Genomic DNA, 70,712 nt, shown 5'->3' with positions numbered 1-70,712 from the left:
CTCTTTTCTCAAAAGCAGAGTGTGCTTCTTGTAAGGCGAGCTAGCGTTTGTTTCCCAGTCTTATATGGAGTTGAGTCACATGCAGTTTCTGGTCCCACAAGCAAGAGTTTTTTTCTGGTAAGAAGAGTCACTATTGCGTTCCCATTGTCATACACAGAGCAAATAGCACTGGCGTCGGTTCGCAGCATGTACAGTGTATTGGATTGAAGAGGATCTACTGTTCTTGTCAGTTTCCTAAGGAGAAATGAAGTAGATATGGCCCGTGTGTGTATTAAGCACAGTTCTTTCGTTCTAAGCAAGCTCACTGTTCTGGATGCATAGGAAACACAGTAGAATAGAAGAGTGCTCTTTTCTCAAAAGCAGAGTCTATTTCTTGTAAGGTGAGCTAGCGTTTATTTCCCAGTTCTAAATGGAGTTGAGTCACATGCAGTTTCTGGTCCTATGAGCAAGAGTTGTTTTCTGGTAAGAAGAGTCACTATTGCGCTCCCATTGCCATACACAGTGCAAATAGCAATCGTGTCAGTTCCCAGCAAGTACAGTGTATTGGACTGAAGAGGATCTACTGTTCTTGTCAGATTTTTAAGCAGAGTTGAACTAGATATGGCCCGTGGGTGTAGGATGCACAGTTCTTTTGTTCTGAGCAAGCTCACTGTTCGGACCACACAGGAAACACAGTAGAGTAGAAGAGTGCTCTTTTCTCAAAAGCAGAGTGTGTTTCTTGTAAGGCGAGCTAGCGTTTGTTTCCCAGTCCTAAATGGAGTTGAATCACATGCAGTTTTTTGTCAGGAGCCAAGTAGCCTAACTGATTCTCATGGGAAAAAGCTGTGTACCCAATCTTCCGTTAACAGTTTCAATAGCAACCATTTTTCAACATGACCACAGTATGTACCTTTTGATCTACTCCCTGAAACATAATGGTTTGCTGTATGGTCCGTTGATCAGGCCCTGGAACAAAGAGACCTTTTCCTGAACCCTACCTTACCCTAACTTTCTCCTAGTAACTTTCCATACCCCTATCTACTTCTCCTAGCTCCTAGCATATATAAGGCTGACTCCCCTTGCAATAAACGAGACCTTGACGCAACTCAGACTGACTTTGTCTTTCTTTACGCGCCTGGTCTCCTTTCTCTCTCACCCTCATTGATCTTTCAGGAGGTGTCTCTTCGGGTCTCATCAAATAATGTGGCCCGCGGGACGGTCAAGTGGTGCCCGAACGTGGGGCTCGAGGCACGGTGACCTACCGATCGACGGATAACAAAAGGGGCCCCGGAGAGGATTAGGGTAGAGACGCCCAGACCGCATCACTCGTGCAACGCGGGAGAGTCTTGAGGTAAATGTGTTGTCCAATCGATCAATGGGAAAAAATTTATCTAAAGAGGCTGTTTTTTTAAAGGAGATGAAAGGTAATCTTCGGGAGAGAGGACTAAGAGTTAAAAAAAAAAGTATTTAATAAAATTCTTCCAATATGTGGAGGAGAAATGTCCCTGGTTAGTGATTAATGGACCAGGAATTCACCCTTTGACTTGGAACAAGGTTGGAAAAGATATTAACAAATTAATCAGAGATGGGGAAAATGTCCCCGATGCCTTTTTTTAGTTTTTATGGTGTGATTAGAGATTTTCTAAAGGAAGCAGAGGGAGATGGGCGTGCTTCACATTTACTAGCCCTTGCAGAGGATTTTCTCTCAAACTCCCCCTGCCTGACACCCAAGTGTCCAGAGGTTTATTGACATCTACCGGTAAGAGCGCTCTCTGTCTTGTCTGTGTCTCTCTGTCTTGTTACTTTTGTTTTGTACTTTGCAGGCTCGATTTGTACTTTGCAGGCTTTCACTGGGACAGACGTGTCCAGACAGTGAACCTGGCGGTGAAGGGAGATGTCCCAGAGCCCTAAAGCCACCTCAGAGGTGACCATTTGGTTTAGGAGCATCTTTGGGTATCTTGCCCCACGGTGGGAGGAAGTGCCACTTTGTATTTTGTCCCGGGAATTTGTCAGAGCCATTTTGTGGGTTTTTTTGTATGTTTTGTTGTGATCATTGTTACTTTACTCTCTTCTTCTCTTCCAAGAAAAAAGGTGCATGTCTGACTGACAGGGATGTTGAAGCCCCTGATGTCTGTTTAATTAAGGACAGAGATCCTCCAGTCTGGATTGTTTTTGGTGTGATTGAGCCTGGAGGGTCAAAACCTCCCCCCCCCCTCCAGAGCACATCAGGCTGTCACTGTTCTTGGAGCTTTGTTGGTTGTCTCGTTGGGACAAAGATTTTTCGTGTGCCCTTGGTCTTGTGTGTAATGTGTTAATTGTTCTCATTGTTGACTTGACTGTGACGGACGCTATGGGACAGTTCCCTTCTTCTTCACTAAACCTTTGCCTAGCCCACTGAAAGGATGTGCGAGCCACAATTGAGGGAACTGGGTCCCCCACTCCCACTCCCCGACTGAACTGAGATAAACAGGTAGCTCCTGCCAGGTGGGGCTTGGATACTGCAAGAGGGGCTTGCTGGCTGTGAATGAGGCTGTCGTCTCAGTGCTGGTGTTCCGGTTCTTGGATTGTCTGTGTAAATGTTATTTGTTTCTGTCTACTAACCTCCCTTATTTTCCTAAAGGAAGAGGAGGAAAGAGAGGCATAACAAAGGCCACCTCCGTCCCTCCCTAGCTCTCTTGCTATCAGGACTGCAGCCAGCTGGCTGCTCTCACGAGGGTGGGGGTGCGTGCTCTGGGTACAGGCAGGCAAAGACGGGAACTTTGGACAGGACAATGGGGACTGCCTGCAATTGACAAAAACTTTGTGAACACTGAACAGAGAATCTGACTTTAGTCAGAAGAGTTAACAAAAACTTTTTTCAGGAACACTGGCAGCCAAGGACACGCTCTATGCCCACTGCTCCCCCTCCCTCCCTTTACTGTGATAACTTTAAGGTCACTTCTGCCAGCCAGCAGCTTCTCTTGTTAACCCTTCTCTGTCCTGGTATTGCTTAAAAAGAAATGTTAAATTACCAGTTCAAGATACTGGGAAAATTATGCTTTTGTTTCCACAGGAAAAATAAAAATTTATATGGGTTTTGGTCATTTGAGTTCAATGGGTTACAAATACTTGCCATCATTTAAGAGACTTGGTTTCAAATTATTGCTGGTTAAGATAAAAATAATGTTTTTATAAAAAATGACTTAAGATATATATATATAAATAATGAAATATGTTTCAGGTTTCTTTGTCTTGCTATTCTGCTGTTACATTGAGACTCCAAAGGGTCATAGTTGTAAAAATGTCTGTCTACTCTACAGGTATGAATGAAAAATGTGGCCACATGTATGTTTGGTTTTGAATGTCTGAGTTTGCATGTCCTTTGTGTTAAGAAATACAAGTTAATACTAGTCATCTGGCTATTTAGATACTAGTTTAAAATATAAACTGTTCTATTTAAATAAAAAAACTGAGAGGTATATTTGACTAATGTATTTATAGGAGAACAAATTGGCCTGGTTGTTGTTACCAAATTTAGAGATATTTTTAAGATTGGGCCTATATTTGTTTGGCTCAGATACATTTAATAGATAATGGTCCTCAAACCTGTCAAATATCTGATGAATATGGCATTTACATTATTTGATGAAAAAGCTTACTATAGCAAACAGAGACTCCAAGCTCCCCAGCTCCTAGCAATGACTCCCAAAGAATGGCCAATTCCCCTATGCTATGTCAAAAGTATGTAGCTCAGTCTATCGATCCAGTGAGGGTCTAATACCCCGAAGTTTATATTATATATTATATGGATGATTTGTTAATAGCAGGGAAATCTGTAGAAAAAACACAAAATGTAGCTCAAAAGATAATTATCACACTTCAGGACCGAGGATTTCATATAGCTCCAGAGAAGATACAAACCCAATACCCCTTCCTGTTTTTAGGGTTAGAGTTACACTCGGACCTCCTCTATACACAAAAAAATCCAGATTAGAAAAGATACACTTCGTTGTCTCAATGGTTTTCAAAAGCTTTTAGGGGATATCAATTGGCGGTGACCCTATTTAAAAATAACCAAGGGAGAGTTACGCCCCCTTGAGGATATCCTCAAAGGAGACTCCGACCCTCAATCCCCTAGATACCTTACGGTGGAGGCAGAGAGGGTGTTACAAAAGGTTGAAACGGCCATCACTCAACAACACACGGGATATTTTGACCCAACTCTCCCATTGTATTTGATCATTTTTTCTACAGATTTTGCCCCTACAGGCCTGCTTTGGCAAGAGTCCGTACCTTTACTGTGGATACATCTTCCTGTTACTAAAAGAAAAATTTTTCCTACTTGTCCTTCCCTGGTTTGCCAATCGATAATGTTAGGAATAAAAGCCTCCACTCGATACTTTGGGCATGACCCTGATATTATTGTTATGCCATATGATAAAGAGCAACTTGAATGGTTATGCACCCATAGTCCTGACTGGGCCATCCTTGTCTGCACCTATGAAGGAAAACTTGACACACAGATGCCCAGTAACAAAATCCTATAATTCTTCTCCCTTATTTCTTTTGTTTTTCTTAAAAATACCCAAATGGAGCCCATCCCGGACTCCCCTGTGCTTTTCATAGATGGGTCAAGTAATGGTAAAGCTGCTTATGTCCTCAATGGCCAAAAGAATGTTATGACAACCCCTTTCAAGTCAGCTCAGCTGGTGGAGCTATATGCTGCCCTTGCTGTCTTTAAAGGTTTTGAAGATTGCTCCTTTAATTTGTATTCAGACAGTAGATATGTGGTAGGGGCTTTACAGGCTTTAGAAATGGTCCCAATAATCCAACTCATTACTCCCACCTTTCAAATGTTTTCTGAATTACAAAAATTAATACGACAAAGGTCGCTACCCTTTTATGTTGGCCATATTCGTGCCCACACAGGCCTACCTGGACCCCTAGCTCAGGGAAATGAACTTGCAGATTCTGCTACACGTTCTATCTTGATTTCTCATTTGGAACATGATCAGGTAGCAGCTGCTCGTGAGGCGCACCGCCTTCATCACCTCAATGCTCAAACTTTGAGACTAAGGTTCTCAATTACTAGAGAACAGGCTAGGGAAATTGTAAAAAGCTGCAAAATTTGCCTGATGCTCTTACCTGAACCTCATTATGGAGTAAACTCCAGAGGGCTTATACCTGGACAACTATGGCAGATGGATGTCACCCATGTTCCTTCTTTTGGTAAATTAAAGTTTATACATGTTACTGTAGATACCTTCAGTGGATTTATTTGTGCCTCTGCTCATAGTGGAGAAGCCACCAAAGATGTTATCAATCATATGTTACATGTCTTCACAGTGCTAGGTCAGCCGAAATGTATAAAAACTGATAATGGTCCAGGATATACTAGTAGCAAATTCAGACAATTTTGTTTACAATTAGGAATTAAACACATCACTGGAATATCCTATAACCCTCAAGGTCAAGGTATCGTGGAGAGAGCTCACCAAACTTTAAAAAATACTCTTAATAAACTTAGCTCACAAGAGACACTATTTCCCCTTAAGGGAAACCATAAAGCTCTGCCTTCTCACACCCTATTCGTATTAAATTTTCTGACATTGGACGCTTTTGGAAAATCTGCAGCTGAGCGACACTGGCACCCAGAAACCAAACAAGGATATGCGCAGGCCCTTTGGAAAGATCCAATAACTGGAAAATGGGGTGGTCCTGATCCAGTTATAATCTGGGGAAAGGGATCTGCATGTATTTATGACTCCAAGGAAAATGGGGCTCGTTGGCTACCAGAAAGACTGATTAAGCCTTACTCTATACAGATTGCCTCCCTGAACTAAGGAAAAAATAACTGTTATGTCCAGGACACAACCCTGAGACAAAATTCTCTCTTTTTCTTTCAGAAATGCCTCCAGCTTGGAAAATAAAGGGAGCCACGGACATCTCAAGAGCAGGACCTGTTCATCACGAGCCTTGGAAAACCAACCCCTGCTTCATCGTTTGCTTACTACTCTTCCCCCTTCCCCTCTCCTGCATCTCCAAGGAAAGCCCCCATGCTATTAAAAAGCTTACCTGGCGAATTTTCACAGTAACAGGGGAGGAGGTCTGGAAGGTTACTGCAAACCACGCTCCCTATTCCTGGTGGCCATCACTCACTCCTGACTTCTGTCAGCTGGCTGCAGGATTGAATTCTTGGGATATACCTACTATTGGCCAACACCAGTTAAATGGTACAGGGGGTCAAACGATTCCAAACTGCAATCAATTTCCTCACAGTCCTAAAACCACTTGGACAAGCCCTTGTGGGACATTCCATGATAATGACCCTGCTGTGATGACTGCCCCAGGCTGTGTTAGTCCTACAGCTCGTTGTAGGTTAGCACAATCTGACTTTTATGTCTGCCCTAAGGATGGTAGAAGCCGAGCCACAGCTGCTAGATGTGGGGGATTCGAGACCTTCTTTTGTGCTCGATGGGGTTGTGAAACTACAGGGGCAGCTTACTGGGAACCAACTTCATCTTGGGACCTTATTTCAGTTACAAGGGGATACAGTAAGCCTAGCACGAATAGACATTTTTGCTTTAGCCCCTATACTGGGACAGCCTATAATCCCGGGCTATCATTACCTTTAAACATAACCTTCACCCCTCAGGGTAGGGCGAATCGAGAATGGCCCTCAGAAAAAACATGGGGACTCCACTGGTATCTTGATGGTACAGATAAAGGAGTCATTTTCAAGATCTTGCTAACAATAGAAAACCTGTACCCAAAGTCGGTAGGACCCAATGTGGTTCTCTCTGACCAAAAAGTTCCCTCCAATCATGAAAAGGTGCCATCACCTCCTTCCCCCTCACCTCATCCTCGTCCCTTTCCCTACCATACAGGCACCGTGACTACCATCCTAGACTCCAGTAATGGCACTCTCCTTACTCCTTTTGGAGGAACAGGAGATAGATTGTTTAATTTGGTCCAGGGAGCTTATCTGGCCCTAAATGCCACAAATCCAAACAGAACCTTGGGTTGTTGGCTCTGCTTTACCTCCAGTCCCCCTTATTATGAAGGAATCGCCTTTCAGTCTACTGCCAATAACCTTACTTCCCCGAGCAATAGGTGTCAGACTAAGCCACATAAACTAACACTCCCTGAAGTCTCAGGACAAGGTTCTTGTTTGGGCAAGATTCCATAAACCCATAGTCACCTCTGTAAACAAACTCTGACACCCTATAAAGGGAGCTATTATCTTGAAGCACCCAACGGGTCCTACTGGGCCTGTAACACAGGATTGGCCCCTTGCATATCTGCTCAGATATTTGATGATTCCCATGAATGTTGTATGATGGTCCAGTTATGGCCTCATGTCACTTATCATCAAGAAAGCTCAGTGATGGAATTCTTTGAGCAGAGAGGCAGATACACTCGAGAACCTGTGTCTATGACTATTGCCCTATTGTTAGGTATTGGAGGCATTGCTGCAGGAGTTGGTACAGGAACTGCTGCGCTCATGCAGAGCAACCACCTTATGCAGTTACAAATGGCTATGACTACTGACCTAGAGGCCATAGAAAGATCCATTTCTGCCCTGGAGAAGTCTTTAACCTCGCTCTCTGAGGTTGTGTTACAAAATAGAAGCGGTCTGGATTTACTATTTTTAAAGGAGGGAGGTTTATATGCAGCCTTGAAGGAAGAATGCTGCTTTTATGCTGATTACACTGGGGTAGTTAGAAAATCAATGGAAAAAATAAGAGAAAGATTAGCACAAAGAAAACGTGATTTTGAAAGTCAAAACAATTGGTTTGAGGGTTGGCTAAAGGGGTCCCCTTGGCTTTCTACTCTGATCCCCATCCTCCTGGCCCCCTTGATCATTTTCCTTCTCCTCCTCACCTTTGGTCCTTGGGCTTTTCAACGACTAACACAATTCATCAAAAATCAGATCGATTCGGCCCTATAAAAACTGTTTCAGTACATTACCATCGGACAGAAACTCGAGAGGAAACTATTGAAACAGGTGAAAGGCTCAGGTTCAGTGGCCTACGAACCTAAAAACCCCTATAACTAAAAGCTAGAGGGTACTCAATGACGGGAATAGTATGGGGCCTGTGATGGGAGCACAACGTACAGAGGTCGCCAGAGACCGGCTCAACATGGCACGTTGCCAGACAGGACTGCACCCCATATAGCCTAAGACAGGGGCCCTCTCGATTTATGACCAAAGCCTGCTTTGGCCATTTTATATAAAGAAGGGGGAATTGTCAGGAGCCAAGTAGCCTAACTGATTCTCATGGGAAAAAGCTGTGTACCCAATCTTCCGTTAACAGTTTCAATAGCAACCATTTTTCAACATGACCACAGTATGTACCTTTTGATCTACTCCCTGAAACATAATGGTTTGCTGTATGGTCCGTTGATCAGGCACTGGAACAAAGAGACATTTTCCTGAACCCTACCTTACCCTAACTTCCTCCTAGTAACTTTCCATACCCCTATCTACTTCTCCTAGCTCCTAGCATATATAAGCCTGACTCCCCTTGCAATAAAGGAGACCTTGACGCAACTCAGACTGACTTGTCTTCTTTACGCGCCTGGTCTCCTTTCTCTCTCACCCCCATTGATCTTTCAGGAGGGGCCTCCTCGGGTCTCATCAAATAACGTGGCCCGCGGGACGGGTCAGGTTTTGGTCCCACGAGCAGGAATTGTTTTATGGTAAGGAAAATCACTATTGCGCTCCCATTGCCATACACAGTGCAAAGAGCACTCGCGTCTGTTCAAAGCAAGTACAGTGAATTGGACTGAAGAGGAGATACCGTTCTTGTCAGTTTTCTAAGCAGAGTTGAACTAGATATGGCCAGTGTGTGTAGGAAGCACAGTTCTTTTGTTCTGAGCAAGCTCACTGTTCGGACCCCATAGGAAACACAGTAGAGTAGAAGAGTGCTCTTTTCTCAACAGCAGAGTGTGTTTCTTGTAATGCGAGCTAGCGTTTGTTTCCCAGTCCTAAATGGAGTTGAGTCACATGCAGTTTTTGGTCCTACGAGCAAGAGTTGTTTTCTGGTAAGAAGAGTCACTATTGCGCTCCCATTGCCATACACAGTGCAAATAGCACTAACGTCTGTTCCCAGCAAGTAAAGTGTATTGGACTGAAGCGGAGCTACTGTTCTTGTCAGTTTCCTAAGCAGAGTTGAACTAGATATGGCCCGTGTGTGTAGGAAGCACAGTTCTTTTGTTCTGAGCAAGCTCACTGTTCGGACCCCATAGGAAACACAGTAGAGTAGAAGAGTGCTCTTTCTGAAAAGCAGAGTGTGTTTTTTGTACGGCGAGATAGCGTTTGTTTCCCAGTCCTAAATGGAGTTGAATCACATGCAGGTTCTGGTCCTACTAGGAAGAGGTGTTTTCTGGTAAGAAGAGTCACTATTGCGCTCCCATTCTCATACACAGGGCAAATAGCACTGGCGTCTGTTCCCAGCATGTACAGTGTATTGGACTGAAGAGGATCTACTGTTCTTGTCAGTTTCCTAAGCAGAATTGAACTAGATATGGTGGTATGTGTAGGAAGCACAGTTCTTTTGTTCTGAACAAGCTCACTGTTTTGGCCCTATAGGAAACACAGTAGAGTAGAAGAGTGCTCTTTTCTCAAAAGCAGAGTGTGTTTCTTGTAATGTGAGCTAGCGTTTGTTTCTCAGTCCTAAATGGTGTTGAATCACATCCAGTTTTTTGTCCTACGAGCAAGAGTTGTTTTTTGGTAAAGAAAGTCACTATTGCGCTCCCATTGCCATACACAGTGCAAATAGATCTCGCGGCTGTTCAAAGCATGTACAGTGTATAGGACTGAAGAGGAGCTACTGTTCTTGTCAGTTTCCTAAGCAGAATTGAACTAGATATGGCCGTATGTGTAGGAAGCACAATTCTATTGTTCTGAGCAAGCTCACTGTTCGGACCCCATAGGAAACACAGTAGAGTAGAAGAGTGCTCTTTTCTCAAAAGCAGAGTGTGTTTCTTGTAAGGCGAGCTAGCGTTTGTTTCCCAGTCCTAAATGGAGTTGAATCACATGCAGTTTCTGGTTCTACGAGCAAGAGTTGTTTTCTGGTAAGAATAGTCAGTAGTGTGCTCCCATTGTCATACTAAGGGCAAATAGCACTGGCGTCTGTTCCCAGCATGTACAGTGTATTTGACTGAAGAGGAGCTACTGTTCTTGTCAGTTTCCTAAGCAGAATTGAACTAGATATGGCCCCTGTGTGTAGGAAGCACAGTTCTTTTGTTCTGAGCAAACTCATTGTTCTGGCCCTTTAGGAAAAACAGTAGAATAGAAGACTGCTCTTTTCTCAGAAGCAGAGTGTGTTTCTTGTAAGGTGAGGCTAGCGTTTTTTTCCCAGTCCAAAATGGAGTTGAGTCACATGCAGTTTCTGGTCTTACAAGCAAGAGTTCTTTTCTTGTAAGAAGAGTCACTATTGTGCTCCAATTGCCATACACAGTGCAAAGAGCACTCACGTCTGTTTCCAGCAAGTACAGTGTATTAGACTGAAGAGGAGCTACTGTTCTTGTCAGTTTCCTAAGCTGAGTTGAACTACATATGGCCCGTGTGTGTAGGAAGCACAGTTCTTTTGTTCTGAGCAAGCTCACTGTTCGGACCCCATAGGAAACACTGTAGTGTAGAAGAGTGCTCTTTTCTCAAAAGCAGAGTGTGTTTCTTGTAAGGCGAGCTAGCGTTTTTTTCCCAGTCCTAAATGGAGTTGAAACACATGCAGTTTTTGGTCCTACGAGCAAGAGTTGTTTTCTGGTAAGAAGAATCACTATTGTGCTCCTATTTCCATACACAGTGCAAATAGCACTAGCGTCTGTTCCAAGCAAGTACAGTGTATTGGACTGAAGATGAGCTACTCTTCTTGTCAGTTTCCTAAGCAGAGTTGAACTAGATATGGCCCGTGTGTGTAGGAAGCACAGTTCTTTTGTTCTGAGCAAGCTCACTGTTCGGACCCCATAGGAAACACAGTAGAGTAGAAGAGTGCTCTTTTCTCAAAAGCAGAGTGTGTTTCTTGTAAGGCGAGCTAGCATTTGTTTCCCAGTCCTAAATGGAGTTGATTCACATTCATTTTCTGGTCCTAGGAGCAAGAGTTGTTTTCTGGTAAGAAGAGTCACTATTGTGCTCCCATTGCCATACACAGGGCAAGTAGCACTGGCATCTGTTCCCAGCATGTACAGTGTATTGGACTGAAGAGGATCTACTGTTCTTGTCAGTTTTGTAAGCAGAATTGAACTAGATATGGCCTTGTGTGTAGGAAGCACAGTTCTTTTGTTCTGAGCAAGCTCACTGTTCTGGCACTATAGAAACACTGTAGAGTAGAAGAGTGCTCTTTTCTCAAAAGCAGAGTGTGTTTCTTGTAAGGCGAGCTAGCGTTTGTTTCCCCTTTCTAAATGGAGTTGAATCCCAAGCAGTTTCTGGTCCTAGGAGCAAGAGTTGTTTTCTGGTAAGAATAGTCACTATTGTGCTTCCATTGTCATACACAGGGCAAATAGCACTGGCATTTGTTCCCAGCATGTACAGTGTATTTGACTGAATAGGATCTACAGTTCTTGTAATTTTCCTAAGCAGAATTGAACTAGATATGGCCCATGTGTGTAGGAAGCACAGTTCTTTTGATCTGAGCCAGCTCACTGTTCTGGCACCATAGGAAACACAGTAGAGTAGAAGAGTGCTCTTTTCTCAAAAGCAGAGTGTGTTTCTTCTAAGGCGAGCTAGCGTTTGTTTTCCAGTCCTAAATGGAGTTGAATCACATGCAGTTTCTGGTCCTACGAGCAAGAGTTGTTTTCTGGTAAGAAGAGTCACTATTGTGCTCCCATTGTCATACTCAGGGCAAAGAGCACTGGCGTCTGTTCCCAGCATGTACAGTGTATTGTACTTTAGAGGATCTACTTTTCTTGTCAGTTTCCTAAGGAGAATTGAACTAGATATAGCTCGTGTGTGTAGGAAGCACAGTTCTTTTGTTCTGAGCAAGCTCACTGTTCTGGCACTATAGGAAACACTGTAGAGTAGAAGAGTGCTCTTTTCTCAAAAGCAGAGTGTGTTTCTTGTAAGGCGAGCTAGCGTTTGTTTCCCAGTCCTAAATGGAGTTGATTCACATTCATTTTCTGGTCCTACGAGCAAGAGTTGTTTTCTGGTAAGAAGAGTCACTATTGTGCTCCCATTGCCATACACAGTGCAAATAACACTCGCGTCGGTTCCCAGCAAGTACAGTGTATTGGAATGAAGAGGAGCTACTGTTCTTGTCAGATTCCTAAACAGAATTGAACTAGATATGGCCCGTGTGTGTAGGAAGCACAGTTCTTTTGTTCTGAGCAAGCTCACTGTTCGGACCCCATAGAAAACAGAGTAGAGTAGAAGAGTGCCCTTTTCTCAAAAGCAGAGTGTGTTTCTTGTAAGGCGAGCTAGCATTTGTTTCCCAGTGCTAAATGGAGCTGAATCCCATGCAGTTTCTGGTCCTACGAGCAAGAGTTGTTTTCTGGTAAGAAGTGTCACTATTGCGCTCCCATTGTCATACACAGGGCAAATAGCACTCGCGTCTGTTCCCAGCATGTACAGTGTATTGGACTGATGAGTATCTACTACTGTTCTTGTCAGATTCCTAAGCAGAATTGAACTAGATATGGCCCCTGTGTGTAGGAAGCACAGTTCTTTTGTTCTGAGCAAGCTCATTGTTCTGGCCCTTTAGGAAAAACAGTAGAATAGAAGACTGCTCTTTTCTAAGAAGCAGAGTGTGTTTCTTGTAAGTTGAGCTAGCGTTTTTTTCCCAGTCCAAAATGGAGTTGAGTCACATGCACTTTCTGGTCTTACGAGCAAGAGTTCTTTTCTTGTAAGAAGAGTCACTATTGTGCTCCAATTGCCATACACAGTGCAAAGAGCACTCACGTCTGTTTCCAGCAAGTACAGTGTATTAGACTGAAGAGGAGCTACTGTTCTTGTCAGTTTCCTAAGCTGAGTTGAACTAGATATGGCCCGTGTGTGTAGGAAGCACAGTTCTTTTGTTCTGAGCAAGCTCACTGTTCGGACCCCATAGGAAACACAGTAGTGTAGAAGAGTGCTCTTTTCTCAAAAGCAGAGTGTGTTTCTTGTAAGGCTAGCTAGCGTTTGCTTCCCAGTTCTAAATGGCATTGAGTCACATGAAGTTTTTGGTCCTACGAGCAAGAGATGTTTTCTGGTAAGAAGAGTCACTATTGCGCTCCCATTGCCATACACAGTACAAATAGCACTCTTGTCTGTTCCCAGCAAGTACAGTGTATTGGACTGAAGAGGAGCTACTGTTCTTGTCAGTTTCCTAAGCAGAGTTGAACTAGAATGGCCCGTGTGTGTAGGAAGCACAGTTATTTTGTTCTGTGCAAGCTCACTGTTTGGACCCCATAGGAAAACCAGAAGTGTAGAAGAGTGCTCTTTTCTCAAAAGCTGAGAGTGTTTCTTGTAAGGCGAGCTAGCGTTTGTTTCCCAGTCCAAAATGGAGTTGAATCACATGCAGTTTCTGGTCCTACGAGCAAGAGTTGTTTTCTGGTAAGAAGAGTCACTATTGCCCTCCCATTTTCATATGCAGGGCAAATAGCACTGGCGTCTGTTCCCAGGATGTTCAGTGTATTGGACTGAAAAGGATCTATTGTTCTTGTCAGTTTCCTAAGCAGATTTGAACAAGATATGGGCCGTGTGTGTAGGAAGCACAGTTATTTTTTTCTTAGCAAGCTCACTGTTCAGGCAATATAGGAAAAACAGTAGAGTAGAAGAGTGCTCTTTTCTCAAAAGCAGAGTGTGTTTCTTGTAAGGCGAGCTAGCGTTTTTTTCCCAGTCCTAAATGGAGTTGAAACACATGCAGTTTTTGGTCCTACGAGCAAGAGTTGTTTTCTGGTAAGAAGAATCACTATTGTGCTCCTATTTCCATACACAGTGCAAATAGCACTAGCGTCTGTTCCAAGCAAGTACAGTGTATTGGACTGAAGATGAGCTACTCTTCTTGTCAGTTTCCTAAGCAGAGTTGAACTAGATATGGCCCGTGTGTGTAGGAAGCACAGTTCTTTTGTTCTGAGCAAGCTCACTGTTCGGACCCCATAGGAAACACAGTAGAGTAGAAGAGTGCTCTTTTCTCAAAAGCAGAGTGTGTTTCTTGTAAGGCGAGCTAGCATTTGTTTCCCAGTCCTAAATGGAGTTGATTCACATTCATTTTCTGGTCCTAGGAGCAAGAGTTGTTTTCTGGTAAGAAGAGTCACTATTGTGCTCCCATTGCCATACACAGGGCAAGTAGCACTGGCATCTGTTCCCAGCATGTACAGTGTATTGGACTGAAGAGGATCTACTGTTCTTGTCAGTTTCGTAAGCAGAATTGAACTAGATATGGCCTTGTGTGTAGGAAGCACAGTTCTTTTGTTCTGAGCAAGCTCACTGTTCTGGCACTATAGGAAACACTGTAGAGTAGAAGAGTGCTCTTTTCTCAAAAGCAGAGTGTGTTTCTTGTAAGGCGAGCTAGCGTTTGTTTCCCCTTTCTAAATGGAGTTGAATCCCATGCAGTTTCTGGTCCTAGGAGCAAGAGTTGTTTTCTGGTAAGAATAGTCACTATTGTGCTTCCATTGTCATACACAGGGCAAATAGCACTGGCATTTGTTCCCAGCATGTACAGTGTATTTGACTGAATAGGATCTACAGTTCTTGTCATTTTCCTAAGCAGAATTGAACTAGATATGGCCCATGTGTGTAGGAAGCACAGTTCTTTTGATCTGAGCCAGCTCACTGTTCTGGCACCATAGGAAACACAGTAGAGTAGAAGAGTGCTCTTTTCTCAAAAGCAGAGTGTGTTTCTTCTAAGGCGAGCTAGCGTTTGTTTTCCAGTCCTAAATGGAGTTGAATCACATGCAGTTTCTGGTCCTAGGAGCAAGAGTTGTTTTCTGGTAAGAATAGTCACTATTGTGCTTCCATTGTCATACACAGGGCAAATAGCACTGGCATTTGTTCCCAGCATGTACAGTGTATTTGACTGAATAGGATCTACAGTTCTTGTCATTTTCCTAAGCAGAATTGAACTAGAAATGACCCATGTGTGTAGGAAGCACAGTTCTTTTGATCTGAGCCAGCTCACTGTTCTGGCACCATAGGAAACACAGTAGAGTAGAAGAGTGCTCTTTTCTCAAAAGCAGAGTGTGTTTCTTCTAAGGCGAGCTAGCGTTTGTTTTCCAGTCCTAAATGGAGTTGAATCACATGCAGTTTCTGGTCCTACGAGCAAGAGTTGTTTTCTGGTAAGAAGAGTCACTATTGTGCTCCCATTGTCATACTCAGGGCAAAGAGCACTGGCGTCTGTTCCCAGCATGTACAGTGTATTGGACTTTAGAGGATTTACTTTTCTTGTCAGTTTCCTAAGGAGAATTGAACTAGATATAGCCCGTGTGTGTAGGAAGCACAGTTCTTTTGTTCTGAGCAAGCTCACTGTTCTGGCACTATAGGAAACACTGTAGAGTAGAAGAGTGCTCTTTTCTCAAAAGCAGAGTGTGTTTCTTGTAAGGCGAGCTAGCGTTTGTTTCCCAGTCCTAAATGGAGTTGATTCACATTCATTTTCTGGTCCTACGAGCAAGAGTTGTTTTCTGGTAAGAAGAGTCACTATTGTGCTCCCATTGCCATACACAGTGCAAATAACACTCGCGTCGGTTCCCAGCAAGTACAGTGTACTAGACTGAAGAGGAGCTACTGTTCTTGTCAGTTTCCTAAGCTGAGTTAAACTAGATATGGCCCGTGTGTGTAGGAAGCACAGTTCTTTTGTTCTGAGCAAGCTCACTGTTCGGACCCCATAGGAAACACAGTAGGGTAGAAGAGTGCTCTTTTCTCAAAAGCAGAGTGTGTTTCTTGTAAGGCTAGCTAGCGTTTGCTTCCCAGTTCTAAATGGAGTTGAGTCACATGCAGTATTTGGTCCTACGAGCAAGAGATGTTTTCTGGTAAGAAGAGTCACTATTGCACTCCCATTGCCATACACAGTACAAATAGCACTCTCGTCTGTTCCCAGCAAGTACAGTGTATTGGACTGAAATGGAAGCTACTGTTCTTGTCAGTTTCCTAAGCAGAGTTGAACTAGAATGGCCCGTGTGTGTAGGAAGCACAGTTCTTTTGTTCTGTGCAAGCTCACTGTTCGGACCCCATAGGAAACACAGTAGTGTAGAAGAGTGCTCTTTTTTCAAAAGCAGAGTGTGTTTCTTGTAAGGCTAGCTAGCGTTTGCTTCCCAGTTCTAAATGGCATTGAGTCACATGCAGTTTTTGGTCCTACGAGCAAGAGATGTTTTCTGGTAAGAAGAGTCACTATTGCGCTCCCATTGCCATACACAGTACAAATAGCACTCTCGTCTGTTCCCAGCAAGTACAGTGTATTGGACTGAAGAGGAGCTACTGTTCTTGTCAGTTTCCTAAGCAGAGTTGAACTAGAATGGCCCGTGTGTGTAGGAAGCACAGTTCTTTTGTTCTGTGCAAGCTCACTGTTTGGACCCCATAGGAAACCCAGAAGTGTAGAAGAGTGCTCTTTTCTCAAAAGCTGAGAGTGTTTCTTGTAAGGCGAGCTAGCGTTTGTTTCCCAGTCCAAAATGGAGTTGAATCACATGCAGTTTCTGGTCCTATGAGTAAGAGTTGTTTTCTGGTAAGAAGAGTCACTATTGCCCTCCCATTTTCATATGCAGGGCAAATAGCACTGGCGTCTGTTCCCAGGATGTTCTGTGTATTGGACTGAAGAGGATCTATTGTTCTTGTCAGTTTCCTAAGCAGATTTGAACAAGATATGGGCCGTGTGTGTAGGAAGCACAGTTATTTTTTTCTTAGCAAGCTCACTGTTCAGGCACTATAGGAAAAACAGTAGAGTAGAAGAGTGCTCTTTTCTCAAAAGCAGAGTGTGTTTCTTGTAAGGCGAGCTAGCGTTTTTTTCCCAGTCCTAAATGGAGTTGAAACACATGCAGTTTTTGGTCCTACGAGCAAGAGTTGTTTTCTGGTAAGAAGAATCACTATTGTGCTCCTATTTCCATACACAGTGCAAATAGCACTAGCGTCTGTTCCAAGCAAGTACAGTGTATTGGACTGAAGATGAGCTACTCTTCTTGTCAGTTTCCTAAGCAGAGTTGAACTAGATATGGCCCGTGTGTGTAGGAAGCACAGTTCTTTTGTTCTGAGCAAGCTCACTGTTCGGACCCCATAGGAAACACAGTAGAGTAGAAGAGTGCTCTTTTCTCAAAAGCAGAGTGTGTTTCTTGTAAGGCGAGCTAGCGTTTGTTTCCCAGTCCTAAATGGAGTTGATTCACATTCATTTTCTGGTCCTAGGAGCAAGAGTTGTTTTCTGGTAAGAAGAGTCACTATTGTGCTCCCATTGCCATACACAGGGCAAGTAGCACTGGCGTCTGTTCCCAGCAAATACAGTGTATTGGACTGAAGAGGATCTACTGTTCTTGTCAGTTTCGTAATCAGAATTGAAATAGATATGGCCTTGTGTGTAGGAAGCACAGTTCTTTTGTTCTGAGCAAGCTCACTGTTCTGGCACTATAGGAAACACTGTAGAGTAGAAGAGTGCTCTTTTCTCAAAAGCAGAGTGTGTTTCTTGTAAGGCGAGCTAGCGTTTGTTTCCCCTTTCTAAATGGAGTTGAATCCCATGCAGTTTCTGGTCCTAGGAGCAAGAGTTGTTTTCTGGTAAGAATAGTCACTATTGTGCTCCCATTGCCATACACAGTGCAAATAACACTCGCGTCGGTTCCCAGCAAGTACAGTGTATTGGAATGAAGAGGAGCTACTGTTCTTGTCAGTTTTCTAAGCAGAATTGAACTAGATATGGCCCGTGTGTGTAGGAAGCACAGTTCTTTTGTTCTGAGCAAGCTCACTGTTCGGACCCCATAGAAAACACAGTAGAGTAGAAGAGTGCCCTTTTCTCAAAAGCAGAGTGTGTTTCTTGTAAGGCAAGCTAGCATTTGTTTCCCAGTGCTAAATGGAGCTGAATCCCATGCAGTTTCTGGTCCTACGAGCAAGAGTTGTTTTCTGGTAAGAAGTGTCACTATTGGACTCCCATTGTCATACACAGGGCAAATAGCACTGGCGTCTGTTCCCAGCATGTACAGTGTATTGGACTGATGAGTATCTACTACTGTTCTTGTCAGATTCCTAAGCAGAATTGAACTAGATATGGCCCCTGTGTGTAGGAAGCACAGTTCTTTTGTTCTGAGCAAGCTCATTGTTCTGGCCCTTTAGGAAAAACAGTAGAATAGAAGACTGCTCTTTTCTAAGAAGCAGAGTGTGTTTCTTGTAAGGTGAGCTAGCGTTTTTTTCCCAGTCCAAAATGGAGTTGAGTCACATGCAGTTTCTGGTCTTACGAGCAAGAGTTCTTTTCTTGTAAGAAGAGTCACTATTGTGCTCCAATTGCCATACACAGTGCAAAGAGCACTCACGTCTGTTTCCAGCAAGTACAGTGTATTAGACTGAAGAGGAGCTACTGTTCTTGTCAGTTTCCTAAGCTGAGTTGAACTAGATATGGCCCGTGTGTGTAGGAAGCACAGTTCTTTTTTTCTGAGCAAGCTCACTGTTCGGACCCCATAGGAAACACAGTAGTGTAGAAGAGTGCTCTTTTCTCAAAAGCAGAGTGTGTTTCTTGTAAGGCTAGCTAGCGTTTGCTTCCCAGTTCTAAATGGAGTTGAGTCACATGCAGTATTTGGTCCTACGAGCAAGAGATGTTTTCTGGTAAGAAGAGTCACTAATTGCGCTCCCATTGCCATCCACAGTACAAATAGCACTCTCGTCTGTTCCCAGCAAGTACAGTGTATTGGACTGAAAGGGAAGCTACTGTTCTTGTCAGTTTCCTAAGCAGAGTTGAACTAGAATGGCCCGTGTGTGTAGGAAGCACAGTTCTTTTGTTCTGTGCAAGCTCAATGTTCGGACCTCATAGGAAACCCAGAAGTGTAGAAGAGTGCTCTTTTCTCAAAAGCTGAGTGTGTTTCTTGTAAGGCGAGCTAGCGTTTGTTTCCCAGTCCAAAATGGAGTTGAATCACATGCAGTTTCTGGTCCTACGTGCAAGAGTTGTTTTCTGGTAAAAAGAGTCACTATTGCACTCCCATTTCCATACACAGTGGAAATAGCACTCGCGTCTGCTACCAGCATGTACAGTGTTATGGACTGAAGAGGATCTACTCTTCTTGTCAGTTTCCTAAGCAGAATTGAACTAGATATGGCCCGTGTGTGTAGGAAGCACAGTTCTTTTGTTCTGAGCAAGCTCATTGTTCTGGCCATATAGGAAACACAGTAGAGTAGAAGAGTGCTCTTTTCTCAGAAGCAGAGTGTGTTTCTTGTAAGGCGAGCTAGCGTTTGTTTCGCAGTCCAAAATGGAGTTGAGTCACATGCAGTTTCTGGTCTTATGAGCAAGAGTTCTTTTCTTGTAAGAAGAGTCACTATTGTGCTCCAATTGCCATACACAGTGCAAATAGCACTCCCGTCTGTTTCCAGCAAATACAGTGTATTAGACTGAAGAGAAGCTACTGTTCTTGTCAGTTTCCTAAGCAGAGTTGAACTAGATATGGCTCATGTGTGTAGGAAGCACAGATCTTTTGTTCTGAGCAAGCTCACTGTTCGGACACCATAGGAAACACAGTAGTGTAAAAGAGTGCTCTTTTCTCAAAAGCAGAGTGTGTTTCTTGTAAGGCGAGCTAGCGTTTCTTTCCTAGTCCAAAATGCAGTTGAATCACATGCAATTTTTGGTCCTACGAGCAAGAGTTGTTTTCTGGTAAGAAGAATCACTATTGTGCTCCCATTTCCATACACAGTGCAAATAGCACTAGCGTCTGTTCCCAGCAAGTACAGTGTATTGGACTGAAGATGAGCTACTCTTCTTGTCAGTTTCCTAAGCAGAGTTGAACTAGATATGGCCCGTGTGTGTAGGAAGCACAGTTCTTTTGTTCTGAGCATGCTTGCTGTTCGGACCCCATAGGAAACACAGTAGAGTAGAAGAGTGCTCTTTTCTCAAAAGCAGAGTGTGTTTCTTGTAAGGCGAGCTAGCGTTTGTTTCCCAGTCCTAAATGGAGTTGATTCACATTCATTTTCTGGTCCTACGAGCAAGAGCTGTTTTCTGGTAAGAAGAGTCACTATTGTGCTCCCATTGCCACACACAGGGCAAGCAGCACTTGCGTCTGTTCCCAGCATGTACAGTGTATTGGACTGAAGAGGATCTACTGTTCTTGTCAGTTTCGTAAGCAGAATTGAACTAGATATGGCCCATGTGTGTAGGAAGCACAGTTCTTTTGTTCTGAGCAAGCTCACTGTTCTGGCACTATAGGAAACAGTGTAGAGTAGTAGAGTGCTCTTTTCTCAAAAGCAGAGTGTGTTTCTTGTAAGGCGAGCTAGCGTTTGCTTAACCTTTCTAAATGGAGTTGATTCACATTCATTTTCTGGTCCAAGAGCAAGAGTTGTTTTCTGGTAAGAAGAGTCACTATTGTGCTCCCATTGCCATACACAGGGCAAGTAGCACTGGCGTCTGTTCCCAGCATGTACAGTGTATTGGACTGAAGAGGATCTACTGTTCTTGTCAGTTTCGTAAGCAGAATTGAACTAGATATGGCCTTGTGTGTAGGAAGCACAGTTCTTTTGTTCTGAGCAAGCTCACTGTTCTGGCACTGTAGGAAACACTGTAGAGTAGAAGAGTGCTCTTTTCTCAAATACAGAGTGTGTTTCTTGTAAGGCCAACTAGCGTTTGTTTCCCCTTTCTAAATGGAGTTTAATCCAATGCAGTTTCTGGTCCTAGGAGCAAGAGTTGTTTTCTGGTAAGAATAGTCACTATTGCGCACCCATTGTCATACACAGGGCAAATAGCACTGGCATTTGTTCCCAGCATGTACAGTGTATTTGACTGAATAGGATCTACAGTTCTTGTCATTTTCCAAAGCAGAATTGAACTAGATATGGCCCATGTGTGTAGGAAGCACAGTTCTTTTGATCTGAGCCAGCTCACTGTTCTGGCACCATAGGAAACACAGTAGAGTAGAAGAGTGCTCTTTTCTCAAAAGCAGAGTGTGTTTCTTCTAAGGCGAGCTAGCGTTTGTTTTTCAGTCCTAAATGGAGTTGAATCACATGCAATTTCTGGTCCTACGAGCAAGAGTTGTTTTCTGGTAAGAAGAGTCACTTTTGTGCTCCCATTGTCATACTCAGGGCAAAGAGCACTGGCGTCTGTTCCCAGCATGTACAGTGTATTGGACTGTAGAGGATCTACTTTTCTTGTCAGTTTCCTAAGGAGAATTGAACTAGATATAGCCCGTGTGTGTAGGAAGCACAGTTCTTTTGTTCTGAGCAAGCTCACTGTTCTGGCACTATAGGAAACACTGTAGAGTAGAAGAGTGCTCTTTTCTCAAAAGCAGACTGTGTTTCTTGTAAGGCGAGCTAGCGTTTGTTTCCCAGTCCTAAATGGAGTTGATTCACATGCAGTTTCTGGTCTTACGAGCAAGAGTTCTTTTCTTGTAAGAAGAGTCACTATTGTGCTCCAATTGCCATACACAGTGCAAATAGCACTCCCGTCTGTTTCCAGCAAATACAGTGTATTAGACTGAAGAGAAGCTACTGTTCTTGTCAGTTTCCTAAGCAGAGTTGAACTAGATATGGCTCATGTGTGTAGGAAGCACAGATCTTTTGTTCTGAGCAAGCTCACTGTTCGGACACCATAGGAAACACAGTAGTGTAAAAGAGTGCTCTTTTCTCAAAAGCAGAGTGTGTTTCTTGTAAGCCGAGCTAGCGTTTCTTTCCTAGTCCAAAATGCAGTTGAATCACATGCAATTTTTGGTCCTATGAGCAAGAGTTGTTTTCTGGTAAGAAGAATCACTATTGTGCTCCCATTTCCATACACAGTGCAAATAGCACTAGCGTCTGTTCCCAGCAAGTACAGTGTATTGGACTGAAGATGAGCTACTCTTCTTGTCAGTTTCCTAAGCAGAGTTGAACTAGATATGGCCCGTGTGTGTAGGAAGCACAGTTCTTTTGTTCTGAGCATGCTTGCTGTTCGGACCCCATAGGAAACACAGTAGAGTAGAAGAGTGCTCTTTTCTCAAAAGCAGAGTGTGTTTCTTCTAAGGCGAGCTAGAGTTTGTTTTTCAGTCCTAAATGGAGTTGAATCACATGCAATTTCTGGTCCTACGAGCAAGAGTTGTTTTCTGGTAAGAAGAGTCACTTTTGTGCTCCCATTGTCATACTCAGGGCAAAGAGCACTGGCGTCTGTTCCCAGCATGTACAGTGTATTGGACTGTAGAGGATCTACTTTTCTTGTCAGTTTCCTAAGGAGAATTGAACTAGATATAGCCCGTGTGTGTAGGAAGCACAGTTCTTTTGTTCTGAGCAAGCTCACTGTTCTGGCACTATAGGAAACACTGTAGAGTAGAAGAGTGCTCTTTTCTCAAAAGCAGACTGTGTTTCTTGTAAGGCGAGCTAGCGTTTGTTTCCCAGTCCTAAATGGAGTTGATTCACATTCATTTTCTGGTCCTATGAGCAAGAGTTGTTTTCTGGTAAGAAGAGTCACTATTGTGCTCCCATTGCCATACACAGTGCAAATAACACTCGCGTCGGTTCCCAGCAAGTACAGTGTATTGGAATGAAGAGGAGCTACTGTTCTTGTCAGTTTCCTAAGCAGAATTGAACTAGATATGGCCCGTGTGTGTAGGAAGCACAGTTCTTTTGTTCTGAGCAAGCTCACTGTTCGGACCCCATAGAAAACACAGTAGAGTAGAAGAGTGCTCTTTTCTCAAAAGCAGAGTGTGTTTCTTGTAAGGCGAGCTAGCGTTTGTTTCCCAGTGCTAAATGGAGCTGAATCCCATGCAATTTCTGGTCCTACGAGCAAGAGTTGTTTTCTGGTAAGAAGTGTCACTATTGCGCTCCCATTGTCATACACAGGGCAAATAGCACTGGCGTCTGTTCCCAGCATGTACAGTGTATTGGACTGATGAGTATCTACTACTGTTCTTGTCAGATTCCTAAGCAGAATTGAACTAGATATGGCCCCTGCGTGTAGGAAGCACAGTTCTTTTGTTCTGAGCAAGCTCATTGTTCTGGCTCTTTAGGAAAAACAGTAGAATAGAAGACTGCTCTTTTCTCAGAAGCAGACTGTGTTTCTTGTAAGGTGAGCTAGCGTTTTTTTCCCAGTCCAAAATGGAGTTGAGTCACATGCAGTTTCTGGTCTTACGAGCAAGAGTTCTTTTCTTGTAAGAAGAGTCACTATTGTGCTCCAATTGCCATACACAGTGCAAAGAGCCCTCACGTCTGTTTCCAGCAAGTACAGTGTATTAGACTGAAGAGGAGCTACTGTTCTTGTCAGTTTCCTAAGCTGAGTTGAACTAGATATGGCCCGTGTGTGTAGGAAGCACAGTTCTTTTGTTCTGTGCAAGCTCACTGTTCGGACCCCATAGGAAACACAGTAGTGTAGAAGAGTGCTCTTTTTTCAAAAGCAGAGTGTGTTTCTTGTAAGGCTAGCTAGCGTTTGCTTCCCAGTTCTAAATGGCATTGAGTCACATGCAGTTTTTGGTCCTACGAGCAAGAGATGTTTTCTGGTAAGAAGAGTCACTATTGTGCTCCCATTGCCATACACAGTACAAATAGCACACTCGTCTGTTCCCAGCAAGTACAGTGTATTGCACTGAAGAGGAGCTACTGTTCTTGTCATTTTCCTAAGCAGAGTTGAACTAGAATGGCCCGTGTGTGTAGGAAGCACAGTTATTTTGTTCTGTGCAAGCTCACTGTTTGGACCCCATAGGAAAACCAGAAGTGTAGAAGAGTGCTCTTTTCTCAAAAGCTGAGAGTGTTTCTTGTAAGGCGAGCTAGCGTTTGTTTCCCAGTCCAAAATGGAGTTGAATCACATGAAGTTTCTGGTCCTACGAGCAAGAGTTGTTTTCTGGTAAGAAGAGTCACTATTGCCCTCCCATTTTCATATGCAGGGCAAATAGCACTGGCGTCTGTTCCCAGGATGTTCAGTGTATTGGACTGAAGAGGATCTATTGTTCTTGTCAGTTTCCTAAGCAGATTTGAACAAGATATGGGCCGTGTGTGTAGGAAGCACAGTTATTTTTTTCTTAGCGAGCTCACTGTTCAGGCTCTATAGGAAAAACAGTAGAGTAGAAGAGTGCTCTTTTCTCAAAAGCAGAGTGTGTTTCTTGTAAGGCGAGCTAGCGTTTGTTTCCCAGTCCTAATGGAGTTGATTCACATTCATTTTCTGGTCCTATGAGCAAGAGTTGTTTTCTGGTAAGAAGAATCACTATTGTGCTCCCATTGCCATACACAGTGCAAATAACACTCGCGTCGGTTCCCAGCAAGTACAGTGTATTGGAATGAAGAGGAGCTACTGTTCTTGTCAGTTTCCTAAGCAGAATTGAAATAGATATGGCCCGTGTGTGTAGGAAGCACAGTTCTTTTGTTCTGAGCAAGCTCATTGTTCGGACCCCATAGAAAACACAGTAGAGTAGAAGAGTGCTCTTTTCTCAAAAGCAGAGTGTGTTTCTTGTAAGGCAAGCTAGCCTTTGTTTCCCAGTGCTAAATGGAGCTGAATCCCATGCAGTTTCTGGTCCTACGAGCAAGAGTTGTTTTCTGGTAAGAAGTGTCACTATTGCGCTCCCATTGTCATACACAAGGCAAATAGCACTGGCGTCTGTTCCCAGCATGTACAGTGTATTGGACTGATGAGTATCTACTACTGTTCTTGTCAGATTCCTAAGCAGAATTGAACTAGATATGGCCCCTGTGTGTAGGAAGCACAGTTCTTTTGTTCTGAGCAAGCTCATTGTTCTGGCCCTTTAGGAAAAACAGTAGAATAGAAGACTGCTCTTTTCTCAGAAGCAGAGTGTGTTTCTTGTAAGGTGAGCTAGCGTTTTTTTCCCAGTCCAAAATGGAGTTGAGTCACATGCAGTTTCTGGTCTTACGAGCAAGAGTTCTTTTCTTGTAAGAAGAGTCACTATTGTGCTCCAATTGCCATACACAGTGCAAAGAGCACTCACGTCCGTTTCCAGCAAGTACAGTGTACTAGACTGAAGAGGAGCTACTGTTCTTGTCAGTTTCCTAAGCTGAGTTGAACTAGATATGGCCCGTGTGTGTCGGAAGCACAGTTCTTTTGTTCTGAGCAAGCTCACTGTTCGGACCCCATAGGAAACACAGTAGGGTAGAAGAGTGCTCTTTTCTCAAAAGCAGAGTGTGTTTCTTGTAAGGCTAGCTAGCGTTTGCTTCCCAGTTCTAAATGGAGTTGAGTCACATGCAGTATTTGGTCCTACGAGCAAGAGATGTTTTCTGATAAGAAGAGTCACTATTGCGCTCCCATTGCCATACACAGTACAAATAGCACTCTCGTCTGTTCCCAGCAAGTACAGTGTATTGGACTGAAAGGGAAGCTACTGTTCTTGTCAGTTTCCTAAGCAGAGTTGAACTAGAATGGCCCGTGTGTGTAGGAAGCACAGTTCTTTTGTTCTGTGCAAGCTCACTGTTCGGACCCCATAGGAAACCCACAAGTATAGAAGAGTGCTCTTTTCTCAAAAGCTGAGTGTGTTTCTTGTAAGGCGAGCTAGCGTTTGTTTCCCAGTCCAAAATGGAGTTGAATCACATGCAGTTTCTGGTCCTACGTGCAAGAGTTGTTTTCTGGTAAGAAGAGTCACTATTGCACTCCCATTTCCATACAAAGTGCAAATAGCACTCGCGTCTGCTACCAGCATGTACAGTGTAAAGGACTGAAGAGGATCTACTCTTCTTGTCAGTTTCCTAAGCAGAATTGAACTAGATATGGACCGTGTGTGTAGGAAACACAGTTCTTTTGTTCTGAGCAAGCTCATTGTTCTGGCCCTATAGGAAACACAGTAGAGTAGAAGAGTGCTCTTTTCTCAGAAGAAGAGTGTGTTTCTTGTAAGGCGAGCTAGCGTTTGTTTCCCAGTCCAAAATGGAGTTGAGTCACATGCAGTTTCTGGTCTTACGAGCAAGAGTTCTTTTCTTGTAAGAAGAGTCACTATTGTGCTCCAATTGCCATACACAGTGCAAATAGCACTCCCGTCTGTTTCCAGCAAATACAGTGTATTAGTCTGAAGAGGAGCTACTGTTCTTGTCAGTTTCCTAAGCAGAGTTGAACTAGATATGGCTCGTGTGTATAGGAAGCACAGTTCTTTTGTTCTGAGCAATCTCACTGTTCGGACACCATAGGAAACACAGTAGTGTAAAAGAGTGCTCTTTTCTCAAAAGCAGAGTGTGTTTCTTGTAAAGCGAGCTAGCGTTTCTTTCCTTGTCCAAAATGCAGTTGAATCACATGCAATTTTTGGTCCTACGAGCAAGAGTTGTTTTCTGGTAAGAATAGTCACTATTGCGCTCCCACTGTCATACACAGGGCAAGTAGCACTGGTGTCTGTTCCCAGCAAGTACAGTGTATTGGAATGAAGAAGAGCTACTCTTCTTGTAAGTTTCCTAAGCAGAGTTGAACTATATATGGCCCGTGTGTGTAGGAAGCACAGTTCTTTTGTTCTGAGCAGGCTCACTGTTCGGACCCCATATAAACCCAGTAGAGTAGAAGAGTGCCCTTTTCTCAAAAGCAGAGTGTGTTTCTTGTAAGGCGAGCTAGCGTTTGTTTCCCAGTCCTAAATGGATTTGAGTCACATGCAGTTTCTTGTCCTACGAGCAAGAGTTGTTTTCTGGTAAGGAAAGTCACTATTGTGCTCCCATTGCCATACACAGTGCAAATAGCCTTCACGTCTGCTCCCAGCAAGTACAGTGTATTGGACTGAAGAGGAGCTACTGTTTTTGTCAGTATCCTAAGCAGAGTTGAACTAGATATGGCCCGTGTGTGTAGGAAGCACAGTTTTTTTGTTCTGCGCAAGCTCACTATTTGGACCCCATAGGAAACAAGTAGAATAGAAGAGTGCTCCTTTCTCATAAGCAGAGTTTGTTACTTGTAAGTCGAGCTAGCATTTGTTTCCCAGTCCTAAATGGAGTAGAATCCCATGCAGTTTCTGGTCCTACGAGAAAGAGTTGTTTTCTGGTAAGAAGAGTCACTATTGTGCTCCCATTGTCATACACAGGGCAAATAGCACTGGCGTCTGTTCCCAGCATGTACTGTGTATTAGACTGAAGAGATCTACTGTTCTTGTCATTTTCCTAAGCAGAATTGAACTAGATATGGCCGTGTGTATAGGAAGCACAGTTCTTCTGTTCTGAGCAAGCTCACTGTTCGGACCCCAATGGAAACACAGTAGAGTAGAAGAGTGCTCTTTTCTCCAATGCATAGTGTGTTACTTGTAAGGCGAGCTAGCGTTTGTTTCCCAGTCCTAAATGGTGTTGAATCACATGCAGTTTCTGGTCGTACGAGCAAGGGTTGTTTTCTGGTAAGGAAAGACACTATTGCGCTCCCATTGCCATACACAGTGAAAATAGCACTAGCGTCTGTTCCCAGCAAGTACAGTGTATTGAACTGAAGAGGATCTACTGTTCTTGTCAGTTTCCTAAGCAGAGTTGAACTAGATATGGCCCGTGTGTGTAGGAAGCACAGTTCTTTTGTTCTGAGCAAGCTCACTGTTCAGAACCCATAGGAAACACAGTAGAGTAGAAGAGTGCTCTTTTCTCAAAAGCAGAGTGTGTTTCTTGAAGGTCGAGCTAGTGTTTGTTTCACAGTCACAAATGGAGTTGAATCCCATGCAGTTTCGGGTCCTACGAGCAAGAGATGTTTTCTGGTAAGAAGAGTCACTATCGCGCTCCCATTGCCATACACAGTGCAAATAGCACTCCAGTCAGTTACCAGCAAGTACAGTGTATTGGACTTAAGAGGAGCTACTGTTCTTGTCAGTTTCCTAAGCAGAGTTGAACTATATATGGCCCGTGTATGTAGGAAGCACAGTTCTTTTGTTATGAGCAAGCTCACTGGTCGGACCCCATAAGAAACACAGTAGAGTACAAGAGTGCTCTTTTCTCAAAAGCAGAGTGTGTTTCTTGTAAGGCGAGCTAGCGCTTGTTTCCCAGTCCTAAATGGAGTGGAGTCACATGCAGTTTCTTGTCCTACGAGCAAGAGTTGTTTTCTGGTAAGGAAAGTCACTTTTGTGCTCCCATTGCCATACACAGTGCAAATATCCCTCACGTCTGTTCCCAGCAAGTACAGTGTATTGGACTGAAGAGGAGCTACTGTTTTTGTCAGTATCCCAAGCAGAGTTGAACTAGATATGGCCCGTGTGTGTAGGAAGCACAGTTCTTTTGTTCTAAACAAGCTCACTGTTCGGACCCCATAGGAAACACAGTAGATTAGAAGAGTGCTCTTTTCTCAAAAGCAGAGTGTGTTTCTTGTAAGGCGAGCTAGCGTTTGTTTCCCAGTCCTAAATGGAGTTGAATCCCATGCAGTTTCTGGTCCTAGGAGCAAGAGTTGTTTTCTGGTAAGAAGAGTCACTATTGTGCTCCCATTATTATACACAGGGCAAATAGAACTGGCGTCTGTTCCCCGCATGTACAGTGTATTGGACTGAAGAGGATCTACAGTTCTTGTCAGTTTCCTAAGCAGAATTGAAGTAGATATGGCCGTTTGTGTAGGAAGGAGAGTTCTTGTGTTCTGACCAAGCTCACTATTCTGGACCTATATGAAACACAGTAGAGTAGAAGAGTGCTCTTTTCTGAAAAGCAGAGTGTGTTTCTTGTAAGGCGAGCTAGCGTTTGTTTTGCAGACCTAAATGCAGTTGAATCACATGCAGCCTCTGGTCCTACAGGCAAGAGTTGTTTTCTGGTAAGAAGAGTCACTATTGCGCTCCCATTGCCATACACAGTGCAAATAGCACTGGTGTCTTTTCCCAGCAAGTACAGTGTATTGGACTGAAGAGGAGCTACTGTTCTTGTCAGTTTCCTAAGCAGAAATGAACTAGATTTGGCCCGTGTGTGTAGGAAGCACAGTTCTTTTGTTATGAGCAAGCTCACTGTTCGGGGTCTATAGGAAACACAGTAGAGTAGAAGAGTGCTCTTTTCTCAAAAGCAGAGTGTGTTTCTTGTAAGGCAATCTAGCGTTTGTTTCCCAGTTTTAAATGGAGTTGAGTCACATGCAGTTTCTGGCCCTATGAGCAAGAGTTGTTTTCTGGTAAGAAGAGTCACTATTGCGCTCCCATTGTCATACACTGGGCAAATAGCACTCCAGTCAGTTACCAGCAAGTACAGTGTATTGGACTGAAGAGGAGCTACTGTTCTTGTCTGTTTCCTAAGCAGAATTGAACTAGATATGGCCCGTGTGTGTAGGAAGCACAGTTCTTTTGTTCTGAGCAAGCTCACTGTTCGGACCCCATAGAAAACACAGTAGAGTAGAAGAGTGCTCTTTTCTCAAAAGCAGAGTGTGTTTCTTGTAAGGCGAGCTAGCGTTTGTTTCCCAGTGCTAAATGGAGCTGAATCCCATGCAGTTTCTGGTCCTACGAGCAAGAGTTGTTTTCTGGTAAGAAGAGTCACTATTGCCCTCCCATTTTCATATGCAGGGCAAATAGCACTGGCGTCTGTTCCCAGGATGTTCAGTGTATTGGACTGAAGAGGATCTATTGTTCTTGTCAGTTTCCTAAGCAGATTTGAACAAGATATGGGCCGTGTGTGTAGGAAGCACAGTTATTTTTTTTCTTAGCAAGCTCACTGTTCAGGCACTATAGGAAAAACAGTAGAGTAGAAGAGTGCTCTTTTCTCAAAAGCAGAGTGTGTTTCTTGTAAGGCGAGTTAGCGTTTGTTTCCCAGTCCTAAATGGAGTTGATTCACATTCATTTTCTGGTCCTACGAGCAAGAGTTGTTTTCTGGTAAGAAGAATCACTATTGTGCTCCCATTGCCATACACAGTGCAAATAACACTCGCGTCGGTTCCCAGCAAGTACAGTGTATTGGAATGAAGAGGAGCTACTGTTCTTGTCAGTTTCCTAAGCAGAATTGAAATAGATATGGCCCGTGTGTGTAGGAAGCACAGTTCTTTTGTTCTGAGCAAGCTCACTGTTTGGACCCGATAGAAAACACAGTAGAGTAGAAGAGTGCTCTTTTCTCAAAAGCAGAGTGTGTTTCTTGTAAGGCAAGCTAGCGTTTGTTTCCCAGTGCTAAATGGAGCTGAATCCCATGCAGTTTCTGGTCCTACGAGCAAGAGTTGTTTTCTGGTAAGAAGTGTCACTATTGCGCTCCCATTGTCATACACAAGGCAAATAGCACTGGCGTCTGTTCCCAGCATGTACAGTGTATTGGACTGATGAGTATCTACTACTGTTCTTGTCAGATTCCTAAGCAGAATTGAACTAGATATGGCCCCTGTGTGTAGGAAGCACAGTTCTTTTGTTCTGAGCAAGCTCATTGTTCTGGCCCTTTAGGAAAAACAGTAGAATAGAAGTCTGCTCTTTTCTCAGAAGCAGAGTGTGTTTCTTGTAAGGTGAGCTAGCGTTTTTTTCCCAGTCCAAAATGGAGTTGAGTCACATGCAGTTTCTGGTCTTACGAGCAAGAGTTCTTTTCTTGTAAGAAGAGTCACTATTGTGCTCCAATTGCCATACACAGTGCAAAGAGCACTCACGTCTGTTTCCAGCAAGTACAGTGTACTAGACTGAAGAGGAGCTACTGTTCTTGTCAGTTTCCTAAGCTGAGTTGAACTAGATATGGCCCGTGTGTGTAGGAAGCACAGTTCTTTTGTTCTGAGCAAGCTCACTGTTCGGACCCCATAGGAAACACAGTAGGGTAGAAGAGTGCTCTTTTCTCAAAAGCAGAGTGTGTTTCTTGTAAGGCTAGCTAGCGTTTGCTTCCCAGTTCTAAATGGAGTTGAGTCACATGCAGTATTTGGTCCTACGAGCAAGAGATGTTTTCTGGTAAGAAGAGTCACTATTGCGCTCCCATTGCCATACACAGTACAAATAGCACTCTCGTCTGTTCCCAGCAAGTACAGTGTATTGGACTGAAAGGGAAGCTACTGTTCTTGTCAGTTTCCTAAGCAGAGTTGAACTAGAATGGCCCGTGTGTGTAGGAAGCACAGTTCTTTTGTTCTGTGCAAGCTCACTGTTCGGACCCCATAGGAAACCCACAAGTATAGAAGAGTGCTCTCTTCTCAAAAGCTGAGTGTGCTTCTTGTAAGGCGAGCTAGCGTTTGTTTCCCAGTCCAAAATGGAGTTGAATCACATGCAGTTTCTGGTCCTACGTGCAAGAGTTGTTTTCTGGTAAGAAGAGTCACTATTGCACTCCCATTTCCACACAGTGCAAATAGCACTCGCGTCTGCTACCAGCATGTACAGTGTAATGGACTGAAGAGGATCTACTCTTCTTGTCAGTTTCCTAAGCAGAATTGAACTAGATATGGACCGTGTGTGTTGGAAACACAGTTCTTTTGTTCTGAGCAAGCTCATTGTTCTGGACCTATAGGAAACACAGTAGAGTAGAAGAGTGCTCTTTTCTCAGAAGAAGAGTGTGTTTCTTGTAAGGCGAGCTAGCGTTTGTTTTCCATTCCAAAATGGAGTTGAGTCACATGCAGTTTCTGGTCTTACGAGCAAGAGTTCTTTTCTTGTAAGAAGAGTCACTATTGTGCTCCAATTGCCATACACAGTGCAAATAGCACTCCCGTCTGTTTCCAGCAAATACAGTGTATTAGACTGAAGAGGAGCTACTGTTCTTGTCAGTTTCCTAAGCAGAGTTGAACTAGATATGGCTCGTGTGTATAGGAAGCACAGTTCTTTTGTTCTGAGCAATCTCACTGTTCGGACACCATAGGAAACACAGTAGTGTAAAAGAGTGCTCTTTTCTCAAAAGCAGAGAGTGTTTCTTGTAAAGCGAGCTAGCGTTTCTTTCCTTGTCCAAAATGCAGTTGAATCACATGCAATTTTTGGTCCTACGAGCAAGAGTTGTTTTCTGGTAAGAATAGTCACTATTGCGCTCCCACTGTCATACACAGGGCAAGTAGCACTGGCGTCTGTTCCCAGCAAGTACAGTGTATTGGAATGAAGAAGAGCTACTGTTCTTGTCAGTTTCCTAAGCAGAGTTGAACTATATATGGCCCGTGTGTGTAGGAAGCACAGTTCTTTTGTTCTGTGCAGGCTTACTGTTCAGACCCCATATAAACCCAGTAGAGTAGAAGAGTGCCCTTTTCTCAAAAGCAGAGTGTGTTTCTTGTAAGGCGAGCTAGCATTTGTTTCCCAGTCCTAAATGGAGTTGAATCACATGCAGTTTTTGGTCCTACGAGCAAGAGTTGTTTTCTGGTAAGGAAAGTCACTATTGTGCTCCCATTGCCATACACAGTGCAAATAGCACTCGCGTCTGTTCCCAGCAAGTACAGTGTATTGGACTGAAGAGGAGCTACTGTTCTTGTCAGTTTCCTAAGCAGAGTTGAACTAGATATGGCCTGCGTGTGTAGGAAGCATGGTTCTTTTGTTCTGAGCAAGTTCACTGTTCTGGCCCTATAGGAAACACAGTAGAGTAGAAGAGTGCTCTTTTCTCAAAAGCAGAGTGTGTTTCTTGTAAGGCGAGCTAGCACTTGTTTCCCAGTCCTAAATGGAGTTGAATTACATGCAGTTTCTTGTCCTATGAGCAAGAGTTGTTTTCTGGTAAGGAAAGTCACTATTGTGCTCCCATTGAAATACACATTGCAAATAGCCCTCACGTCTGCTCCCAGCAAGTACAGTGTATTGGACTGAAGAGGAGGTACTCTTTTTGTCAGTATCCTAAGCAGAAATGAAGTAGATATGGCCCGTGTGTGTAGGAAGCACAGTTCTTTTGTTCTGAGCAAGCTCACTGTTCGGACCCCATAAAAAACACAGTAGAGTACAAGAGTGCTCTTTTCTCAAAAGCAGAGTGTGTTTCTTGTAAGGCGAGCTAGCGCTTGTTTCCCAGTGCTAAATGGATTTGAGTCACATGCAGTTTCTTGTCCTACGAGCAAGAGTTGTTTTCTGGTAAGGAAAGTCACCATTGTGTTCCCATTGCCATACACAGTGCAAATAGCCTTCACGTCTGTTCCCAGCAAGTACAGTGTATTGGACTGAAGAGGAGCTACTGTTTTTGTCAGTATCCTAAGCAGAGTTGAACTAGATATGGCCCGTGTGTGTAGGAAGCACAGTTTTTTTGTTCTGCGCAAGCTCACTATTTGGACCCCATAGGAAACAAGTAGAATAGAAGAGTGCTCCTTTCTCATAAGCAGAGTTTGTTACTTGTAAGTCGAGCTAGCATTTGTTTCCCAGTCCTAAATGGAGTAGAATCCCATGCAGTTTCTGGTCCTACGAGAAAGAGTTGTTTTCTGGTAAGAAGAGTCACTATTGTGCTCCCATTGTCATACACAGGGCAAATAGCACTGGCGTCTGTTCCCAGCATGTACAGTGTATTAGACTGAAGAGATCTACTGTTCTTGTCATTTTCCTAAGCAGAATTGAACTAGATATGGCCGTGTGTATAGGAAGCATAGTTCTTTTGTTCTGAGCAAGCTCACTGTTCGGACCCCAATGGAAACACAGTAGAGTAGAAGAGTGCTCTTTTCTCCAATGCATAGTGTGTTACTTGTAAGGCGAGCTAGCGTTTGTTTCCCAGTCCTAAATGGTGTTGAATCACATGCAGTTTCTGGTCGTACGAGCAAGGGTTGTTTTCTGGTAAGGAAAGACACTATTGCGCTCCCATTGCCATAAACAGTGAAAATAGCACTAGCGTCTGTTCCCAGCAAGTACAGTGTATTGAACTGAAGAGGATCTACTGTTCTTGTCAGTTTCCTAAGCAGAGTTGAACTAGATATGGCCCGTGTGTGTAGGAAGCACAGTTCTTTTGTTCTGAGCAAGCTCACTGTTCAGAACCCATAGGAAACACAGTAGAGTAGAAGAGTGCTCTTTTCTCAAAAGCAGAGTGTGTTTCTTGAAGGGCGAGCTAGTGTTTGTTTCACAGTCACAAATGGATTTGAATCCCATGCAGTTTCGGGTCCTACGAGCAAGATTTGTTTTCTGGTAAGAAGAGTTACTATCGCGCTCCCATTGCCATACACAGTGCAAATAGCACTCCAGTCAGTTACCAGCAAGTACAGTGTATTGGACTTAAGAGGAGCTACTGTTCTTGTCAGTTTCCTAAGCAGAGTTGAACTATATATGGCCCGTGTGTGTAGAAAGCACAGTTCTTTTGTTATGAGCAAGCTCACTGGTCGGACCCCATAAGAAACACAGTAGAGTACAAGAGTGCTCTTTTCTCAAAAGCAGAGTGTGTTTCTTGTAAGGCGAGCTAGCGCTTGTTTCCCAGTCCTAAATGGAGTGGAGTCACATGCAGTTTCTTGTCCTACGAGCAAGAGTTGTTTTCTGGTAAGGAAAGTCACTTTTGTGCTCCCATTACCATACACAGTGCAAATAGCCCTCACGTCTGTTCCCAGCAAGTACAGTGTATTGGACTGAAGAGGAGCTACTGTTTTTGTCAGTATCCCAAGCAGAGTTGAACTAGATATGGCCCGTGTGTGTAGGAAGCGCAGTTCTTTTGTTCTAAACAAGCTCACTGCTCGGACCCCATAGGAAACACAGTAGATTAGAAGAGTGCTCTTTTCTCAAAAGCAGAGTGTGTTTCTTGTAAGGCGAGCTAGCGTTTGTTTCCCAGTCCTAAATGGAGTTGAATCCCATGCAGTTTCTGGTCCTAGGAGCAATAGTTGTTTTCTGGTAAGAAGAGTCACTATTGTGCTCCCATTATTATACACAGGGCAAATAGAACTGGCGTCTGTTCCCCGCATGTACAGTGTATTGGACTGAAGAGGATCTACAGTTCTTGTCAGTTTCCTAAGCAGAATTGAAGTAGATATGGCCGTTTTTGTAGGAAGCAGAGTTCTTTTGTTCTGAGCAAGCTCACTATTCTGGACCTATATGAAACACAGTAGAGTAGAAGAGTGCTCTTTTCTGAAAAGCAGAGTGTGTTTCTTGTAAGGCGAGCTAGCGTTTGTTTTGCAGACCTAAATGCAGTTGAATCACATGCAGCCTCTGGTCCTACAAGCAAGAGTTGTTTTCTGGTAAGAAGAGTCACTATTGTGCTCCCATTGCCATACACAGTGCAAATAGCACTTGCGTATGTTCCCAGCAAGTACAGTGCATTGGACTGAAGAGGATCTACTGTTTTTGTCAGTTTCCTAAGCAGAAATGAAGTAGATATGGCCCATGTGTGCAGGATGCACAGTTCTTGTTCTGAGCAAGCTCACTGTTCTGACACCATACTAAACACAGTAGAGTAGAAGAGTGCTCTTTTCTCCAAAGCAGAGTGTGTTTCTTGTAAGGCGAGCAAGCGTTTGTTTCCCAGTCCTAAAGGGAGTTGAGTCACATGCAGTTTTTGGTCCTAGGAGCAAGAGTTGTTTTCTGGTAAGAAGAGTCACTATTGCACTCCCATTGCCATATGCAGTACAAATAGCAGTCGCGTCTGTTCCCAGCAAGTACAGTGTATTGGACTGAAGAGGAGCTACTGTTCTTGTCAGTTTCCAAAGCAGAATTGAACTAGATATGGCCGTGTGTGTAGGAAGCACAGTTCTTTTGTTCTGAGCAAGCTCACTGTTCGGAACCCATAGGAAACACAGTAGAGTAGAAGAGTGCTCTTTTCTCAAAACCAGAGTGTGTTTCTTGTAAGGCCAGCTAGCGTTTGTTTCCCAGTCCTAAATGGAGTTGAATCACATGCAGTTTCTGGTCCTACCTGCAAGAGTTGTTTCATGGTAAGGAAAGTCACTATTGCGCTGCCATTGCCATACACACGACAAATAGCACTGGTGTCTGTTCCCAGCAAGTACAGTGTATTGGACTGAAGAGGATCTACTGTTCTTGTCAGGTTCATAAGCAGAATTGAACTAGATATGATCGTGTGTGAAGGAAGCACAGTTTTTTTTGTTCTGAGCAGGCTCAATGTTCGGACCCCATAGGAAACACAGTAGAGTAGAAGAGTGCTCTTTACTCAAAAGCAGAGTGTGATTCTTGTAAGGTGAGCTAGCGTTTGTTTCCCATTCCTAAATGGAGTTGAATCCTATGCAGTTTCTGGTCCTACATGCAAGAGTTGTTTTCTAGTAAGGAAAGTCACTATTGCGCTCCTATTTCCATACACAGTGCAAATAGCACTCGCGTCTGTTCCCAGCAAGTACAGTGTATTGGACTGAAGAGGAGCTACTGTTCTTCTCAGTTTCCTAAGCAGAGTTGAACTAGATATGGCCCGTGTGTGTAGGACGCACAGTTCTTTTGTTCTGAGCAAGCTCACTGTTCGGAACCCATATTAAACACAGTAGAGTTGAAGAGTGCTCTTTTTTCAAAAGCAGAGTGTGTTTCTTGAAAGGCGAGCTAGTGTTTGTTTCCCAGTCCTAAATGGAGTTGAATCCCATGCAGTTTCTGGTCCTACGAGCAAGAGTTGTTTTCTGGTAAGAAGAGTCATTATTGCGTTCCCATTGCCATACACAGTGCAAATAGCACTCCAGTCAGTTACCAGCAAGTACAGTGTATTGGACTTAAGAGGAGCTACTGTTCTTGTCAGTTTCCTAAGCAGAGTTTAACTATATATGGCCCGTGTGTGTAGGAAGCACAGTTCTTTTGTTATGAGCAAGTTCACTGTTCGGACCCCATAGGAAACACAGTAGAGTAGAAGAGTGCTCTTTTCTCAAAAGCAGAGTGTGTTACTTGTAAGGCGAGCTAGCGTTTTTTTCCAAGTCCTAAATGGAGTTGAATCACATGCAGTTTCTTCTCCTAAGAGCAAGAGTTATTTTCTGGTAAGGAAAGTCACTATTGCGCTCCCATTGCCATACACAGTGCAAATAGCACTCACGTCTGTTCCCAGCAAGTACAGTGTACTGGACTGAAGAGGAGCTACTGTTCTTGTCAGTTTCCTAAGCAGAGTTGACCTAGATATGGCCCGTGTGTGTAGGAAGCACAGTTCTTTTGTTCTGAGCAAGCTCACTGTTCAGGACCTATAGGAAACACAGTAGAGTAGAAGAGTGCTCTTTTCTCAAAAGCAGAGTGTGTTTCTTGTAAGGCGAGCTAGCGTTTGTTTCCCAGTCCTAAATGGAGTTGAATCCCATGCAGTTTCTGGTCCTATGAGCAAGAGTTGTTTTCTGGTAAGGAAAGTCCCTATTGCGCTCCCTTTGTGATACACAGTGCAAATAGCACTCGCGTCTGTTCCCAGCAAGTACAGTGTATTGGACTGAAGAGGAGCTACTGTTCTTTTCAGTTTCCTAAGCAGAATTGAACTAGATATGGCCATGTGTGTAGGAAGCACAGTTCTTTTGTTCTGAGCAAGCTCACTGTTCGGACCCCATAGGAAACACAGTAGAGTAGAAGAGTGCTCTTTTCTCAAAACCAGAGTGTCTTTCTTGTAAGGCGAGCTAGCGTTTGTTTCCCAGTCCTAAATGGAGTTGAATCACATACAGTTTCTGGTCCTACGTGCAAGAGTTGTTTTATGGTAAGGAAAGTCACTATATCGCTGCCATTGCCATACACACGACAAATAGCACTGGTGTCTGTTCCCAGCAAGTACAGTGTATTGGACTGAAGAGGATCTACTGTTCTTGTCAGATTCATAAGCAGAATTGAACTAGATATGACCGTGTGTGAAGGAAGCACAGTTTTTTTGTTCTGAGCAGGCTCAATGTTCGGACCCCATAGGAAACACAGTAGAGTAGAAGAGTGCTCTTTTTTCAAAAGCAGAGTGTGTTACTTGTAAGGTGAGCTAGCGTTTGTTTCCCATTCCTAAATGGAGTTGAATCCTATGCAGTTTCTGGTCCTACAAGCAAGAGTTGTTTTCTAGTAAGGAAAGTCACTATTGCGTTCCTTTTTCCATACACAGTGCAAATAGCACTCCCGTCTGTTCCCAGCAAGTACAGTGTATTGGACTGAAGAGGATCTACTTTCATTGTCAGTTTCCTAAGCAGAGTTGAACTAGATATGGCCCGTGTGTGTAGGAAGCACAGTTCTTTTGTTCTGAGCAAGCTCACTGTTCAGAACCCATAGGAAACACAGTAGAGTTGAAGAGTGCTCTTTTTTCAAAAGCAGAGTGTGTTTCTTGAAAGGCGAGCTAGTGTTTGTTTCCCAGTCCTAAATGGAGTTGAATCCCATGCAGTTTCTGGTCCTACGAGCAAGAGTTGTTTTCTGGTAAGAAGAATCATTATTGCGTTCCCATTGCCATACACAGTGCAAATAGCACTCCAGTCAGTTACCAGCAAGTACAGTGTATTGGACTTAAGAGGAGCTACTGTTCTTGTCAATTTCCTAAGCAGAGTTGAACTAGATATGGCCCGTGTGTGTAGGAAGCACAGTTCTTTTTTTCTGAGCAAGCTCACTGTTCGGACCCCATAGGAAACACAGCAGAGTAGAAGAGTGCTCTTTTCTCAAAAGCAGAGTGTGTTACTTGTAAGGCGAGCTAGCGTTTTTTTTCCAAGTCCTAAATGGAGTTGAATCACATGCAGTTTCTTTTCCTAAGAGCAAGAGTTATTTTCTGGTAAGAAGAGTCACTAATTGTGCTCCCATTGCCATACACAGTGCAAATAGCACTTAATAATGTTCTCAGCAAGTACAGTGTATTGGACTGAAGAGAAGCTACTGTTTTTGTCAGTTTCCTAAGCAGAGTTGAACTAGATATGGCCCGTGTGTGTAGGAAGCAGAGTTCTTTTGTTCTGAGGAAGCTCACTGTCTGGCCCTATAGGAAATACAGTAGAGTAGAAGAGTGCTCTTTTCTCAAAAGCAGACTGTGTTTCTTGTAAGGCGAGCTAGCGTTTGTTTCCCAGTCCTAAATGGAGTTGAATCACATGCAGTTTTGGGTCCTACGATCAAGAGTTGTTTTCTGGTTAAAAAAAAAGTCACTATTGTGCTCCCATTGCCATACACAGTGCAAATAGCACGCGCGTCTGTTCCCAGCAAGTACAGTGTATTGAACTGAAGAGGAGCTACTGTTCTTCTCAGTTTCCTAAGCAGATTTGAATTAGATATGGCCCGTGTGTGTAGGAAGCACAGTTCTTTTGTTCTGAGCAAGCTCACTGTTCTGACACCATACTAAACACAGTAGAGTAGAAGAGTGCTCTTTTCTCAAAAGCAGAGTGTGTTTCTTGAAAGGCGAGCTAGTGTTTGTTTCCCAGTCAGAAATGGAGTTGATTCCCATGCAGTTTCTGGTCCTATGAGCAAGAGTTGTTTTCTGGTAAGAAGAGTCACTATTGCACTCCCATTGCCATACGCATTACAAAGAGCACTCGCGTCTGTTCCCAGCAAGTACAGTGTATTGGACTGAAGAGGAGCTACTGTTCTGTCAGTTTCCTGAGCAGAATTGAACTAGATATGGCCGTGTGTGTAGGAAGCACAGTTCTTTTGTTCTGAGCAAGCTCACTGTTCGGACCCCATAGGAAACACAGTAGAATACAAGAGTGCTCTTTTCTCAAAAGCAGAGTGTGTTTCTTGTAAGGCGAGCTACCGTTTGTTTCAAAGTCCTAAATGGAGTTGAATCCCATGCACTTTCTGGTCCTATGAGCAAGAGTTGTTTTCTGGTAAGGAAAGTCCCTATTGCGCTCCCATTGAAATACACAGTGCAAATAGCACTCGCATCTGTTCCCAGCTAGTACAGTGTATTGAACTGAAGAGGAGCTACTGTTCTTGACTGTTTCCTAAGCAGAGTTGAAATAGTTATGGCCCGTGTGCGTAGGAAGCACAGTTCTTTTGTTCTGAGCAAGCTCACTGTTCGGACCCCATAGGAAACACAGTAGAGTAGAAGAGTGCTCTTTACTCAAAAGCAGAGTGTGTTTCTTGTAGGCAAGCTAGCATTTGTTTCCCAGTTCTAAATGGATTTGATTCACAAGCAGTTTTTGGTCCTACGAGTAAGAGTTGTTTTCTGGTAAGAAGAGTCACTATTGCGCTCACATTGACATACACAGTATAAATAGCACTCTTGTCTGTTGCCAGCAAGTACAGTGTATTGGACTGAAGGGGAGCTACTGTTCTTGTCAGTTTGCTAAGCAGAGTTGAAGTAGATATGGCCCCTGTGTGGAGGAAGCACAGTTCTTTTGTTCTGAACAAGCTCAATGTTCGGACGCCATAGAAAACACAGTAGAGTAGAAGAGTGCTCTTTCTCAAAAGCAGAGTGTGTTTCTTGTAAGGTGAGCTAGCGTTTGTTTCCCAGTCCTAAATGGAGTTGAATCCCATGCAGTTTCTGGTCCTACGAGCAAGAGTTGTTTTCTGGTAAGAAGAGTCACTATTGCGCTGCCATTGCCATACACACGACAAATAGCACTGTTGTCTGCTCCCAGGAAATACAGTGTATTGGACTGAAGAGGATCTACTGTTCTTGTCAGGTTCATAAGCAGAATTGAACTAGATATGACCGTGTGTGAAGGAAGCACAGTTTTTTTGTTATGAGCAGGCTCAATGTTCGGACCCCATAGGAAACACAGTAGAGTAGAAGAGTGCTTTTTTCTCAAAAGCAGAGTGTGTTTCTTGTAAGGTGAGCTAGCGTTTGTTTCCCATTCCTAAATGGAGTTGAATCCCATGCAGTTTCTGGTCCTACGAGCAAGAGTTGTTTTCTAGTAAGGAAAGTCACTATTGCGCTCCTATTGCCATACACAGTGCAAATAGCACTCCCGTCTGTTCCCAGCAAGTACAGTGTATTGGACTGAAGAGGACCTACTGTTCTTCTCAGTTTCCTAAGCAGAGTTGAACTAGATATGGCCGTGTGTGTAGGAAGCACAGTTCTTTTGTTCTGAGAAAGCTCACTGTTCTGGCCCTATAGGAAACACAGTACAGTGGAAGAGAAATCTTTTCTCAAAAGCAGAGTGTGTTTCTTGTAAGGCGAGCTACTGTTTGTTTCCCAGTCCTAAATGGAGTTGAATCCCATGCAGTTTCTGGTCCTACGAGCAAGAGTTGTTTTCTGGTAAGGAAAATCCCTATTGCGCTCCCATTGTGATACACAGTGCAAATAGCACTCGCGTCTGTTCCCACCAAGTACAGTGTATTGGACTTAAGAGGAACTACTGTTCTTGTCAGTTTCCTAAGCAGAGTTGAACTATATATGGCCCGTGTGTGTAGGAAGCACAGTTCTTTTTTTCTGAGCAAGTTCACTGTTCAGACCCCATAGGAAACACAGTAGAGTAGAAGAGTGCTCTTTTCTCAAAAGCAGAGTGTGTTACTTGTAAGGCGAGCTTGCGTTTTTTTCCAAGTCCTAAATGGAGTTGAATCACATGCAGTTTCTTCTCCTAAGAGCAAGAGTTATTTTCTGGTAAGGAAAGTGACTATTGCGCTCCCATTGCCATACACAGTGCAAATAGCACTCACGTCTGTTCCCAGCAAGTACAGTGTACTGGACTGAAGAGGAGCTACTGTTCTTGTCAGTTTCCTAAGCAGAGTTGACCTAGATATGGCCCGTGTGTGTAGGAAGCACAGTTCTTTTGTTCTGAGCAAGCTCACTGTTCAGGACCTATAGGAAACACAGTAGAGTAGAAGAGTGCTCTTTTCTCAAAAGCAGAGTGTGTTTCTTGTAAGGCGAGCTACCGTTTATTTCCCAGTCCTAAATGGAGTTGAATCACATGCAGTTTCTGGTCCTACGATCAAGAGTTGTTTTCTGGTAAAAAAAAAGTCACTATTGCGCTCCCATTGCCATACACAGTGGAAATAGCACTCGCGTCTGTTCCCAGCAAGTACAGTGTATTGAACTGAAGAGGAGCTACTGTTCTTGTCAGTTTCCTAAGCAGCTTTGAATTAGATATGGCCCGTGTGTGTAGGAAGCACAGTTCTTTTGTTCTGAGCAAGCTCACTGTTCTGACCCCATACTAAACACAGTAGAGTAGAAGAGTGCTCTTTTCTCAAAAGCAGAGTGTGTTTTGAAGGGCGAGCTAGTGTTTGTTTCGCAGTCAGAAATGGAGTTGAATACCATGCTCTTTCGGGTCCTACGAGCAAGACTTGTTTTCTGGTAAGAAGAGTCACTATCGCGCTCCCATTGCCATACACAGTGCAAATAGCACTCCAGTCAGTTACCAGCAAGTACAGTGTATTGGACTTAAGAGGAGCTACTGTTCTTGTCATTTTCCTAAGCAGAGTTGAACTATATATGGCCCGTGTGTGTAGGAAGCACAGTTCTTTTGTTCTGAGCAAGCTCACAGGTCGGACCCCATAAGAAACACAGTAGATTAGAAGAGTGCTCTTTTCTCAAAAGCAGAGTGTGTTTCTTGAAAGGCGAGCTAGTGTTTTTTCCCAGTCCTAAATGGAGTTGAATCCCATGCAGTTTCTGGTCTTATGAGCAAGAGTTGTTTTCTGGTAAGAAGAGTCACTATTGCACTCCCGTTGCCATACGCATTACAAAGAGCACTCGCATCTGTTCTCAGCAAGTACAGTGTATTGGACTGAAGAGGATCTACTGTTCTTGTCAGATTCATAAGCAGAATTGAACTAGATATGACCGTGTGTGAAGGAAGCACAGTTTTTTTGTTCTGAGCAGGCTCAATGTTCGGACCCCATAGGAAACACAGTAGAGTAGAAGAGTGCTCTTTTTTCAAAAGCAGAGTGTGATTCTTGTAAGGTGAGCTAGCGTTTGTTTCCCATTCCTAAATGGAGTTGAATCCTATGCAGTTTCTGGTCCTACAAGCAAGAGTTGTTTTCTAGTAAGGAAAGTCACTATTGCGTTCCTTTTTCCATACACAGTGCAAATAGCACTCCCGTCTGTTCCCAGCAAGTACAGTGTATTGGACTGAAGAGGATCTACTTTCATTGTCAGTTTCCTAAGCAGAGTTGAACTAGATATGGCCCGTGTGTGTAGGAAGCACAGTTCTTTTGTTCTGAGCAAGCTCACTGTTCGGAACCCATAGGAAACACAGTAGAGTTGTAGAGTGCTCTTTTTTCAAAAGCAGAGTGTGTTTCTTGAAAGGCGAGCTAGTGTTTGTTTCCCAGTCCTAAATGGAGTTGAATCCCATGCAGTTTCTGGTCCTACGAGCAAGAGTTGTTTTCTGGTAAGAAGAATCATTATTGCGTTCCCATTGCCATACACAGTGCAAATAGCACTCCAGTCAGTTACCAGCAAGTACAGTGTATTGGACTTAAGAGGAGCTACTATTCTTGTCAATTTCCTAAGCAGAGGTGAACTAGATATGGCCCGTGTGTGTAGGAAGCACAGTTCTTTTTTTCTGAGCAAGCTCACTGTTCGGACCCCATAGGAAACACAGCAGAGTAGAAGAGTGCTCTTTTCTCAAAAGCAGAGTGTGTTACTTGTAAGGCGAGCTAGCGTTTTTTTCCAAGTCCTAAATGGAGTTGAATCACATGCAGTTTCTTTTCCTAAGAGCAAGAGTTATTTTCTGGTAAGAAGAGTCACTAATTGTGCTCCCATTGCCATACACAGTGCAAATAGCACTTAATAATGTTCTCAGCAAGTACAGTGTATTGGACTGAAGAGAAGCTACTGTTTTTGTCAGTTTCCTAAGCAGAGTTGAACTAGATATGGCCCGTGTGTGTAGGAAGCAGAGTTCTTTTTTTCTGAGGAAGCTCACTGTCTGGCCCTATAGGAAATACAGTAGAGTAGAAGAGTGCTCTTTTCTCAAAAGCAGACTGTGTTTCTTGTAAGGCGAGCTAGCGTTTGTTTCCCAGTCCTAAATGGAGTTGAATCACATGCAGTTTTGGGTCCTATGATCAAGAGTTGTTTTCTGGTTAAAAAAAAGGCACTATTGTGCTCCCATTGCCATACACAGTGCAAATAGCACTCGCGTCTGTTCCCAGCAAGTACAGTGTATTGAACTGAAGAGGAGCTACTGTTCTTGTCAGTTTCCTAAGCAGATTTGAATTAGATATGGCCCGTGTGTGTAGGAAGCACAGTTCTTTTGTTCTGAGCAAGCTCACTGTTCTGACCCCATACTAAACACAGTAGAGTAGAAGAGTGCTCTTTTCTCAAAAGCAGAGTGTGTTTCTTGAAAGGCGAGCTAGTGTTTGTTTCCCAGTCAGAAATGGAGTTGATTCCCATGCAGTTTCTGGTCCTATGAGCAAGAGTTGTTTTCTGGTAAGAAGAGTCACTATTGCACTCCCATTGCCATACGCATTACAAAGAGCACTCGCGTCTGTTCCCAGCAAGTACAGTGTATTGGACTGAAGAGGAGCTACTGTTCTGTCAGTTTCCTGAGCAGAATTGAACTAGATATGGCCGTGTGTGTAGGAAGCACAGTTCTTTTGTTCTGAGCAAGCTCACTGTTCGGACCCCATAGGAAACACAGTAGAATACAAGAGTGCTCTTTTCTCAAAAGCAGAGTGTGTTTCTTGTAAGGCGAGCTACCGTTTGTTTCAAAGTCCTAAATGGAGTTGAATCCCATGCACTTTCTGGTCCTATGAGCAAGAGTTGTTTTCTGGTAAGGAAAGTCCCTATTGCGCTCCCATTGAAATACACAGTGCAAATAGCACTCGCATTTGTTCCCAGCTAGTACAGTGTATTGAACTGAAGAGGAGCTACTGTTCTTGACTGTTTCCTAAGCAGAGTTGAAATAGTTATGGCCCGTGTGCGTAGGAAGCACAGTTCTTTTGTTCTGAGCAAGCTCACTGTTCGGACCCCATAGGAAACACAGTAGAGTAGAAGAGTGCTCTTTACTCAAAAGCAGAGTGTGTTTCTTGTAGGCAAGCTAGCATTTGTTTCCCAGTTCTAAATGGATTTGATTCACAAGCAGTTTTTGGTCCTACGAGTAAGAGTTGTTTTCTGGTAAGAAGAGTCACTATTGCGCTCACATTGACATACACAGTATAAATAGCACTCTTGTCTGTTGCCAGCAAGTACAGTGTATTGGACTGAAGGGGAGCTACTGTTCTTGTCAGTTTCCTAAGCAGAGTTGAAGTAGATATGGCCCCTGTGTGGAGGAAGCACAGTTCTTTTGTTCTGAACAAGCTCAATGTTCGGACGCCATAGAAAACACAGTAGAGTAGAAGAGTGCTCTTTCTCAAAAGCAGAGTGTGTTTCTTGTAAGGTGAGCTAGCGTTTGTTTCCCAGTCCTAAATGGAGTTGAATCACATGCAGTTTCTGGTCCTACGAGCAAGAGTTGTTTTCTGGTAAGAAGAGTCACTATTGCGCTGCCATTGCCATACACACGACAAATAGCACTGTTGTCTGCTCCCAGGAAATACAGTGTATTAGACTGAAGAGGATCTACTGTTCTTGTCAGGTTCATAAACAGAATTGAACTAGATATGACCGTGTGTGAAGGAAGCACAGTTTTTTTGTTATGAGCAGGCTCAATGTTCGGACCCCATAGGAAACACAGTAGAGTAGAAGAGTGCTTTTTTCTCAAAAGCAGAGTGTGTTTCTTGTAAGGTGAGCTAGCGTTTGTTTCCCATTCCTAAATGGAGTTGAATCCCATGCAGTTTCTGGTCCTACGAGCAAGAGTTGTTTTCTAGTAAGGAAAGTCACTATTGCGCTCCTATTGCCATACACAGTGCAAATAGCACTCCCGTCTGTTCCCAGCAAGTACAGTGTATTGGACTGAAGAGGACCTACTGTTCTTCTCAGTTTCCTAAGCAGAGTTGAACTAGATATGGCCGTGTGTGTAGGAAGCACAGTTCTTTTGTTCTGAGAAAGCTCACTGTTCTGGCCCTATAAGAAACACAGTACAGTGGAAGAGAAATCTTTTCTCAAAAGCAGAGTGTGTTTCTTGTAAGGCGAGCTACTGTTTGTTTCCCAGTCCTAAATGGAGTTGAATCCCATGCAGTTTCTGGTCCTACGAGCAAGAGTTGTTTTCTGGTAAGGAAAATCCCTATTGCGCTCCCATTGTGATACACAGTGCAAATAGCACTCGCGTCTGTTCCCACCAACTACAGTGTATTGGACTTAAGAGGAACTACTGTTCTTGTCAGTTTCCTAAGCAGAGTTGAACTATATATGGCCCGTGTGTGTAGGAAGCACAGTTCTTTTTTTCTGAGCAAGTTCACTGTTCAGACCCCATAGGAAACACAGTAGAGTAGAAGAGTGCTCTTTTCTCAAAAGCAGAGTGTGTTACTTGTAAGGTGAGCTAGCGTTTTTTTCCAAGTCCTAAATGGAGTTGAATCACATGCAGTTTCTTCTCCTAAGAGCAAGAGTTATTTTCTGGTAAGGAAAGTCACTATTGCGCTCCCATTGCCATACACAGTGCAAATAGCACTCACGTCTGTTCCCAGCAAGTACAGTGTACTGGACTGAAGAGGAGCTACTGTTCTTGTCAGTTTCCTAAGCAGAGTTGACCTAGATATGGCCCGTGTGTGTAGGAAGCACAGTTCTTTTGTTCTGAGCAAGCTCACTGTTCAGGACCTATAAGAAACACAGTAGAGTAGAAGAGTGCTCTTTTCTCAAAAGCAGAGTGTGTTTCTTGTAAGGCGAGCTACCGTTTGTTTCCCAGTCCTAAATGGAGTTGAATCACATGCAGTTTCTGGTCCTACGATCAAGAGTTGTTTTCTGGTAAAAAAAAAAGTCACTATTGCGCTCCCATTGCCATACACAGTGGAAATAGCACTCGCGTCTGTTCCCAGCAAGTACAGTGTATTGAACTGAAGAGGAGCTACTGTTCTTGTCAGTTTCCTAAGCAGCTTTGAATTAGATATGGCCCGTGTGTGTAGGAAGCACAGTTCTTTTGTTCTGAGCAAGCTCACTGTTCTGACCCCATACTAAACACAGTAGAGTAGAAGAGTGCTCTTTTCTCAAAAGCAGAGTGTGTTTCTTGAAAGGCGAGCTAGTGTTTGTTTCCCAGTCAGAAATGGAGTTGATTCCCATGCAGTTTCTGGTCCTATGAGCAAGAGTTGTTTTCTGGTAAGAAGAGTCACTATTGCACTCCCATTGCCATACGCATTACAAAGAGCACTCGCGTCTGTTCCCAGCAAGTACAGTGTATTGGACTGAAGAGGAGCTACTGTTCTGTCAGTTTCCTGAGCAGAATTGAACTAGATATGGCCGTGTGTGTAGGAAGCACAGTTCTTTTGTTCTGAGCAAGCTCACTGTTCGGACCCCATAGGAAACACAGTAGAATACAAGAGTGCTCTTTTCTCAAAAGCAGAGTGTGTTTCTTGTAAGGCGAGCTACCGTTTGTTTCAAAGTCCTAAATGGAGTTGAATCCCATGCACTTTCTGGTCCTATGAGCAAGAGTTGTTTTCTGGTAAGGAAAGTCCCTATTGCGCTCCCATTGAAATACACAGTGCAAATAGCACTCGCATCTGTTCCCAGCTAGTACAGTGTATTGAACTGAAGAGGAGCTACTGTTCTTGACTGTTTCCTAAGCAGAGTTGAAATAGTTATGGCCCGTGTGCGTAGGAAGCACAGTTCTTTTGTTCTGAGCAAGCTCACTGTTCGGACCCCATAGGAAACACAGTAGAGTAGAAGAGTGCTCTTTACTCAAAAGCAGAGTGTGTTTCTTGTAGGCAAGCTAGCATTTGTTTCCCAGTTCTAAATGGATTTGATTCACAAGCAGTTTTTGGTCCTACGAGTAAGAGTTGTTTTCTGGTAAGAAGAGTCACTATTGCGCTCACATTGACATACACAGTATAAATAGCACTCTTGTCTGTTGCCAGCAAGTACAGTGTATTGGACTGAAGGGGAGCTACTGTTCTTGTCAGTTTCCTAAGCAGAGTTGAAGTAGATATGGCCTCTGTGTGGAGGAAGCACAGTTCTTTTGTTCTGAACAAGCTCAATGTTCGGACGCCATAGAAAACACAGTAGAGTAGAAGAGTGCTCTTTCTCAAAAGCAGAGTGTGTTTCTTGTAAGGTGAGCTAGCGTTTGTTTCCCAGTCCTAAATGGAGTTGAATCACATGCAGTTTCTGGTCCTACGAGCAAGAGTTGTTTTCTGGTAAGAAGAGTCACTATTGCGCTGCCATTGCCATACACACGACAAATAGCACTGTTGTCTGCTCCCAGGAAATACAGTGTATTGAACTGAAGAGGATCTACTGTTCTTGTCAGGTTCATAAGCAGAATTGAACTAGATATGACCGTGTGTGAAGGAAGCACAGTTTTTTTGTTATGAGCAGGCTCAATGTTCGGACACCATAGGAAACACAGTAGAGTAGAAGAGTGCTTTTTTCTCAAAAGCAGAGTGTGTTTCTTGTAAGGTGAGCTAGCGTTTGTTTCCCATTCCTAAATGGAGTTGAATCCCATGCAGTTTCTGGTCCTACGAGCAAGAGTTGTTTTCTAGTAAGGAAAGTCACTATTGCGCTCCTATTGCCATACACAGTGCAAATAGCACTCCTGTCTGTTCCCAGCAAGTACAGTGTATTGGACTGAAGAGGACCTACTGTTCTTCTCAGTTTCCTAAGCAGAGTTGAACTAGATATGGCCGTGTGTGTAGGAAGCACAGTTCTTTTGTTCTGAGAAAGCTCACTGTTCTGGCCCTATAGGAAACACAGTACAGTGGAAGAGAAATCTTTTCTCAAAAGCAGAGTGTGTTTCTTGTAAGGCGAGCTACTGTTTGTTTCCCAGTCCTAAATGGAGTTGAATCCCATGCAGTTTCTGGTCCTACGAGCAAGAGTTGTTTTCTGGTAAGGAAAATCCCTATTGCGCTCCCATTGTGATACACAGTGCAAATAGCACTCGCGTCTGTTCCCACCAAGTACAGTGTATTGGACTTAAGAGGAACTACTGTTCTTGTCAGTTTCCTAAGCAGAGTTGAACTATATATGGCCCGTGTGTGTAGGAAGCACAGTTCTTTTTTTCTGAGCAAGTTCACTGTTCAGACCCCTTAGGAAACACAGTAGAGTAGAAGAGTGCTCTTTTCTCAAAAGCAGACTGTGTTTCTTGTAAGGCGAGCTAGCGTTTTTTTCCAAGTCCTAAATGGAGTTGAATCACATGCAGTTTCTTCTCCTAAGAGCAAGAGTTATTTTCTGGTAAGGAAAGTCACTATTGCGCTCCCATTGCCATACACAGTGCAAATAGCACTCACGTCTGTTCCCAGCAAGTACAGTGTACTGGACTGAAGAGGAGCTACTGTTCTTGTCAGTTTCCTAAGCAGAGTTGACCTAGATATGGCCCGTGTGTGTAGGAAGCACAGTTCTTTTGTTCTGAGCAAGCTCACTGTTCAGGACCTATAGGAAACACAGTAGAGTAGAAGAGTGCTCTTTTCTCAAAAGCAGAGTGTGTTTCTTGTAAGGCGAGCTACCGTTTGTTTCCCAGTCCTAAATGGAGTTGAATCACATGCAGTTTCTGGTCCTACGATCAAGAGTTGTCTTCTGGTAAAAAAAAAAGTCACTATTGCGCTCCCATTGCCATACACAGTGGAAATAGCACTCGCGTCTGTTCCCAGCAAGTACAGTGTATTGAACTGAAGAGGAGCTACTGTTCTTGTCAGTTTCCTAAGCAGCTTTGAATTAGATATGGCCCGTGTGTGTAGGAAGCACAGTTCTTTTGTTCTGAGCAAGCTCACTGTTCTGACCCCATACTAAACACAGTAGAGTAGAAGAGTGCTCTTTTCTCAAAAGCAGAGTGTGTTTTGAAGGGCGAGCTAGTGTTTGTTTCGCAGTCAGAAATGGAGTTGAATACCATGCTCTTTCGGGTCCTACGAGCAAGACTTGTTTTCTGGTAAGAAGAGTCACTATAGCGCTCCCATTGCCATACACAGTGCAAATAGCACTCCAGTCAGTTATCAGCAAGTACAGTGTATTGGACTTAAGAGGAGCTACTGTTCTTGTCATTTTCCTAAGCAGAGTTGAACTATATATGGCCCGTGTGTGTAGGAAGCACAGTTCTTTTGTTCTGAGCAAGCTCACAGGACGGACCCCATAAGAAACACAGTAGATTAGAAGAGTGCTCTTTTCTCAAAAGCAGAGTGTGTTTCTTGAAAGGCGAGCTAGTGTTTTTTCCCAGTCAGAAATGGAGTTGAATCCCATGCAGTTTCTGGTCTTATGAGCAAGAGTTGTTTTCTGGTAAGAAGAGTCACTATTGCACTCCCGTTGCCATACGCATTACAAAGAGCACTCGCATCTGTTCTCAGCAAGTACAGTGTATTGGACTGAAGAGGAGCTACTGTTCTGTCAGTTTCCTGAGCAGAATTGAACTAGATATGGCCGTGTGTGTAGGAAACACAGTTCTTTGTTCTGAGCAAGCTCACTGTTCGGACCAAATTGGAAACACAGTAGAATACAAGAGTGCTCTTTTCTCAAAAGCAGAGTGTGTTTCTTGTAAGGCGAGCTAGCGTTTGTTTCCAAGTCCTAAATGGAGTTGAATCCCATGCAGTTTCTGGTCCTATGAGCAAGAGATGTTTTCTGGTAAGGAAAGTCCCTATTGCGCTCCCATTGCCATACACACGACAAATAGCACTGTTGTCTGCTCCCAGCAAGTACAGTGTATTGGACTGAAGAGGATCTACTGTTCTTGTCAGGTTCATAAGCAGAATTGAACTAGATATGACCGTGTGTGAAGGAAGCACAGTTTTTTTGTTATGAGCAGGCTCAATGTTCGGACCCCATAGGAAACACAGTAGAGTAGAAGAGGGCTTTTTTCTCAAAAGCAGAGTGTGTTTCTTGTAAGGTGACCTAGCATTTGTTTCCCATTCCTAAATGGAGTTGAATCCCATGCAGTTTCTGGTCCTACGAGCAAGAGTTGTTTTCTAATAAGGAAAGTCACTATTGCGCTCCTATTGCCATACACAGTGCAAATAGCACTCCCTTCTGTTCCCAGCAAGTACAGTGTATTGGACTGAAGAGGACCTACTGTTCTTCTCAGTTTCCTAAGCAGAGTTGAACTAGATATGGCCGTGTGTGTAGGAAGCACAGTTCTTTTGTTCTGAGAAAGCTCACTGTTCTGGCCCTATAGGAAACACAGTACCGTGGAAGAGAAATCTTTTCTCAAAAGCAGAGTGTGTTTCTTGTAAGGCGAGCTACTGTTTGTTTTCCAGTCCTAAATGGAGTTGAATCCCATGCAGTTTCTGGTCCTATGAGCAAGAGTTGTTTTCTGGTAAGGAAAATCCCTATTGCGCTCCCATTGTGATACACAGTGCAAATAGCACTCGCGTTTGTTCCCAGCAAGTACAGTGTATTGGACTGATTAGGATCTACTGTTCTTGTCAGTTTCCTAAGCAGAATTGAACTAGATATGGCCGTGTGTGTAGGAAGCACAGTTCTTTTGTTCTGAGCAAGCTCACTGTTCTGGCCCTATAAGAAACACAGTAGAGTAGAAGAGTGCTCTTTTCTCAAAAGCAGAGTGTGTTTCTTGTAAGGCGAGCAAGCGTTTGTTTCCCAGTCCTAAAGGGAGTTGAGTCACATGCAGTTTTTGGTCCTACAAGCAAGAGTTGTTTTCTGGTAAGAAGAGTCACTATTGCACTCCCATTGCCATATGCAGAACAAATAGCAGTCGCGTCTGTTCCCAGCAAGTACAGTGTATTGGACTGAAGAGGAGCTACTGTTCTTGTCAGTTTCCTAAGCAGAATTGAACTAGATAGGGCCGTGTGTCTAGGAAGCACAGTTCTTTTGTTCTGAGCAAGCTCACTGTTCGGAACCCATAGGAAACACAGTAGAGTAGAAGAGTGCTCTTTTCTCAAAACCAGAGTGTGTTTCTTGTAAGCCGAGCTAGCGTTTGTTTCCCAGTCCTAAATGGAGTTGAATCACATGCAGTTTCTGGTCCTATGAGCAAGAGTTGTTTTATGGTAAGGAAAGTCACTATTGTGCTGCCATTGCCATACACACGACAAATAGCACTGGTGTCTGTTCCCAGCAAGTACAGTGTATTGGACTGAAGAGGATCTACTGTTCTTGTCAGGTTCATAAGCAGAATTGAACTAGATATGACCGTGTGTGAAGGAAGCACAGTTTTTTTGTTCTGAGCAGGCTCAATGTTCGGACCCCATAGGAAACACAGTAGAGTAGAAGAGTGCTCTTTTTTCAAAAGCAGAGTGTGATTCTTATAAGGTGAGCTAGCGTTTGTTTCCCCTTCCTAAATGGAGTTGAATCCTATGCAGTTTCTGGTCCTACATGCAAGAGTTGTTTTCTAGTAAGGAAAGTCACTATTGCGCTCCTATTTCCATACACAGTGCAAATAGCACTCGCGTCTGTTCCCAGCAAGTACAGTGTATTGGACTGAAGAGGAGCTACTGTTCTTCTCAGTTTCCTAAGCAGAGTTGAACTAGATATGGCCCATGTGTGTAGGAAGCACAGTTCTTTTGTTCTGAGCAAGCTCACTGTTCGGAACCTATAGGAAACACAGTAGAGTTGAAGAGTGCTCTTTTTTCAAAAGCAGAGTGTGTTTCTTGAAAGGCGAGCTAGTGTTTGTTTCCCAGTCCTAAATGGAGTTGAATCCCATGCAGTTTCTGGTCCTACGAGCAAGAGTTGTTTTCTGGTAAGAAGAGTAATTATTGCGTTCCCATTGCCATACACAGTGCAAATAGCACTCCAGTCAGTTACCAGCAAGTACAGCGTATTGGACTTAAGAGGAGCTACTGTTCTTGTCAGTTTCCTAAGCAGAGTTGAACTATATATGGCCCGTGTGTGTAGGAAGCACAGTTCTTTTGTTCTGAGCAAGTTCACTGTTCAGACCTCATAGGAAACACAGTAGAGTAGAAGAGTGCTCTTTTCTCAAAAGCAGAGTGTGTTACTTGTAAGGCGAGCTAGCGTTTTTTTCCAAGTCCTAAATGGAGTTGAATCACATGCAGTTTCTTGTCCTAAGAGCAAGAGTTATTTTCTGGTAAGGAAAGTCACTATTGCGCTCCCATTGCCATACACAGTGCAAATAGCACTCACGTCTGTTCCCAGCAAGTACAGTGTACTGGACTGAAGAGGAGCTACTGTTCTTGTCAGTTTCCTAAGCAGAGTTGACCTAGATATGGCCCGTGTGTGTAGGAAGCACAGTTCTTTTGTTCTGAGCAAGCTCACTGTTCAGGACCTATAGGAAACACAGTAGAGTAGAAGAGTGCTCTTTTCTCAAAAGCAGAGTGTGTTTCTTGTAAGGCGAGCTACTGTTTGTTTCCCAGTCCTAAATGGAGTTGAATCCCATGCAGTTTCTGGTCCTATGAGCAATAGTTGTTTTCTGGTAAGGAAAGTCCCTATTGTGCTCTCTTTGGGATACACAGTGCAAATAGCACTCGCGTCTGTTCCCAGCAAGTACAGTGTATTGGACTGAAGAGGAGCTACTGTTCTTGTCAGTTTCCTAAGCAGAATTGAACTAGATATGGCCGTGTGTGTAGGAAGCACAGTTCTTTTGTTCCGAGCAAGCTCACTGTTCGGACCCCATAGGAAACACAGTAGAGTAGAAGACTGCTCTTTTCTCAAAACCAGAGTGTGTTTCTTGTAAGGCGAGCTAGCGTTTGTTTCCCAGTCCTAAATGGAGTTGAATCACATGCAGTTTCTGGTCCTATGAGCAAGAGTTGTTTTATGGTAAGGAAAGTCACTATTGCGCTGCCATTGCCATACACAGGACAAATAGCACTGGTGTCTGTTCCCAGCAAGTACAGTGTATTGGACTGAAGAGGATCTACTGTTCTTGTCAGATTCATAAGCAGAATTGAACTAGATATGACCGTGTGTGTAGGAAGCACAGTTTTTTTGTTCTGAGCAGGCTCAATGTTCGGACCCCATAGGAAACACAGTAGAGTAGAAGAGTGCTCTTTTTTCAAAAGCAGAGTGTGATTCTTGTAAGGTGAGCTAGCGTTTGTTTCCCAATCCTAAATGGAGTTGAATCCTATGCAGTTTCTGGTCCTACAAGCAAGAGTTGTTTTCTAGTAAGGAAAGTCACTATTGCGTTCCTATTTCCATACACAGTGCAAATAGCACTCCCGTCTGTTCCCAGCAAGTACAGTGTATTGGACTGAAGAGGATCTACTTTTCTTGTCAGTTTCCTAAGCAGAGTTGAACTAGATATGGCCCGTGTGTGTAGGAAGCACAGTTCATTTGTTCTGAGCAAGCTCACTGTTCGGAACCCATAGGAAACACAGTAGAGTTGAAGAGTGCTCTTTTTTCAAAAGCAGAGTGTGTTTCTTGAAAGGCGAGCTAGTGTTTGTTTCCCAGTCCTAAATGGAGTTGAATCCCATGCAGTTTCTGGTCCTACGAGCAAGAGTTGTTTTCTGGTAAGAAGAGTCATTATTGCGTTCCTATTGCCATACACAGTGCAAATAGCACTCCAGTCAGTTACCAGCAAGTACAGTGTATTGGACTTAAGAGGAGCTACTGTTCTTGTCAATTTCCTAAGGAGAGTTGAACTATATATGGCCCGTGTGTGTAGGAAGCACAGTTCTTTTGTTCTGAGAAAGCTCACTGTTCGGACCCCATAGGAAACACAGTAGAGTAGAAGAGTGCTCTTTTCTCAAAGCAGAGTGTGTTACTCGTAAGGCGAGCTAGCGTTTTTTTCCAAGTCCTAAATGGAGTTGAATCAGATGCAGTTTCTTGTCCTACGAGCAAGAGGTATTTTCTCTTAAGAAGAGTCACTAATTGCGCTCCCATTGCCATACACAGTGCAAATAGCACTCCAGTCAGTTACCAGCAAGTACAGTGTATTGGACTTAAGAGGAGCTACTGTTCTTGTCAGTTTCCTAAGCAGAGTTGAACTATATATGGCCCGTGTGTGTAGGAAGCACAGTTCTTTTGTTCTGAGCAAGCTCACTGTTCTGCACCTATAGGAAACACAGTAGAGTAGAAGAGTGCTCTTTTCTCAAAGCAGAGTGTGTTTCTTGTAAGGCGAGCTAGCGTTTGTTTCCCAGTCCTAAATGGAGTTGAATCACATGCAGTTTCTGGTCCTACAAGCAAGAGTTGTTATCTGGTAAGGAAAGTCCCTATTGTGCTCCCATTGCGATGCACAGTGCAAATAGCACTCGCGTCTGTTCCCAGCAAGTACAGTGTATTGGACTGAAGAGGATCTACTGTTCTTGTCAGTTTTCTAAGCAGAATTGAACTAGATATGTCCCGTGTGTGTAGGAAGCACAGTTCTTTTGTTCTGAGCAAGCTCACTGTTCTGGCCCTAAAAGAAACACAGTAGAGTAGAAGATTGCTCTTTTCTCAAAAGCAGAGTGTGTTTCTTGTAAGGCGAGCAAGCGTTTTTTTCCCAGTCCTAAAGGGAGTTGAGTCACATGCAGTTTTTGGTCCTAGGAGCAAGAGTTGTTTTCTGGTAAGAAGAGTCACTATTGCACTCCCATTGCCATACGCAGTACAAATAGCACTCGTGTCTGTTCCCAGCAAGTACAGTGTATTGGACTGAAGAGGAGCTACTGTTCTTGTCAATTTCCTAAGCAGAGTTGAAATAGATATGGCCTGTGTGCGTAGGAAGCACAGTTCTTTGGTTCTGAGCAAGCTCACTGTTCGGACCCCATAGGAAACACAGTAGAGTAGAAGAGTGCTCTTTACTCAAAAGCAGAGTGTGTTTCTTGTAGGCAATCTAGCATTTGTTTCCCAGTTCTAAATGGAGTTGTGTCACACGCAGTTTTTGGTCCTACGAGCAAGAGTTGTTTTCTGGTAAGAAGAGTCACTATTGCGCTCACATTGCCATACACAGTACAAATAGAACTCGCGTCTGTTCCCAGCAAGTACAGTGTATTGGACTTAAGAGGAGCTACTGTTCTTGTCAGTTTCCTAAGCAGAGTTGAAGTATATATGGCCCGTGTGTGTAGGAAGCACAGTTCTTTTGTTCTGAGCAAGCTCACTGTTCGGACCCCATAGGAGACACAGTAGAGTACAAGAGTGCTCTTTTCTCAAAAGCAGAGTGTGTTACTTGTAAGGCGAGCTAGCGTTTTTTTTCCAACTCCTAAATGGAGTTGAATCACATGCAGTTTCTTCTCCTAAGAGCAAGAGTTGTTTTCTGGTAAGGAAAGTCACTATTGCGCTCCCATTGCCATACACACTGCAAATCGCACTTACGTCTCTTCCCAGCAAGTACAGTGTATTGGACTGAAGAGGAGCTACTGTTTTTGTCAGTTTCCTAAGCAGAGTTGAACTAGATATGGCCCGTGTGTGTAGGAAGCACAGTTCTTTTGTTCTGAGCAAGCTCACTGTTCGGACCCCATAGGAAACACAGTAGAGTACAAGAGTGCTCTTTTCTCAAAAGCAGAGTGTGTTTCTTGTAAGGCGAGCTAGCGTTTTTTTCCAAGTCCTAAATGGAGTTGAATCAGATGCAGTTTCTTGTCCTACGAGCAAGAGGTATTTTCTGGTAAGAAGAGTCACTAATTGCGATCCCATTGCCATACACATTGCAAATAGCACTCCCGTCTGTTCCTATTAAGTACAGTGTATCGGACTGAAGAGGAGCTACTGTTCTTGTCAGTTTCCTAAGGAGAGTTGACCTAGATATGGCCCCTGTGTGTAGGAAGCAGAGTTCTTTTGTTCTGAGCAAGCTCACTGTTCTGCACCTATAGGAAACACAGTAGAGTAGAAGAGTTCTCTTTTCTCAAAAGCAGAGTGTGTTTCTTGTAAGGCGAGCTAGTGTTTGTTTCCCACTCCTAAATGGAGTTGAATCACATGCAGTTTCTGGTCCTACGAGCAAGAGTTGTTATCTGGTAAGGAAAGTCCCTATTGCGCTCCCACTGCGATACACCTTGCAAATAGCACTCGCGTCTGTTCCCAGCAAGTACAGTGTATTGGACTGAAAAGGATCTACTGTTCTTCTCAGTTTCCGAAGCAGAATTGACCTAGATATGGCCGTGTGTGTAGGAAGCACAGTTCTTTTTATCTGAGCCAGCTCACTCTTCTGGCACCATAGGAAACACAGTAGAGCAGATGAGTGCTCTTTTCTCAAAAGCAGAGTGTGTTTCTTGTAAGGCGAGCTAGCATTTGTTTCCCAGTCTTAAATGGAGTTGTATCACATGCAGTTTCTGGTCCTATGAGCAAGAGTTGTTTTCTGGTAAGGAAAGTCACTATTGCGCTTCTATTGCCATACACAGTGCAAAAAGCACTCGCGTCTGTTCCCAGCAAGTACAGTGTATTGGAATGAAGAGGAGCTACTGTTCTTGTCAGATTCCTAAGCAGAGTTGAACTAGATATTTCCCGTGTGTTTAGGAAACACAGTCCTTTTGTTCTGAGCAGGCCCCCATATAAACCCAGTAGAGTAGAAGAGTGCCCTTTTCTCAAAAGCAGAGTGTGTTTCTTGTAAGGCGAGCTAGCGTTTGTTTCCCAGTCCTAAATGGAGTTGAATCACATGCAGTTTCTGGTCCTACAAGCAAGAGTTGTTTTCAGGTAAGAAGAGTCACTATTGCACTCCCATTGCCATACACATTGCAAATAGCACCCGCGTCTGTTCCCAGCAAGTACAGTGTATTGGACTGAAGAGGAGCTACTGTTCTTGTCAGTTTCCTAAGCAGAGTTGAACTAGATATGGCCTGTGTGTGTAGGAAGCATAGTTCTTTTGTTCTGAGCAAGTTCACTGTTCTGGCCCTATAGGAAACACAGTAGAGTAGAAGAGTGCACTTTTCTCAAAAGCAGAGTGTGTTTCTTGTAAGGCAAGCTAGCGCTTGTTTCCCAGTCCTAAATAGAGTTGAGTCACATGCAGTTTCTGGTCCTATGAGGAAGAGTTATTCTCTGGTAAGAAGAGTTACTATTGCGCTCCCATTGCCATACACAGTGCAAATAGCACTGGCGTCTTTTCCCAGCAAGTACAGTGTATTTGACTGAAAAGGAGCTACTGTTCTTGTCAGTTTCCTAAGCAGAAATGAACTAGATATGGACCGTGTGTGTAGGAAGCACAGTTCTTTTGTACTGAGCAAGCTCACTGTTCTGGGCCTATAGGAAACACAGTAGAGTAGAAGAGTGCTCTTTTCTCAAAAGCAGAGTGTGTTTCATATAAGGCAATCTAGCGTTTGTTTCCCAGTCCTAAATGGAGTTGAGTCACATGCAGTTTCTGGCCCTATGAGCAAGAGTTGTTTTCTGGTAAGAAGAGTCACTATTGCGCTCCCATTGTCATACACAGGGCAAATAGCACTGGCATCTGTTTCTAGCATATACAGTGTTATGGACTGAAGAGGAGCTACTGTTCTTGTCAGTTTCCTAAGCAGAGTTGACCTAGATATCTCCCCTGTGTGTAGGAAGCAGAGTTCTTTTGTTCTGAGGAAGCTCACGGTCTGGCCCTATATGAAATACAGTAGAGTAGAAGAGTGCTCTTTTCTCAAAAGCAGAGTGTGTTTCTTGTAAGGCGAGCTAGCGTTTGTTTCCCAGTCAGAAATGGAGTTGAATCAGATGCAGTTTCTGGTCCTTCCTACGACCAAGAGTTGTTTTCTGGTAAGAAGAATCATTATTGGCTCCCATTGCCATACACAGTGCAAATAGCACTCCAGTCAGTTACCAGCAAGTACCTGTGTATTGGACTTAAGAGGAGCTACTGTTCTTGTCAGTTTCCTAAGCAGTGTTGAACTATATATGGCCCTTGTGTGTAGGAAGCACAGTTCTTTTGTTCTGAACAAGCTCACTGTTTGGACCCCATAGGAAACACAGTAGAGTACAAGAGTGCTCTTTTCTCAAAAGCAGAGTGTGTTACATGTAAGGCGAGCTAGCGTTTTTTTCCAAGTCCTAAATGGAGTTGAATCAGATGCAGTTTCTTGTCCTACGAGCAAGAGGTATTTTCTGGTAAGAAGAGTCACTAATTGCGCTCCCATTGCCATACACATTGCAAATAGCACTCCCGTCTGTAACTATTAAGTACAGTGTATCTCACTGAAGAGGAGCTACTGTTCTTGTCAGTTTCCTAAGGAGAGTTGACCTAGATATGGCCTGTGTGTGTAGGAAGCACAGTTCTTTTGTTCTGAGCAAGCTCACTGTTCTGCACATATAGGAAACACAGTAGAGTAGAAGAGTGCTCTTTTCTCAAAAGCAGAGTGTGTTTCTTGTAAGGCGAGCTTGCATTTGTTTCCCAGTCCTAAATGGAGTTGAATCACATGCAGTTTCTGGTCCTACGAGCAAGAGTTGTTTTCTGGTAAGGAAAGTCCCTATTGCGTACCCATTGCGATACACAGTGCAAATAGCACTCACGTCTGTTCCCAGCAAGCACAGTTTATTGGACTGAAGAGGAGCTACTGTTCTTGTCAGTTTCCTAAGCAGAATTGAACAAGATATGGCCGTGTGTGTAGGAAGCACAGTTCTTTTGTTCTGAGCAAGCTCACTGTTCTGGCCCTATAAGAAACACAGTAGAGTAGAAGAGTGCTCTTTTCTCAAAAGAAGAGTGTGTTTCTTATAAGGCGAGCAAGCGTTTTTTTCCCAGTCCTAAAGGGAGTTGAGTCACATGCAGTTTTTGGTCCTAGGAGCAAGAGTTGTTTTCTGGTAAGAAGAGTCACTATTGCACTCCCATTGCCATACGCAGTACAAATAGCACTCGTGTCTGTTCCCAGCAAGTACAGTGTATTGGACTGAAGAGGAGCTACTGTTCTTGTCAGTTTCCTAAGCAGAGTTGAAATAGATATGGCCCGTGTGCGTAGGAAGCACAGTTCTTTGGTTCTGAGCAAGCTCACTGTTCGGACTCATAGGAAACACAGTAGAGTAGAAGAGTGCTCTTTACTCAAAAGCAGAGTGTGTTTCTTGTAGGCAAGCTAGCGTTTGTTTCCCAGTTCTAAATGGAGTTGAGTCACACGCAGTTTTTGGTCCTACGAGCAAGAGTTGTTTTCTGGTAAGAAGAGTCACTATTGCGCTCACATTGCCATACACAGTACAAATAGATCTCGCGGCTGTTCCCAGCAAGTACAGTGTATTGGACTTAAGAGGAGCTACTGTTCTTGTCAGTTTCCTAAGCAGAGTTGAACTAGATATGGCCCGTGTGTGTAGGAAGCACAGTTCTTTTGTTCTGAGCACGCTCACTGTTCTGCACCTATAGGAAACACAGTAGAGTAGAAGAGTGCTCTTTTCTCAAAAGCAGAGTGTGTTTCTTGTAAGGCGAGCTAGCGTTTGTTTCCCAGTCCTAAATGGAGTTGAATCACATGCAGTTTCTGGTCCCACCAGCAAGAGTTGTTATCTGGTAAGGAAAGTCCGTATTGCGCTCCCATTGCGATGCACAGTGCAAATAGCACTCGCGTCTGTTCCCAGCAAGTACAGTGTATTGGACTGAAGAGGAGCTACTGTTCTTGTCAGTTTCCTAAGCAGAGTTGAACTAGATATGGCCGGTGTGTGTAGGAAGCACAGTTCTTTTGTTCTGAGCAAGCTCACTGTTCGGAACCCATAGGAAACACAGTAGAGTTGAAGAGTGCTCTTTTCTCAAAAGCCGAGTGTGTTTCTTGAAAGGCGAGCTAGTATTTGTTTCCCAGTCCTAAATGGAGTTGAATCCCATGCAGTTTCTGGTCCTACGAGCAAGAGTTGTTTTCTGGTAAGAAGAGTCATTATTGCGTTCCCATTGCCATAAACAGTGCAAATAGCACTCCAGTCAGTTACCAGCAAGTACAGTGTATTGGACTTAAGAGGAGCTACTGTTCTTGTCAGTTTCCTAAGCAGAGTTGAAGTATATATGGCCCGTGTGTGTAGGAAGCACAGTTCTTTTGTTCTGAGCAAGCTCACTGTTCGGACCCCTTAGGAAACACAGTAGAGTACAAGAGTGCTCTTTTCTCAAAAGCAGAGTGTGTTACTTGTAAGGCGAGCTAGCGTTTTTTTCCAAGTCCTAAATGGAGTTGAATCACATGCAGTATCTTCTCCTAAGAGCAAGAGTTATTTTCTGGTAAGGAAAGTCTCTATTGCGCTCCCATTGACATACACAGTGCAAATAGCACTTAATTCTGTTCCCAGCATGTACAGTGTATTGCACTGAAGAGAAGCTACTGTTTTTGTCAATTTCCTAAGCAGAGTTGAACTAGATATGGCCCGTGTGTGTAGGAAGCACAGTTCTTTTGTTCTGAGCAAGCTCACTGTTCAGACACCAAAGGAAACACAGTAGAATAAAGGAGTGCTCTTTTCTCAAAAGCTGAGTGTGTTTCTTGTAAGGTGAGCTAGCGTTTTTTTCCAAGTCCTAAATGGAGTTGAATCAGATGCAGTTTCTTGTCCTACGAGCAAGAGGTATTTTCTGGTAAGAAGAGTCACTAACTGCGCTCCCATTGCCATACACAGTGCAAATAGCACTCCAGTCAGTTACCAGCAAGTACAGTGTATTGGACTGAAGAGGAGCTACTGTTCTTGTCAGTTTCCTAAGCAGAGTTGAACTAGATATGGCCTGTGTGTGTAGGAAGCATAGTTCTTTTGTTCTGAGCAAGTTCACTGTTCTGGCCCTATAGGAAACACAGTAGAGTAGAAGAGTGCTCTTTTCTCAAAAGCAGAGTGTGTTTCTTGTAAGGCGAGCTAGCGTTTGTTTCCCAGTCCTAAATGGAGTTGAATCACATACAGTTTCTAGTCCTACGAGCAAGAGTTGTTTTCTGGTAAGGAAAGTTACTATTGTGCTCCCATTGCCATACACATTGCAAATAGCACTCACGTTTGTTCCCAGCAAGTACAGTGTATTGGACTGAAGAGGAGCTACTCTTCTTGTCAGTATCCTAAGCAGAGTTGAACTAGATATGGCCCTTGTGTAGGAAGCACAGTTCTTTTGTTCTGAGCAAGTTCACTGTTCTGGCCCTATAGGAAACACAGTAGAGTAGAAGAGTGCTCTTTTCTCAAAAGCTTAGTGTGTTTCTTGTAAGGCAAGCTAGCGCTTGTTTCCCAGTCCTAAATAGAGTTGAGTCACATGTAGTTTCTGGTCCTATGAGGAAGAGTTATTTTCTGGTAAGAAGATTCACTATTGTGCTCCCATTGCCATACACAGTGCAAATAGCACTGGCGTCTTTTCCCAGCAAGTACAGTGTATTTGACTGAAAAGGAGCTACTGTTCTTGTCAGTTTCCAAAGCAGAAATGAACTAGATATGGCCCGTGTGTGTAGGAAGCAGAGTTCTTTTGTTCTGAGGAAGCTCACTGACTGGCCCTATAGGAAATACAGTAGAGTAGAAGAGTGCTCTTTTCTTAAAAGCAGACTGTGTTTCTTGTAAGGCGAGCTAGCGTTTGTTTCCCAGTCCTAAATGGAGTTGAATCACATGCAGTTTCTGGTCCTACGAGCAAGAGTTGTTTTCTGGTAAAAAAAAAGTCACTATTGCGCTCCCATTGCCATACACAGTGAAAATAGCACTCGCGTCTGTTCCCAGCAAGTACAGTGTATTGAACTGAAGAGGAGCTACTGTTCTTGTCAGTTTCCTAAGCAGATTTGAACTAGATATGGCCCGTGTGTGTAGGAAGCACAGTTCTTTTGTTCTGAGCAAGCTCACTGTTCTGACCCCATACTAAACACAGTAGAGTAGAAGAGTGCTCTTTTCTCAAAAGCAGAGTGTGTTTCTTGAAAGGCGAGCTAGTTTTTGTTTCCCAGTCAGAAATGGAGTTGAATCCCATGCAGTTTCTGGTCCTTCCTACGACCAAGAGTTGTTTTCTGGTAAGAAGAGTCATTATTGGCTCCCATTGCCATACACAGTGCAAATAGCACTCCAGTCAGTTACCAGGAAGTACAGTGTATTGGACTTAAGAGGAGCTACTGTTCTTGTCAGTTTCCTAAGCAGAGTTGAACTATATATGGCCCTTGTGTGTAGGAAGCACAGTTCTTTTGTTCTGAGCAAGCTCACTGTTTGGACCCCATAGGAAACACAGTAGAGTACAAGAGTGCTCTTTTCTCAAAAGCAGAGTGTGTTACATGTAAGGCGAGCTAGCGTTTTTTTCCAAGTCCTAAATGGAGTTGAATCAGATGCAGTTTCTTGTCCTACGAGCAAGAGGTATTTTCTGGTAAGAAGAGTCACTAATTGCGCTCCCATTGCCATACACATTGCAAATAGCACTCCCGTCTGTAACTATTAAGTACAGTGTATCGGACTGAAGAGGAGCTACTGTTCTTGTCAGTTTCCTAAGCAGAGTTGACCTAGATATGGCCTGTGTGTGTAGGAAGCACAGTTCTTTTGTTCTGAGCAAGCTCACTGTTCTGCAAATATAGGAAACACAGTAGAGTAGAAGAGTGCTCTTTTCTCAAAAGCAGAGTGTGTTTCTTGTAAGGCGAACTAGCATTTGTTTCCCAGTCCTAAATGGAGTTGAATCACATGCAGTTTCTGGTCCTATGACCAAGAGTTGTTTTCTGGTAAGGAAAGTCCCTATTGCGCTCCCATTGCGATACACAGTGCAAATAGCACTCACGTCTGTTCCCAGCAAGTACAGTGTATTGGACTTAAGAGGAGCTACTGTTCTTGTCAGTTTTTTAAGCAGAATTGAACTAGATATGGCCGTGTGTGTAGGAAGCACAGTTCTTTTGTTCTAGCAAGCTCACTGTTCTGCACATATAGGAAACACAGTAGAGTAGAAGAGTGCTCTTTTCTCAAAAGCAGAGTGTGTTTCTTGTAAGGCGAGCTAGCATTTGTTTCCCAGTCCTAAATGGAGTTGAATCACATGCAGTTTCTGGTCCTACGAGCAAGAGTTGTTTTCTGGTAAGGAAAGTCCCTATTGCGCTCCCATTGCGATACACAGTGCAAATAGCACTCACGTCTGTTCCCAGCAAGTACAGTGTATTGGACTGAAGAGGAGCTACTGTTCTTGTCAGTTTCCTAAGCAGAGTTGAACTAGATATGGCCGGTGTGTGTAGGAAGCACAGTTCTTTTGTTCTGAGCAAGCTCACTGTTCGGAACCCATAGGAAACACAGTAGAGTTGAAGAGTGCTCTTTTCTCAAAAGCCGAGTGTGTTTCTTGAAAGGCGAGCTAGTATTTGTTTCCCAGTCCTAAATGGAGTTGAATCCCATGCAGTTTCTGGTCCTACGAGCAAGAGTTGTTTTCTGGTAAGAAGAGTCATTATTGCGTTCCCATTGCCATACACAGTGCAAATAGCACTCCAGTCAGTTACCAGCAAGTACAGTGTATTGGACTTAAGAGGAGCTACTGTTCTTGTCAGTTTCCTAAGCAGAGTTGAACTATATATGGCCCGTGTGTGTAGGAAGCACAGTTCTTTTGTTCTGAGCAAGCTCACTGTTCTGCACCTATAGGAAACACAGTAGAGTAGAAGAGTGCTCTTTTCTCAAAAGCAGAGTGTGTTTCTTGTAAGGCGAGCTAGCGTTTGTTTCCCAGTCCTAAATGGAGTTGAATCACATGCAGTTTCTGGTCCTACCAGCAAGAGTTGTTATCTGGTAAGGAAAGTCCGTATTGCGCTCCCATTGCGATGCACAGTGCAAATAGCACTCGCGTCTGTTCCCAGCAAGTACAGTGTATTGGACTGAAGAGAATCTACTGTTATTGTCAGTTTCCTAAGCAGAATTGAACTAGATATGTCCCGTGTGTGTAGGAAGCACAGTTCTTTTGTTCTGAGCAAGCTCACTGTTCTGGCCCTAAAAGAAACACAGTAGAGTACAAGAGTGCTCTTTTCTCAAAAGCAGAGTGTGTTTCTTGTAAGGCGAGCAAGCGTTTGTTTCCCAGTCCTAAAGGGAGTTGAGTCACATGCAGTTTTTGGTCCTAGGAGCAAGAGTTATTTTCTGGTAAGAAGAGTCACTATTGTACTCCCATTGCCATACGCAGTACAAATAGCACTCGCGTCTGTTCCCAACAAGTACAGTGTATTGGACTGAAGAGGAGCTACTGTTCTTGTCAGTTTCCTAAGCAGAATTGAACTAGATATGGCCGTGTGTGTAGGAAGCACATTTCTTTTGTTCTGAGCAAGCTCACTGTTTGGACCCCATAGGAAACACCGTAGAGTACAAGAGTGCTCTTTTCTCAAAAGCAGAGTGTGTTTCTTGTAAGGCGAGCTAGCGTTTGTTTCCCAGTCCTAAATGGAGTTGAATCACATGCAGTTTCTGGTCCTACGAGCAAGAGTTGTTTTCTGCTAAGAAGAGTCACTATTGCACTCACATTGCCATACACAGTACAAATAGAACTCGCGTCTGTTCCCAGCAAGTACAGTGTATTGGCCTGAAGAGGAGCTACTGTTCTTGTCAGTTTCCTAAGCAGAGTTGAACTAGATACGGCCGGTGTGTGTAGGAAGCACAGTTCTTTTGTTCTGAGCAAGCTCACTGTTCGGAACCCATAGGAAACACAGTAGAGTTGAAGAGTGCTCTTTTCTCAAAAGCTGAGTGTGTTTCTTGAAAGGCGAGCTAGTATTTGTTTCCCAGTCCTAAATGGAGTTGAATCCCATGCAGTTTCTGGTCCTACGAGCAAGAGTTGTTTTCTGGTAAGAAGAGTCATTATTGCGTTCCCATTGCCATAAACAGTGCAAATAGCACTCCAGTCAGTTACCAGCAAGTACAGTGTATTGGACTTAAGAGGAGCTACTGTTCTTGTCAGTTTCCTAAGCAAAATTCAACTATATATGGCCCGTGTGTGTAGGAAGCACAGTTCTTTTGTTCTGAGCAAGCTCACTGTTCGGACCCCTTAGGAAACACAGTAGAGTACAAGAGTGCTCTTTTCTCAAAAGCAGAGTGTGTTACTTGTAAGGCGAGCTAGCGTTTTTTTCCAAGTCCTAAATGGAGTTGAATCACATGCAGTATCTTCTCCTAACAGCAAGAGTTATTTTCTGGTAAGGAAAGTCTCTATTGCGCTCCCATTGACAAACACAGTGCAAATAGCACTTAATTCTGTTCCCAGCAGGTACAGTGTATTGGACTGAAGAGAAGCTACTGTTTTTGTCAGTTTCCTAAGCAGAGTTGAACTAGATATGGCCCGTGTGTGTAGGAAGCACAGTTCTTTTGTTCTGAGCAAGCTCACTGTTCGGACACCAAAGGAAACACAGTAGAATAGAGGAGTGCTCTTTTCTCAAAAGCTGAGTGTGTTTCTTGTAAGGTGAGCTAGCGTTTTTTTCCAAGTCCTAAATGGAGTTGAATCAGATGCAGTTTCTTGTCCTACGAGCAAGAGGTATTTTCTGGTAAGAAGAGTCACTAATTGCGCTCCCATTGCCATACACAGTGCAAATAGCACTCCAGTCAGTTACCAGCAATTACAGTGTATTGGACTGAAGAGGAGCTACTGTTCTTGTCAGTTTCCTAAGCAGAGTTGAACTAGATATGGCCTGTGTGTGTAGGAAGCATAGTTCTTTTGTTCTGAGCAAGTTCACTGTTCTGGCCCTATAGGAAACACAGTAGAGTAGAAGAGTGCTCTTTTCTCAAAAGCAGAGTGTGTTCCTTGTAAGGCAAGCTAGCGTTTGTTTCCCAGTCCTAAATGGAGTTGAATCACATACAGTTTCTAGTCCTACGAGCAAGAGTTGTTTTCTGTTAAGGAAAGTTACTATTGTGCTCCCATTGCCATACACATTGCAAATAGCACTCACGTTTGTTCCCAGCAAGTACAGTGTATTGGACTGAAGAGGAGCTACTCTTCTTGTCAGTATCCTAAGCAGAGTTGAACTAGATATGGCCCTTGTGTAGGAAGCACAGTTCTTTTGTTCTGAGCAAGTTCACTGTTCTGGCACTATAGGAAACACAGTAGAGTAGAAGAGTGCTCTTTTCTCAAAAGCTTAGTTTGTTTCTTGTAAGGCAAGCTAGCGCTTGTTTCCCAGTCCTAAATAGAGTTGAGTCACATGCAGTTTCTGGTCCTATGAGGAAGAGTTATTCTCTGGTAAGAAGATTCACTATTGTGCTCCCATTGCCATACACAGTGCAAATAGCACTGGCGTCTTTTCCCAGCAAGTACAGTGTATTTGACTGAAAAGGAGCTACTGTTCTTGTCAGTTTCCTAAGCAGAAATGAACTAGATATGGCCCGTGTGTGTAGGAAGCACAGTTCTTTTGTTCTGAGCAAGCTCACTGTTCTGGGCCTATAGGAAACACAGTAGAGTAGAAGAGTGCTCTTTTCTCAAAAGCAGAGTGTGTTTCTTGTAAGGCAATCTAGCGTTTGTTTCCCAGTCCTAAATGGAGTTGAGTCACATGCAGTTTCTGGCCCTATGAGCAAGAGTTGTTTTCTGGTAAGAAGAGTCACTATTGCGCCCCCATTGTCATACACAGGGCAAATAGCACTGGCATCTGTTCCTAGCATGTACAGTGTTATGGACTGAAGAGGAGCTACTGTTCTTGTCAGTTTCCTAAGCAGAGTTGACCTAGATATCTCTCCTGTGTGTAGGAAGCAGAGTTCTTTTGTTCTGAGGAAGCTCACTGTCTGGCCCTATAGGAAATACAGTAGAGTAGAAGAGTGCTCTTTTCTCAAAAGCAGACTGTGTTTCTTGTAAGGCGAGCTAGCGTTTGTTTCCCAGTCCTAAATGGAGTTAAATCACATGCAGTTTCTGGTCCTACGAGCAAGAGTTGTTTTCTGGTAAAAAAAAAAAAAGTCACTATTGCGCTCCCATTGCCATACACAGTGAAAATAGCACTCGCGTCTGTTCCCAGCAAGTACAGTGTATTGAACTGAATAGGAGCTACTGTTCTTGTCAGTTTCCTAAGCAGATTTGAACTAGATATGGCCCGTGTGTGTAGGAAGCACAGTTCTTTTGTTCTGAGCAAGCTCACTGTTCTGACCCCATACTAAACACAGTAGAGTAGAAGAGTGCTCTTTTCTCAAAAGCAGAGTGTGTTTCTTGAAAGGCGAGCTAGTTTTTGTTTCCCAGTCAGAAATGGAGTTGAATCCCATGCAGTTTCTGGTCCTTCCTACGACCACGAGTTGTTTTCTGGTAAGAAGAGTCATTATTGGCTCCCATTGCCATACACAGTGCAAATAGCACTCCAGTCAGTTACCAGGAAGTACAGTGTATTGGACTTAAGAGGAGCTACTGTTCTTGTCAGTTTCCTAAGCAGAGTTGAACTATATATGGCCCTTGTGTGTAGGATGCACAGTTCTTTTGTTCTGAGCAAGCTCACTGTTTGGACCCCATAGGAAACACAGTAGAGTACAAGAGTGCTCTTTTCTCAAAAGCAGAGTGTGTTACATGTAAGGCGAGCTAGCGTTTTTTTCCAAGTCCTAAATGGAGTTGAATCAGATGCAGTTTCTTGTCCTACGAGCAAGAGGTATTTTCTGGTAAGAAGAGTCACTAATTGCGCTCCCATTGCCATACACATTGCAAATAGCACTCCCGTCTGTAACTATTAAGTACAGTGTATCGGACTGAAGAGGAGCTACAGTTCTTGTCAGTTTCCTAAGGAGAGTTGACCTAGATATGGCCTGTGTGTGTAGGAAGCACAGTTCTTTTGTTCTGAGCAAGCTCACTGTTCTGCAAATATAGGAAACACAGTAGAGTAGAAGAGTGCTCTTTTCTCAAAAGCAGAGTGTGTTTCTTGTAAGGCGAACTAGCATTTGTTTCCCAGTCCTAAATGGAGTTGAATCACATGCAGTTTCTGGTCCTACGACCAAGAGTTGTTTTCTGGTAAGGAAAGTCCCTATTGCGCTCCCATTGCGATACACAGTGCAAATAGCACTCACGTCTGTTCCCAGCAAGTACAGTGTATTGGACTGAAGAGGAGCTACTGTTCTTGTCAGTTTCCTAAGCAGAATTGAACTAGGTATGGCCGTGTGTGTAGGAAGCACAGTTCTTTTGTTCTGAGCAAGCTCACTGTTCTGCACATATAGGAAACACAGTAGAGTAGAAGAGTGCTCTTTTCTCAAAAGCAGAGTGTGTTTCTTATAAGGCGAGCTAGCATTTGTTTCCCAGTCCTAAATGGAGTTGAATCACATGCAGTTTCTGGTCCTACGAGCAAGAGTTGTTTTCTGGTAAGGAAAGTCCCTATTGCGCTCCCATTGCGATACACAGTGCAAATAGCACTCACGTCTGTTCCCAGCAAGTACAGTGTATTGGACTGAAGAGGAGCTACTGTTCTTGTCAGTTTCCTAAGCAGAATTGAACTAGATATGGCCGTGTGTGTAGGAAGCACAGTTCTTTTGTTCTGAGCAAGCTCACTGTTCTGGCCCTATAAGAAACACAGTAGAGTAGAAGAGTGCTCTTTTCTCAAAAGAAGAGTGTGTTTCTTGTAAGGCGAGCTAGCGTTTGTTTCCCAGTCCTAAATGGAGTTGAACCACATGCAGTTTCTGGTCCTACGAGCAAGAGTTGTTATCTGGTAAGGAAAGTCCCTATTGCGCTCCCATTGTGATGCACAGTGCAAATAGCACTCGCGTCTGTTCCCAGCAAGTACAGTGTATTGGACTGAAGAGAATCTACTGTTCTTGTCAGTTTCCTAAGCAGAATTGAACTAGATATGTCCCGTGTGTGTAGGAACTACAGTTCTTTTGTTCTGAGCAAGCTCACTGTTCTGGACCTAAAAGAAACACAGTAGAGTAGAAGAGTGCTCTTTTCTCAAAAGCAGAGTGTGTTTCTTGTAAGGCGAGCAAGCGTTTGTTTCCAAGTCCTAAAGGGAGTTGAGTCACATGCAGTTTTTGGTCCTAGGAGCAAGAGTTGTTTTCTGGTAAGAAGAGTCACTATTGTACTCCCATTGCCATATGCAGTACAAATAGCACTCGCGTCTGTTCCCAGCAAGTACAGTGTATTGGACTGAAGAGGAGCTACTGTTCTTGTCAGTTTCCTAAGCAGAATTGAACTAGATATGGCCGTGTGTGTAGGAAGCACAGTTCTTTTGTTCTGAGCAATCTCACTGTTCGGAACCCATAGGAAACACAGTAGAGTACAAGAGTGCTCTTTTCTCAAAAGCAGAGTTTGTTACTTGTAAGGCGAGCTAGCATTTGTTTCCCAGGCCTAAATGGAGTTGAATCCCATGCAGTTTCTGATCCTACGAGAAAGAGTTGTTTTCTGGTAAGAAGAGTCACTATTGTGCTCCAATTGTCATACACAGGGTAAATAGCACTGGCTTCTGTTCCCATTAAGTACAGTGTATTGGACTGAAGAGATCTACAGTTCTTGTCAGTTTCCAAGCAGAATTGAACTAGATATGGCCGTGTGTGTTGGAAGCACAGTTCTTTTGTTATGAGCAAGCTCACTGTTCTGGCCCTATAAGAAACACAGTAGAGTAGAAGACTGCTCTTTTCTCAAAAGCAGAGTGTGTTTCTTGTAAGGCGATCTAGTGTTTGTTTCCCAGTCCTAAATGGAGTTGAGTCACATGCAGTTTCTGGTCCTAGGAGCAAGAGTTGTTTTCTGGTAAGAAGAGTCACTATTGCGCTCCCATTGCCATACACAGTGCAAAGAGCACTCCAGTCAGTTACCAGCAAGTACAGTGTATTAGACTGAAGAGGATCTACTGTTCTTGTCAGTTTCCTAAGCAGAATTGAACTAGATATGGCCGTGTGTGTAGGAAGCACAGTTCTTTTGTTCTGAGCAAGCTCACTGTTCTGGCCCTATAAGAAACACAGTAGAGTAGAAGAGTGCTCTTTTCTCAAAATCAGAGTGTGTTTCCTGTAAGGCGAGCTAGCGTTTGTTTCCCAGTTCTAAGTGGAGTTGAGTCACATGCAGTTTTTGGTCCTATGAGCAAGACTTGTTCTCTGGTAAGGAAAGTTACTATTTTGCTCCCATTGCCATACACATTGCAAATAGCACTCACGTTTGTTCCCAGCATGTACAGTGTATTGGACTGAAGAGGAGCTACGGTTCTTGTCAGTTTCCTAAGAAGAGTTGACCTAGATATGGCTCGTGTGTGTAGGAAGCACAGTTCTTTTGTTCTGAGCAAGCTCACTGTTCTGGCCGTATAGGAAACACAGTAGAGTAGAAGAGTGCTCTTTTCTCAAAAGCAGAGTGTGTTTCTTGTAAGGCGAGCTAGTGTTTGTTTCCCAGTCCTAAATGGAGTTTAATCACATGGAGATTCTGGTCCTATGAACAAGAGTTGTTTTCTGGTAAGGAAGGTCCCTATTGCGCTCCCATTGCAATACACAGTGCAAATAGCACTCACGTCTGTTCCCAGCAAGTACAGTGTATTGGACAGAGGAGGATCTACTGTTCTTGTCAGTTTGCTAAGCAGAAGTGAACTAGATATGGCCGTGTGTGTAGGAAGCACAGTTCTTTTGTTCTGAGCAAGCTCACTGTTCTTGCCCTATAGGAAATACAGTAGAGTAGAAGACTGCTCTTTTCTCAAAAGCAGAGTGTGTTTCTTGTAAGGCGATCTAGCATTTGTTTCCCAGTCCTAAATGGAGTTGAGTCACATGCAGTTTCTGGTCCTAGGAGCAAGAGTTGTTT

The sequence above is a fragment of the Peromyscus eremicus genome, chromosome 2 (assembly GCF_949786415.1).
Source record: "Peromyscus eremicus chromosome 2, PerEre_H2_v1, whole genome shotgun sequence".
Taxonomy (NCBI): domain Eukaryota; kingdom Metazoa; phylum Chordata; class Mammalia; order Rodentia; family Cricetidae; genus Peromyscus; species Peromyscus eremicus.
The sequence above is the reverse complement of the archived record's forward strand: the minus strand, read 5'-3'. Positions refer to the sequence as shown.